General features: G+C 34.5%; 1 non-coding gene across 1 annotated transcript; it reads left to right on the top strand.

Annotated features, from left to right (window-relative positions):
• The first annotated feature begins 38,184 nt into the window (after positions 1-38,184).
• Positions 38,185-38,311, top strand: LOC129077750 (small nucleolar RNA SNORA40). Its single transcript, XR_008529903.1, has one exon. It is a non-coding gene; the product is annotated as a small nucleolar RNA SNORA40 (small nucleolar RNA).
• Positions 38,312-72,089: the final 33,778 nt, after the last annotated feature.

Genomic DNA, 72,089 nt, shown 5'->3' with positions numbered 1-72,089 from the left:
TCCTGATGAGTATTTCCTTTTAAGAAAGGAAATATGAAGTCAAAAATATGAAATTAACCTTTATATAAAGAATGGTATTCAAAATGCTATTAAGTCATTAACTTTGGTAAATAGGCATTTAACCTTTGTCAAAATGCAACAGTGTTTAACCTTTGTATTTAAAATAGTGCTTCTATTAGGTATGCTTCAATTGCTACAGATCAAATAAGAAGTAAGCTGCCTTTTGACCTGAAATTTAAACTAATCCTGATGCGACCTTTGCAGGAAGTTAAAGCAAAGTTTGTTGAATTTTATTTTAAAACAGCCCTTTTTTTTGTTGTTGTTGTTTTTGTTTTTTGTTTAGTTTTGCAGACCTTTGCCTATATCACACTTCCTGCCCGGTGAGAATGGTTCCAAAATATTGCAATGAAAAGCGGTTGCTGTTTTATCTGCAGTTTATTGGAGGCTGGAAGCAAAGAATATTCTCTTGAAAAAGGATGTTTTAACAGTTTCCAGCCAAATTTTGCAAACTCAGGAAGTTCATATTAACATTTATACTTTTGCAATGGAAAAGTACAATTCTAATGTCTTGCCATTTACTCACTGTTAATTTACAGTCATGAAGGAGAAAAGACATAATTTGATTTACCTATTATGGGCATACCGATTGTGCAGAAAGCATAATTTCGAATCAGAAAGAGCTATTTTCCTCCAGCCATTTACATCAGTCACTCTTAGGGATCCACTGCTACATTTCAAGTAATTTTCTTCTCTAATTAGAGCACACTGCTCTGTCTTCTACAACAGATGTGATATTTGCAAGCATCTCAGGGGAAGGCATGTTTTTCTGAAAGATGCTTACCTGCACAACCAAAAGGTTTCCAGGAACCTCTGAAAATCTAAACTAAAAATACAACTGTTTCATAAATAAGCACAAGTGGAGAGTGAGTGAATCAGGTCCTGTTATCCTTAATTTTCTCCTTTCCTCTTGTGAGCAGATCTTCAAATAGACATTAAGAGCTAATGTAGGGGAGCAAAATGGGCCACTCCAAAATACGTGTCTGTGGGATGTCGATTATTTTCAGTTGGTTAGTTTTAAGAAACAAAAGACTCAGGGAAAATCTTTGACCTTCCTCCTAAATGCCTAAATAATTTAGAGACAGGATATGTCCAGAAAAGAAAGTATCATGATAGGCACCTATAGATGAGCATGGACTAGGTGTAACAGACCTAGCAACAGAAGAAGCTAGCAAAGCCCTTTGGATCAAAGTTCTCCGGGCCTCATTATTAAAATGGCCCAGCAAACATTTGTTTACCAAGCATCTGCTTTTTCATCTCCATGTTGCCTTCTTCCCTTTGAAGCCCAAACCACCAGCCACATTTCTCCTTAGTTCCAGATGGCCTATAAGCCTCAACTGCTTGATTTGTCCTGGGTCCCATATTCTTATGGGACCCCTGTATGTACATATATAATTAAATTTGTTTATTTTATCCTGTTAATCTTTCTCATGTCAATTTAATTCTTAGGCCAGCCAGAAGCACTAAGAGGGGTAAGGGCACATTTGTCCCTCACACTAGAGATAAAATAGTTTCCACTGTAAAATCATGAAGGACATATTATATAGAAGAATGCGTTCACATTTTAAAAGGCAATATTTCTCCTTTTCAGAGTGTGACTCCATAATAGAGCCTTTCACGTTGCACTGAGACACGTTATTTTTACTTATACTTACATATTATTTAAATTTTAGGTGTGAGAGGTTCCCAAGCCTTCAACTTCCAGAGAGAAAAACGAAGCCCTAGAAAAGAGAAAAGTCATGGTGCAGCAGTAAGACCTGCACCAAGAAACACCAACGCTGAAAGCTTTTAAGTGGGTGTTCTGTACTGTGCGGGCGTCTGCTTCTCAATTTCCTGTTCTTCTAGGTCCTCTGTCTGTCTATCGCTACCTTTTCTTGGATTGATAGCTGCTGAAATGTTATAAGCTCCATAAAAGGTTGGCTCTTATACCTGTTTTGTTCAGGTCTGTGCCCCAACTCCTGCAACAGTGCTTAGACAAGAGAAATGAGTGGCTTAGTAAAAGTTTATTGAAGAAAGAAAGAACATAAATTAAAAAATAATGAACTATTGACTCATGTTACCTTTTCTAAATACAACTGCATTATAATTAACCAAGGAACCTCAAAGGTAAATAAATAAAATTTTGTTAAAAGAAGTATGAGGAATTAACCACTGTATTTAAAGATAAAATTGGTGTCAAGAAGAGATTCGAGCACAGAAAATTGCATGAAAGCATTTTCTAAATCCAAGCGTTCAAAATTGCAAGCATTTTGAACGCTTGGACTTAGGAAAACAAAGAAAATCACCTGTTTTGTCTTGGAGTAAAACCTACTTTTCAGAGACTAATTTCCTCTAAAATGGTTGGGATAGAAAATAAAAAAGTTTTTTTCTTAACACTCTTAGCGCCCCTGGCTTGGTTGAAAAATTATACTGACAAAGACAAATTAACAGGACAAAAGCATACAAGTTTATCTAATATAAGTTGTATATAACACAGGTGACTTAAGGAAATGAAGGCGTAAAGAAACAGTTAAACCTGTCTATTTTTATGCTAAGTTTGATGAAGAGTGGACAGTTGTATAGAAATATAAGAGGTCAAAGAGAACCAGTAAGAGTAATAAACTGGGGGAAACAGCATAGTAATTTTCTTCATTTGGCCATATTTCCAAATTCCTTTAGCTTAAAATATTCAACATGCAAAGATGGCATATTTTGCAGTAATGTGTTCTGAACCTCATCACTCACAAATGGCGGTTTATGAAAAAGCAACCCATTCTTGCATAATTATTTATAGGATCATTTAGAGCTTGTTTTCTCAAAGATATATTTTTTTTCGTAAGTTTCTTTGGCAAGCTGTTTAAAGACTGCATTTTTTCCCTACCTTACTGGTACTTGGGACCGGGCCTACCTTAGTCAGCCTGGGCTGCCACAACAAAATACCAAAGAGGGGGCAGCTGAGATAACAGGATCAGGGTGTCAAGATCCAGGTCCTAGTGAGAGCTCTCTTCTTGGCTTGTAGATGCCCACCTCTAGCTGAGTGTTCACATGTCTGAGAGCACTTCTTCTACTTAAAATGGCACTGAAAGAGAGCTCCACCCCATAACCTCGTCTATTCTAACTATCCCTCAAACATTTCCCCTCAAATGTCATTATACTGGGGGTTAGGGCTTCAACCCATGACTCCTGAGAGGACACAATTCAGTCTATAGCAGCCCTCAAATGAAGATTTGTTATGGATCCACTTTGTACCCAGGCCAAAAAATAAATTAATAAGTTCTTATAGTGTTTCCAGCTGCAGATTTTGGCCACAAAATATGCACCTATCAAAAAAAAAAGGAGCAAAAAACATAGCTTATATGATCCATATCATTTAGGTTATTTTTCTGTCTTAGCTGCGTTCTCTTAACTCATACCAAAATTTTATCTTTCTTTGCAAGAATATCCCTGTCTATACTTAAACTCTACGTTTCAGACTGTTACCTATTTCTCATGGAGGTGGCAGATAAGGCCAGAGAATTTATGTAAATACAATGTACCCAATAGCTTTATTAAGATGGTGCCAACACATCAGATCTAAGGCGAAGGCTACAAATGCTCTGTCCTCTATTAAATCTCCTTCGGAGAGTTTTTGCAAGTCTTAACCACTTATGGCCCCAGAGCGATACTCTTCACTACAAATAGAGTATTTACTGAGTTCAGACTATGAAATATTTATTCATTTAGATCTTTTATAAAAATGATCTCAATATATTTTCTAAAAGTTCTATAAGGCAAATGTGACCTTTGTTTTTCAAATAAGAAACTTGAACTTCAGAAAACTTCCCTCAACCAGAAAAGCCAGAATTTCAGTAGCGATTTGGGCACAAGTTTAATGTTCACCCCTGTCACTGTCAGTCGTGTTGCTTCTCCTATCCATGGAGAATTCATGCAGAAACAGAGCCTTGAAAGTTAGAATGACAGACCTGCATTTCAGTTTTAACCCATTCACTTAACATCTCTTAACACGTTTTAAAAACAAAAAATGTGCTGATATTTGAGAAGTTCCCCCTTACCTGTGCTTTCATGTTTCCGGGTTTTAGTTACCTGAGGTCTGAAAAAATTAATTGGGAAATTCCAGGAACAAACAATTCATAAGTTTTAAATTGCATGCTGTCCTGAACAGCATATTACAATCTTCCATGATTCTGCCTCATCCCTCCTGGGATGTGAACTATCCCTTCGTCTGGCATATCCACACTGCACACACTACCCACTCCTTAGTCACGTAGTGGCTGTCTGGGACGTCAGGTTGTCTGTCATGGTATATCATCTATTCTTGTGTTCAAGGAACACTTACTTGCTTAATAATGGCCCCATACCCATTCATAGAAGTTTTATTACAGTATATTGTTATAATTATTCTACATTATTATTAATTAGTTATGTTAATCTCTTACTATGTCGACTTTATAAATTAAACTTCATTATAGGTATGTATATATAAGGAAAACATAATGTATAAAAGTTCAATTCTATGTACAGTTTTAGGCATTCACTGGGGCTTTGAGAACATACCCCTTTGAATAAGGAGATACTACTCTACTTGAAAAAGTGGGTTCAATTTGAATGAGCATAGGCTAGATAAAAACGAACCGGGAAAAGTTAAAAGTGTTTTTATTTACCTGCATTTTGACCAAGATAGACTTAATGTTTTCCTCAGCTCAATTTAAACTGTAGATAGGCTTCTTCCTGACTCTGGGCCCTGATCTCCCTTTACTTAGAGCATTTATTTTAGAGAGCTTTTCATTGTGAATTATTTCTCTGACTCTTTCTAATATACCTAAATCTTTTTAAAAGCTTCTTGCCAGTTGTACAACCCAAGAATACCTTCCTCAAGGACCCAGAAGCCATCTATCAAGAAAGATAGGACCCCTATCTCCTAGTCTCTGTGTGAGGGTAGGAGCCTACATTTGTCAGGTGCCACTTAGCAAACAGAGATGGCCAAATAAGAGAGAAACACATTTACAGACTCAGCAAACTCAATATGCTTCACATATTCCATTGATTAGCCCACTTATTAATGTCCCAGTACTTTTCTACTAGCTCATGTCTGCAGTTAAAAAAAGCCTCTTACCTTTTGTTTCAGCAGAATTCAGTTCAGACTGAGTCCTGGCCTTTCTTTTCTATTGCAATAGCCTTCAATAAAGTCTTTCTTATTTAACTTGAATTAAATATTTGTGATGTCCGATTATACGTGTAATTAAAGAATATGATTTTTATTAAGATACATGTTTTTGAATGTGGGGTTGATTAATAATAAATTAGGTGATGTTTCACCCTGGCTGGTGTTGCTCACTTGATAGGAATGACATCCTGCAAACCAGAAGGTGGTGAGTTCAATCAGAGGTTCAGTCAGAGCACTTATCTAATTTGTGGATAATTCCCTTTCTCTCTCCCTCCCTTCCTCTCTCTCTAAAATCAATAAGCGTGTCCTTAAGTGAGAATTAAAAAAAAAATCAGATGACATTTCTAAACAACCTTAAAGTAGATAGATTTTAGTAAAAATAAAAAACAAAACCCCTGTAATGTATATCCATTTTCTAACAGTAAACATGTTTTGCTTACTTATTCCCTTAGAACTTTTCTTTACCAGGAAATAAGGCCCCTTCAAACATGTTTGCTGATGACTTCACTATATGGGAATCATGACTGCTTAGACTTGAGAACACTTGAGATAGAACAAATAAATACTCTCTTCCGAAGAATTTCAAAAATATAATAGAGCAACAAATCCTTACTGGAACTAAAGTAAGATACATATTTATAAAACACAGTTGGTGAACTATCAGCTAACTACCACACACCATAGACCAAATAGAAAACAACTGGAATAAGTCATAGGGAACTAGCACAGAATTCCTTTGCTGCAGAGAACTCTTCAGTGATGGTTTAAGTCAGTGGCATATATTTTGAAAGGGTCCCACTAATATCACCCTGCCTATGGCCAAAAGTTAGAGGCCAAAACAAACTATGGAAATAACTTATATTATTCCAGTTGGCTCAATCATGCTGGCCAGATTCAATGCGAAGAAATTTGGTCATGCAATTAATTTTTTTTAAATCCTAACTCTGGTTTTAGACTAAGAAGGCAAAATTCTTTAAGAAAGATAACTTCACATTTGTAATCAGAAATGGCAGGGCAATGCAAAGAAAAATATGTGCTAAGCAACCGAATGAAAATACTCTGTAGTAGTAGGGCCCCAAGGCCACCGGTGTTCTCCATGAATTACATGGGAACTCCCAAAGCTGTAGTATAAAAAAATACCTAAGTTAAGACGAACCTTGTGATAATCCTGGACTCTGGTAAAATAGTTTAGTAAAACTGGAGAGAAAGTGTACTAAAGCAAAGTTTCCCAGCAGTTCACCAGGGGGCCAAGCTCTCAGCTCCTGTCTTCACTCTTCTGAAGGAAAGAACTGCTGGGTCATAAAACTAAAGCTGGTGCAGCCAGCCTTCCCACTCACGTGTCAGGGAGAAAACTAAGGTAGTGTCCATACAAGCAGAGTAGAGATGCATTTTGAGGCAAGTAGTAGTCCAGGTGGAATTAATCTCATTCAAAGATGGGCCAGCAAAAAGACAAAATGTTTTAAAAAGCAAAAAAGAATGCAACCTTTACTCCACCTCCAAAATATATACATACACAGTATATATATAAAGAGATTGATATATTGGTATATATAGATACAAATATCAAAAATAATGCAAGCCCAAAGTGCTTCTATAATTGCAAAAGTTGTTAGTAGATATAATGAAAATATTTAGAATTCCTGATATATATTGCCAATTTGCTTTCAGAAAGAATTGTCTGCAGCCCGTATAGAAAATTAGCTCTTTTATTGAACTTTTTCCAGAATTAGCCATTTAAAAATTATTCAATATTTATCAAGCACCAAGTCTGTTTCAGACCACTTCCAGCTAGAAGTAGTGTGCCCTAAAATAATAGGTCTAGGGACCATGTTTAGCTTATGTAATGATGAGATTTACAGCATAAAAATAAAATGGATAGTTTTGTCTAGTGTAAAATGAAAAGAAAATATCTCTCTGTTCAGGGTTTTGCTAAGCAGTTCCAGAAGGTAGTGTGCACTCTACCTCTACGTAAAGTAATGACTAATGAACTTTCATTGCTGATTCCAATGAGGAGACAATTTCATTTTCACAGGGACATTGACCCAAAGTAACCCAACTCAGGTGAACAAACAAAGAATCTCAATGGAAACTGCACTTTCCTTGTTCTCACAAAACGAAAGAACTATCCTTTACTTACTTCCGTGGGCAGAAGTTTTCCTTTGAGGAACTGTAAAGATCAAAGGAATTGTTCAAGTGTTTCTTTCTTGTTAACAAAGTGCCCTTCTGTATATAAAATTGGGAATTACTTTCTTCAAGCACTCTGTTCCGACTACGATGAACTAGAAATGATATAATAGAATTATAAATGAATTTAGATTAGGTAATATGATAAAAATATTTTTTAAAACTCTTACCCTGTTTGCCCCATATGCTTATATTAGAATAGGTTTTTATGTAATAGCTGGGTAGAAATTCTAATTCTCTGCTGTGCATTTACTAAATTTATGCACCTCAGCTCTAAGACATGGGTCTAAATAAGTCTTCAAATTCATGAGGAGCATGGAAAAATCTTCTAAATGGAAATGTTTCCATTTCTTTCCTTAGAAATCAAAAAGAAATTAAAATTAAGCAAAATAGACACATTATAAGTGAATATGCTGAAAACCAGATAAAGATAACAGAAATGTAGAAAAAAATGATATTATATATGCAAATACTTGGTAATTACAATGGGAAAATCATTCAAACAACTTAGTTATTTTGTTATTTGATGTTTTAATTGAGACATAGTATCATAAATAAATTGTACATATATAAAGTATATAGTTTAAGTTTTGACATCAATATATACCTGTGAAATCATTAACATAGTGAAGTAAATGAATATGTCATCACCCACAAATGTCTTTCTGACTCTGAATCACCCCTCCTTCCCGCCCCTTTCTGCTCTCTTTCCACCTGCATCAATGCAAGTATGAGCTGCTTTTTAAGATTTCTATCTTTTCAGGCTCACTCTGAATATTTTAAGATTTATTCATTTTGTTGAATTTATTAAAAGCTCATGTTTATTGCTGAGTAATAGTTGATTCTATTGTATATGTAATAATTTGTTTACTTAATAAACTGTGGTAGTATATCTGGGTTATTCAGGGTTTGCTATGAACAACTGTGTACAAGTCGTTATATGGACAGAGGCCATTGTTTCTCTCTGGTAAATAATGATGTTAAATGGCTGTATCATGGTAGGTACATGTTTATATACGTTTTTTCTCAGAAATCCTGAACTCTTTTCCAGATTGGTTGTACTACCATCCATCCCCACCGGCATTTTCACTTCCCCTACATTTTGGCTAAACATTGCAGGGTGAGTACTTTTAATCTTAATCATCCTAATATATGTGCATAGTATTATCTCATTGTTGTTTAATATACATTTATCTAAGGAAGAATTATTTGAGGGAAGTTTTCATATACATATCTGCCATCAACATATCTTCTTTATTGGTGCGTCTGTGCACTTTGTTCATTTTTATGTTTTTGTTTTCATTACTAAGTTTTGAGAGCTCTCATATCTTCTGGCTTGAATCCTTTGTAATATATTTGATTTGCAAATATATTTTTTACTAGTCAATGGTTGGTCTTTTTGTTCTCTTTAAAGTGTATTTTAAAGACAATTTACTTTTTCTTCTTTTATAAAATCTACTTTATCAATTTGTTACTTTAATGATTGCATTTTTGGTGTTTTATCATCAAATATTTTGCTTAACCCAATGTCACAAATAGTTTTTTGCTATGTTTTCTTATAACAGTTTAGTTTTAAGATTCATAGTTATGTCTTTGATTTATTTGGGAATTAATAATTGATTATAGTTCAAGGTATAAATTAATGTTTTTTTATTGTATTGTTCTGTTTTGGTTTTGCATATGGATTTCTAATAAGATGATTAATTTAAATGATTATCCATTATCCACTAAATTGTCTTCGTATCATTTTGTTGAAAATCAATTGTCTATAATGTGTGAACCAACTTCTGAAATATATTATGCTCCATGGATGTATTTGCTTTAGGCCAGTATTATATAGTATTACTCACTGAGAGTTGACTGATTTTTCAATTAAGATAGTGAAAAAACTTCAAATGTATATATATTTCAATGGGTAGTTTAGGTTGTTTATCTATTTGAATATATTTTAGAATCAGCTGTCTAATTTCTACAACATTGTTCAACTCTAAAAAGAAATTTGCTTTCAAGCAATGAAAAGACAAGGAGGAAACTTAAATGTATATCACTAAGTGAAAGAAGTCAATTTGAAAATATTACGTATTGTGTGATTTCAACTGCATGACATTCTGGAAAAGGCAGAATCTATGGAGACTGCAGCATTAGTAGTAATAGCTGAGAATTCAATGGGAGGAAGAGATAAGTAGGTGAAGCCTAGAAAAATTTTAGAGCAATGAGACAATTCTGTGTTGATGTTATAATCATGGATACATGTTGTTATGAATTTTTTAAACTCATAGAATATACAATGCCACAAATGAACTCTCATGTAGTTATTGATTGGTGTGATGACGATGCGTGAATAAAAGTTTATTAATTGTCATTAATCTACTATTTTGGTTGGGGATGTGGATAATAACAGAGCCTGTGTGTGTGTGTGTGTGTGTGTATGTGTGTTCATTACCTACTACTCATTAATTTTTACAGATTTTTTCATTTAATAGGTGCTATTTTTACCAAGATATATATCTGACACATGATACCTACTCAATAATTAAACATTAAGTTGTATTAGAAATATGACCAGTGGTGTGTGTGTGTGTTTCTTTACACCGCCAGTTTCTGTTTTGTTTAGAAAATGGGTGGATAATTGAAATTTTAATTCAGGCACACATAGCTAGTATTCTATATACAAATTTTTCCTATGCACAAAAATAAAGAGTCTTAATCAATAGGTCTGAGAATAATAAAATCAGAGGAGTAACAATAGAAAAGCAATTTAAATTGACACTAAATTAGGAAACCAGACTCAAGAAGCCACATGTATATGAATATCAAATCATTACATTGTACACTTTACAAGTACACAATTAAATTTGTCAATTATTCAACATTAAATCTGTAAAAATATTTTTTTCGGTTTTAGAAAACATAATTATTTTTTCAAAAAAATGTTACTAGGTTAACATATAATCAGTTGATGATTTTAATTTCCAAAGAATCAATATTATTTTAAACAGTAAAACAAACAAGCTAAAAAAGTCACATAGTTAAGAGTTAGGACATGGAATCAAAGGACAGTGAAATAAGTAAAGAATAACAAAATGGTATGGTAAAGAGTAAATAGGAAGATAATCAAAGGTATTTTGTTTATGAATTGAATGATTATACTAATGATACCAGCAAACACTCATTCTGGGCTTATTATATTCCAGACATTTTTTAAAGCTCATTTAATTCTCTCAACAATTCCGTGTAACAAGGACTACGATTTTCTCCTTGAAAGAGAATAGGACTCAGGTACACAGAAAACATGGATGACTGATGATTCATAATTACACTTGAATCTCCTACAGAGAGAAATGTTGTTTATAAACACTCTAAGGCATTTGAGTTACTGATATAATTCAATAACTTCAATGTTACACAGTATTTTAATGAAGGAAAACAGGCAATTCTAAAAATAATATCAATTTTAGGGCTTTATAACTAAATATTTTACTCTAATAATTAATACAGCACTAAAATGGTCAAATGCAACTATCATTACAAAATAGTGAGACCTAATAAGTGAGGAAAACTTATGCCCTTACTCATATACTGGTTTACTTCTTTCCAGAAAGTTTTACTTTATATAAACATTTTACCTTTATGAGTATAGATTTTCAAATAATTGGGAGAAATAGCAGATTCTTTACTTGTCATTTTATAAGGAAATTAGTCTCTGAATGGCAAATAAAAAGCAAACCTCTATATTAAAGATAATTGCTATGACCATCTTGTAAAAAAATTATTACCACTATAATGAGTCACAGTTTAACTTCAGTGGGAAGTACAGGCTGGAGGAGAATCACAGGTTTTACAAGCATTACATATTGAATTTCTTTTCTGACTTCATATAGATTCTATCAGCAAAGCAATATTCAGTAAAAAATTTTAAGATTTAAATTTTGCATGATAATCAAAAAGTTTCCAACATAACCCCATGAACACATTCTTCTGTCTGATGGGTCTTTAGTCACAAAAACAATGCAGTGTCTTTGATGCCCTTTTATGGTAAGGATTCAGGTTACAGAGACTGTTAAGAGGCTTTATCTGAATTAACTTATTCTAAGTGATTATTAGAACTTATCTCTTCTACTAAGTATTGATTATTTAAAAGAGCAAATTGGGGATACCATAATTCTCTCATTTTGCTAAGTTTTCCATACATTTAGTTTATATGCAATAATAAAAATACAGATAACTTTTATCACCTACCTCATTAAATCTAATGCACCCTAGCAGAGCACGCTGTAATCTGTGTGTGTGTAAAGTTCATGTTGCCCCGTTAACTAACAAATATCTAGTAAATGAAATTATAGTCCAATATATGGACTTATTTTAACTTTACGTTGACAGGAAAAAATCCTGCAGATCCTATTTGACTGGAAAGCCCAGACTTCAGAGTTGATGCATTATTTGGTTTATGTTGCTCTTTCTTCAGTTATTAAAGATCTGATTATCATATCATACGAAGATAATGTTATGTCAAAGCTAAGCAACTGATGCACTAACTTAGCAGTTTATAAGGGAAAAAACACTTTACTAGGCTTTGGAAAGCTGTGGCCATCTGGAGTGTCAGCATGAAACTTGGGCTCCACATTTGCCTCAATGCAGAGGTCAGCCATGTTTTCTGTTTCGAAACTTCTCACTGGGAATTAGACATACACATTTTCTATAATCTTTTCACCTCTCAGAGTCCACACACAGTGTAATAACATATGGGGGGAAACATGACAGTCAAAGCAATTATTTGTGGTTTCTGTCCTATGGGCATTCAACCCATGGGAGAGTGATAAACATTAAAGATCAAGCCACATCCACAGCGTATGTTTCTTTAGCTTCCTGGTTATTTTTAAAAGGTCATCTTGCTTGGTATACTGCTATGGGCCAAACATTTTGATTTTTAATTCCTTAGAGCAATACTTCTCAAAACAACTGTGGTAAAGGACCAATAAAAAATCTCATCTCTCAGAAACTAATATATTTATGAATTACAGTAACAATAAATCCCCATAACCAAGTGGAAAAACTCTACAAAGGCATACAAAATACAAGCTCTCTTTTGTTAACACTGGATTCAAAAGACATGAAATTAGTTTGTTAAAGTACTCTAAATATTTCTAAATGCTTGCTCTCAACTTGGGTCTTCATTTCAATTTGTTTTGTATGCATTAGTATCTCACTGTGATTTTAACTTGTATTTTCCTGATAAATTACAATATATTATTAAGCATTTTTATGTGCTTATTGGCCATTTGTAAATCTTTTATTGTGAAGTGTCTATTCAAAAATATGTTTATATATTTTTTTAAAAAATCAATTATCTTATTACTGGATTGTAAGGTTTATTTATATATTCTGGATAAAAGTACCATGTCAGGTACTTACATTGTAAATAAATTTTCCCTCCCTATGTCTCGTCTTTTCACTTTTTTAATGGTATCTTTCACAAAACAGAAGTTGCTTACTTGTAAATCCAAATTATGAAGGTTTTATTTTATATTTTTAATTTTTACCCCCTAAGATGGAGATTTTATAGCTTTAGGATTTGTGCTTAAGATTAAAATTTATTTCAATTTACATTTTGCCAGATAAAGATTAAAATATTTTTCCAGTTGTTCTTTCACCGCTTGTAGAAGCAATTATTTCCCCATTTTATTATGTCAGCATTTGTTGTCAAAATGTAACTACCACATACATAAGGCTCTATTTCTAACTATGTATCCTATATTGCTTATCTACATGCCTCTTCTTATACTAAAACAAGACTCTCTTGATTATCAGGCAGCGTAAGTCTTCCACATTTGTTTTTCTTGTTCTGAATTGTTTTGATTATTCTATATTGTTTCCATTGTTATATAAATTTTAGAATTATTTATTAAGTTCTACAAAATGAAGACCATTGGAATTTTCATTGGTCTGATTTACAGATCATTTGAGGAAGGACTGACAACATTGTTTTTTCCAAACTATGTATTTCAGTTTCTCCATTTAGTAGTAGTTATTTAATATCTCCCAAAATAGATATACAAGGAGGGCCCCCAAAATAACCGGAATTATCTTCTGAAGGGCAAGCCCCTTGTAGTACAGGCTTCCCCTGCTAGGTGAGTGCTCTAGGAATCCATTTGCATCAGTTTAGTATTGTTGTGAGAGGCTGCATATTCTTCTGCTGCAGTGAATTGTTTTTTAAAGACTCTCCCATTCTGTGATGGGTGATTTATGAGGGCACCTGCTCACACCACACTGCATGTGCAACAGTTTTTGACCAAAAACGACATGACCCCTGTGCCCTACCCTCCCTGTTCACCTGACTTCACCCCAACTACTACTTTTTATTTGTCTGGGTGAAAAAGGTCCTCAAAGGGAAATGTTTCAATGACATGGAAGAGATGAAACAAAAACGGCAGAAGCAATAAGAGGCATCAAAATGGACAAGTTCAAAACTGTTTGGAGAGTGGGAAAAAAGTCTTGATAGGTGTATTACATCAAATGGAGAATACTTTGAAGGTGATTGAAGTTTAAGCACATTAGAATAAATACACAATTTTTTATAACTAAATTCCATTTGGGGGGTCCCCCCTGTTATAGTTTCAGTGTAGGCATTTTATACATACCTTGCTAAATTAATACTATTTCCTAATTGAGATAATATTATGTTATATTTTTAACTTTAGTTTCTAAGTGTTCATTGCTAGTGTGTAGAAACACACTATTTTATAGATAATTCATGTATACTTGACTTGTTAAATTCATGTTTGTTCTAGTGATTTTTAATAAGTTCTTCAGATATTCTGTGCACTTGATATCAGTGGATACTGTGTATTGCTGCCATATTATGCCCAAGTAAAATGTCTTATCTAGATGCTGGAATGCTCTTGGCAGTGTGTGCAATTATCAGCTCCTTCAGAGATGATGTAGCTGAAGGCAGCCAATTTGCCCAAAGGTAAACCCCCTCCTGGATCAGTATAACTGTTTGGCCATTCTCAGCCCACAGATACCATGGGATTATTTGAGGTATTGCTGATTTTGTATCTCAACATGGTTTTTCCCTTTAATAGTATTGTTTCCTTATCCCACACTCCCAGCCTAGCCACTACCACGGCCACAGATGTTGATTCCAGACATGTTTCTAAATAAAATCTTACATGGCAACCTCCATCTCAGATTCTGCTTCTTAGGAAACCTGAATGGTAATATGGTCTTGTTTTCTATGAGTTCCAGGTTTTCACCTTCTTTTCAAAGCTTTTTGCTTTGCATTTATTTTTCTTGTTTATTTTGCCTACTAGGATGTCTAATGTTGGTTTAAAATTGTGAGAGGGAATGTACTTGGCTTGTTCCAATTCTTAAGGGCAAAGTGTTAAGTCATTTGATTATATCAGAGAGCTTGCAGGTTTTTAATAGCTTCCACAGATCAAGTTAATCAAGTCCCCTTATATTGTTTATTGGCCAAGATATTTTATCATAAATGAGTTATTTAAAATATGTTATCTAATTTCTAAATACTTGGAATTTTGTAAATACCTTTTTATAGTATATCGATTGCTGAACTTGGTCCATGTATACTGTTAAAAGTCTGTAAAATATTTTCTTCCTTTAAAATGTGTTGACTTTTGCTTTGATAGTCAGTTAAGTTGCTTGTGGATCTGCCTCAGCCTTTCAAAGTCTTGTTTCCAAGATTTGTTTTAGTAGGGCCATGTCTCTTCCCCTTGTGCCAGTTTAACCTTACTGTGACATTACAACCCATCTACAGATGCTATTGAATTCCTTTAGTATTCACCATTTTTTCCTTCAGTCAGCTTAATTGAAATTCAAATGTTTACCCCATCTTCTGTGAGAGTTGGGCATTGTTCAGTTGATAACTCATTTTAGTTTTTCACTGACTGGGGTTGTGGAAATTCTCCCTCTTAATTCACAATCTAGTATTCAACAAAAACTCAAGGCTATTTCATTCATATATCTAGATCTTATTCTCTGCTTTGCTTCCTTTGCTTGGTGTACCTTGAGCTGCAAATTCTAACCACCTCAGCCTCCCTCAACTTAACTTCTGTCTTCCCAGCTCAATCAGATCGCAATGCTATTTGTTTTCCTTCTCTATATTTGGGTTGCCCCTCCATGTGCTGCTGACTGGAAATATCTCCAGTCAGAAAGCCAGGGATGTTGTAGAACTCTTTCCTAAGCTCAAGAATCACAGGTGTGTTACACCTGTTATTCATTGTCCAAATGTCCTTGTTTAATGTGTTGTTCAGTTTCCTAGTTGATAAAGGGAATATAATCTGGTGCAATCATTCCATCATGGTGAGAAGAGAACTCTTTATATATTTTCAAAAATATATATCTATACTAGTTAAACACAGACATACATATATATATATATATATATATATATATATATATATCATTCACACATCCATGGACACACAGTGCTTAAAAACTTTATGGCACTCAAAAAAAATCAAGAAAGAGAAAAATATGAACATATGGTATTGCCAGAAAATTCTTATTCAGAAAGAGTTCTGGGGACACTCATACTTGAGAAGATGATAACTTGGATTTAGAAGAAACACAAAATTTTATCTGAGATTATATAAATAATTTAATTTCTGGGACATGGTTTCATATATAACTGTGAATGTGTGATAAAGTTTAGGTATATTTCTAACAACACAAGGGAAGTTCAAGTATATGGTACTATACTTGTTAGTAATTTAGGAAATGGGCAGATTGTTGAGATTTTTGTAAATATTCAAAATTAATTCTTTTTTTAAAGATTTTATTTATTTTTAGAGGGAGAGAAAGGAAGGTTGAAAGAGAGGGAGAGAAACATCAACCTGTGGTTGCCTCTTGCATGCTCCCTGCTGGGGACCTGGCCTGTGAACCAGGCCTGTGCCCTGACTGGTGGTTGCACTGGTGACCCTCTGGTTGGCAGTCAGGCACTCAGTCCACTCAGCCACACCAGCCAGGGCCTAATTCTTAAGTTGATTTTTAATTCCATCAGTTTTTCACTCAAAATCCTAATATTAATTTTTATAATAGTTACTCTTATTGAAATTTTGACATATAAATTTGATTTTTAAAAGAAGCAAAGAATGAGATGAAATAATCCACTTATATTATTGATGTTTTCTACTATTATGTAAAAGTTTTAACTTAGTCCTTCTTTGCTTTTTATTAACTTTATTTTTATTGTTGACACTATTACAGATATCCTCATTTTCCCCCCTTTCCCTACCTCTACCAGCCCCAAACCCTCTTTTGCTCATCCTTCTTATAACCCTTATAGAGCTTTCACACTCATTTTATTTTTAACACCTTTTACAACTCTAATTCTATGAAGGCAGAGATACAAGAGTTATGACCCTTAGTTCTAGAGTCTAAAATATAGTCTACTTGAAAAAACACATAAAATAACTGAAATGTTAGATTTTTCTTAAAAAGCTGGCTTTGTTTGGTTTCCAGCTGAGTCTTCAAGTAGATCAGAGAGCAGACAAATTAATTGGTGCTTCTCTGAACCAAATGGCAGTGCCTATGGTTAGTTGCCCTTCCTGGGCCATTGTAGCATTGAGTCTTATGATACTATTATGTGAGTGTTCGCCAGTGGTGGCTGTCCTGGGTCATAACCTCATCTCAATAGCAACAATCGCTGATTCTTCAAAAGTCAAGCTTCAGGCCTCATGTGTTTTCTCACATTGATGTACTACTGAAGAAAAACTTCAGAGAATAGTCATGGGCATATTTTCATTTTTAATAGTATATTTAGAGGTTTGATTTGTGGAAATATGTGAAGGTAATAATTGCCAAACTGAGGACATTGCTGTGAGAATGTATTGAAATATTCTATATTAAAATTAAAAAAAAAAAGAGTGAGTTATATTTAATAGGCTACCCAAGTCTGATGGTAAAACTGAGAAGATGGGAACATCCATAGAACAGCATTTTTATGGCTTCTATACAATCAGACCTTCAAAAATCTTAACCGTGTCTCAGAAATGTGCTGCAAATACTCTGAAAGCTTTTGAGTTCCTTGAGGCTGGGCCAACAGGGAGACGGAAGAGCAGTGTATGTGTATTTTAGAAATTGTTTTACGAAAAGCTACTCCACCTCTCATGAGAACTGGCCTTTGACACAAATTCTACTTTTTCTTTAGAAAAGGATACTGCAGGCTCATAAAATGCATACAAATTAAAATTAAGAGAATTTGGAGTTTGACTATAATTACATCATCATTAAGGATATATACCAATTTATGTCTTTATATTTAACTGGTAGTACACAATAAAATGCATTGGAGAAGAAGTACAGTAAGTTTACTCTAAAATTGTCTGTGAAGTCATTACTTAATGTGTTACCAAGAGAATTTTATATTCACCCTCTTTTCAATTCCTCCTACTCTGAATTTGGGTGTCCTCATTCCTTTCCTTTTTGAGAATTCTCCTGCTTCATTTTGCTGACATATTTTCACTGTGAAAGACCTATCGCAACCAAAATTCTCTGTTCACTACTCCCCTTATCCACTTCGGTTTTGTGCCTAACAGGCTGTAACTTGGTAATACTCAATTTATCTATTCCCTGCCAATTGTCCTAAACCACAATAAATCCAATATTTCTTTTTACAATCTTATGCAATCCAACCCAGTTTAAATGAATTGGTTATCATCTGATCATTTCTAGAATTTTAAATAGAAAAAATGATTGTGCCAAGAATGGCTCTATTTTTCACCTGCTATATAAAATCATAATAGATATTTATATATTTTCATCTTCTATAATTATTTTTGATATTTAGAGAAAGAAAAAATAACCTCTTAACTGTCTTCCACATTTAGATTTTGAAAAATAATTTTGTTTTTATCTCTAAAATATCTTCTGAAAATATCTTTTGCATTTTCATCTCACTTCTGTAATCCTAAAGCGAACTTTCTTTAATTAATTATTGAATTACAGAAAACTTCGGGTTTGTATAGTTATATCTAAATGAAGTGATATGAATTAAGCCAAGGCTTAAGGATAATTAATCTGTGACTGCTAACATCTAACTTTGTTTCCTGATCTACTTGAAGAAATTCTATTGTGAAACAAGGAAAAGCAGTTCAAAGAAATATTTGATTGCCCACAAAGCTCTGAATCCAAATACATATACAGGTTTGGTGAAGGTAGTTGGGTTTCATGAAGAAGCCCTTTCTTCTTCAACCGAAAAGTCTAAATTGCCTAAAATCAAAGCCAACAAAAAGGTTTAATTTGCCCACTTTCAATCTTGTCTCAAGAAAAGAAAACATATGAAAAAATGAGAGTGGAAATGAGGAGGCAAAGGAGAAGTAAGAAGGTTGGTGCCAATGTGTCAATATAATTGCTGTCACAACACTATTGCACCAGCAAATTTAAACAAGGAAGGACCACTTTATTCAAGGTTATTGTAATCAGGAGAGAGTCCAGAAAATAGTTGAAGTTCAGCTCCGCTTAAACAAAGAATGGGAGAATTTTTAAGGGCAAAGGTTGGGGAAAATTGTAGGCAATCTACATTTGCTAATTGGTCTTACCCGTATCTTTGGACAGGAGATAATTGTACAACTTAGACAAAGTCTTACCTAAATTAGGCTCCTGACTTCTTACAGAGATTGGGAGATAAGGGCATCATCTTTCTTGATGATTGTATTTCAGAGACATACCTCCAAGGTCCCTGAGAAAAAACAGTTTTAGGTCATAAAACTGACAAGAAACTTAAAAAATTACATTTTAAAGGGTAGAGAAATAATTTACAATGAAATTAATGCACTAAGTTTTATAAAATAAATGCTCTAAGTAAAGGAAGGGGAGGGACTACTGTGATTTAGCTATCGGGACACAGTAAGGATTGGGGTGACAGGAAGGTCAGAGGCCGAAAGGCAGGATGTATCTCATCAACATTAGTCAGGCTGAGGGAAATACTAAGGCCGTCTTGGTCATGAGGAACAGCTACCTCAGAAGTACTCCTAAAACTATCATCTTAGTCATATGAAAGTGGAAAGAATATTTTAAAAATGATAATTAGATATGACATGAGCCTGAAAAAGTAGAACTGTAGAGAGATATACACACACACGTGAAACGATTTGTCCAGAAAACGTCCAGACATTGTTAATATAATGAGAATGGTTTGGGTGACATCAATGTAACCTGGCAGCCAAGGAGAGTGGAGTGGAATGAGCATGTGTGAACAATGATGGAACTTCATTTTACTAGTCAGTGGGGGCAGTAGAGGCCATAGAGTGAGCATGTGCACTGTGCGGCTGTCTCATTCAAAATGACTGAGTGAGTAGAACAACAAAGCTGCATCAAATTTTGCATTAAGCTTGAAAATCCCTTTAAGGAAACTATTCAGATGATTCAGAAGGATGCAGTTATGGGCAACTGATGACTGGCAGCTTAATAATGAAATGCAGCCATTCATGCATCTTGTCCGATGCAGAGTTTTTTCTTGAAACATCAATTCACCCAGGTGACTCAGCCCTACTACAGCCCAGATGTAGTGCCCTGTGGCTTCTGGTTCTTCCCAAAACTAGAATCACCTTTGAAAGAGAAGAGATTTCAGACAGTTGATGAGATTCAGGAAAATACAATGGGGCAGCTGATGGAGATTGGAAGAACGGTGTGAGGTCCCAAGGTGCCTACTTTGAAGGAGACTGAGGTGTCATTGTCTTATGTACAATATTTCTTGTATCTTGTATCTTCTTCAATAGATCTCTCTTTCATATTACATGGCTGGGTACCTTCTTGCCTGGTTGTAGACAGAAGAAAGAGTAAAATTTAAATTTAGCCCTTAGAGACTTAATCTAAACCAGAGAAGGGTAAAAGCGACCATCCTAGAGACAAATATATCTCTTCCCATTCTCATTCTTTCCCACTCTGTTGGATTTAATATCTATCTTACATATAAATAAATCTTCATTTAATTTAATTAGAATATGTTCACATCTGAAATACGCCAGGTGATGCACTGGGTACTTGGAAATCAGAGATAGGTAAAATTAGTTTTTGTCTTTGAGCAATTTAAAGTTCAGTGGTCAAATCTTCTAGACAAACAAGTCAGTATAGTATAATAGGTAAATGCTATAATAGATATAAACATATAGTGTTAAAATGGTCATTTAACTTAGCTTTACTTTGAGAGAAGGGTAGATCAAAGAAGATACTCCATAGCAGATAACACTTAAAAACTCCCTAATGCTATCACACTTTGCTCAAAAATCCATTAATACTATACTCTAAAGTGTCCAAACTTTTTAAGATATCTTTGAATCTGACGCCAACTTACCTTTTTACGCCCTGGAGTTCTCAAAGCTGAACTTCATAAAATCAACTCTGTGGTTTATAATAATTTCCCACAACTCTAACTTCATTTATGACATTTCCTCCAACTAAAGTATTTAATTTCCATCTATATATATCCAAATCCAACCTCCTCTTCAAAGTCCAAGTTCACATCTTCCAGGAAACACACTGAAGAGCAACCTCAAATTATATGTTGTAGGAAGTCATTCTTCTACTGGTGCCCTCCACTGACCTTTGTCTGGTACTTATCTTTTGAGGAAAATATCCTATAACACACTCTTTGACTATTTCACGGTCTAAGCAGCCTCCTTTGCTTTGACTTCAGTTGAAAAAGAAACCTCTTTTAGATTAAATTCTGCATTAATTTTATCAGCATTATCAATAATGTTGATTGGTTTCAGTACAAAATACAAATTAACAAATATTATTTGTAGTTTACTTGAGGGCAAAATTATTGTTTTATTCATTTTTCTAACTTCCAAGGTTTTGTCAAAGTATCCTGTATATTGCAGTTTTTCAATCAACAGAGTTGATGTTTTCTCTATTTATATCCCACTTCCTGCAGACTGTTTAGCGCTGTTATATCAATGGATGTTAAATAAGTGATTGTTAGATACCTTAATCCATTCTATCCCGAGCTGAGTGCCTTGAGTGTTATTTTGAGCATATAGCTACCTTTCCTCTCACTTTTCAATACCCTGCTCTCAGCTCTGTCACTGCTCTGCTCTCTGATTTTCACAATTAAATGGCACTGCAATCCATACTGTGTTATAGAATATCCTCGAGTGTTTTCCTTCCTAAGGTTAGTTCTAATACAAAACCGGAGAATTTAGATACATGAGATGTGAGGGAAAAGAAACAAGAAACCAAATATTTCTTCTGTGTCTGCACTAGACAATGAAATGCACAAATTAACTCCCAAACCCATCTTAGATTTATGCTCAGCACCTGACCTACACTACTTCTCTGAAGAAATAGGAAGCTTTGGGTGTGAACTTCTCTCCTAATTAGCTTTATGTTTCCCGACTTTTTTTTTAAAATCTTCTTCTCTACTGACTCTGAGGAAAAAAAAAAAAAAATTAACGTGCTTCTCTACTAAAGACTTTTGCTTTGTACTTTTTCAAAGATCTTAAAATTTCCTTCTAGGTTGTTACTTTCTTCTTGACTATCTCCATTTAATAAGGGAAAATAAATTTAATGCTTTACAATTAGCCCTGCTCTACTATGTCATTTCTCTCCTTCCCTTCTTTGTATGACTGTCTCAAAGAAACACAGGGCTTTCCCTATGTTCTTTCACCTTGTATTTGCTAGTCAACTAATTTTAATCTCTTCACTTGTCATTTGCACTAGTCAACCTTCTTAGTCCAAAGCCACCAATGATTTGCAGTTCCCAGACCTTTGGAATCTTGCGTCCTATTCAAAAACTGTTAATTGACATTGTTATTTAGCATCTATTATTGGTATTTCTTTTTTATATTTTATGAGATAATTCTATATTTTTATTTTCCTTTGACCTTTCCATCATAATATTTTAGTCTATTGCTTATCCTCACCTTTTACAGACAGAACCTCTGAAGGAACAACTCTCTAACTTTTATTTAAATTCCACCACTTCAGAGATGCGGGTGCAGAGAGGGTAAGGTGACGGTTAATCGAAAAAGCTTTATCAATACCTACTGTAAGGAAATGAGAAATATTAAAAGAACTCATGTTACAGTTTTTCATGTTTAGTCTTTAATTTTTCACTTTCTATATCAGTGGGAGTTAGAGATTTTAAAAAATATCACATGATTCACCAAAAAGTAATCTTATCTCTCCTTCCCAGAAATTTCTGAAGATCTGTGTGTTTGCATATGCTTGGAAACAGTGAGACCAAAGCCTGTTTCACTTCCTGTTATGATGTTCTTGTATATGTCATTTACATTCCAGATAGCGCCAGCCAATCATGACAAAAACCTTGTGATGACTGGTCATAAGACAGGAGAAAACAAAGAAAGTTTTTCAGCATTTTTTTTTTTTTTTGGTTTGTTTGATTTTTGTTTTTGTACTTTCTAATGACAACGTTTGCCTTAAGCTTTTTTTTTCTGGAAGGCTGATACATCATTTGGGTCACAACCAGCCACGAGCTTCCATCACAGCTGAAATTATTTTATCTGCTGGGTGAGATATTATTGAATCTAACACCTCATATTCCCCTTATCTCCCATACATCTGCCCTCAGGAGAGTGCGGCACCATTAGTAAATTATATTAAGAGAAGTTAGGAAAATACAGAAATGTAACAGTGGGAAATTGTAACTCACCCCATCATACAGTTGACATTTTTCTATAAGTCCTGACTCTGGCTAATAAGTACCTTGAAGATAAAGAGCTTGTTTGTATAAGAATTCTAAGAACTAACTTCAAAAGATACAGACTCCAATATTCAGTCATCCCAGCTCTGGGAGATTTGTAGACCTTCAGCCATTAAACCAGAATGATGTAGAACCAGGATCATACACACCAAACCATCTCTTGACCAGTTTTGTGGTCCTTATCCAAATGGACTCTGCACATCGGCACACAGAGAGCTTTTCAACCCACTCCCCTTGATCCCTTTGTTCTGCTTTCCCTCTCCCTCCTTATAAAAACCTCTGCCTGCACTGAGATGTTACAGTGGGCTTTAGGACAACAGTCTTCCATCTTCTGGAAATGCTGGCACTAGAGTAAAACACTTTTTTTTTAGCGGCACCTGTGTCATGAGTATGACTTTTGTTACAGTGGGCAACCAGACCTGTGTTCAGTTATATCAATTTGACCATGAAGAGAAAATGAGTGGAGATAGACAGGCGGGGTGACAACGGCCTTTGCTTGAGGTAGAGGCAAGTTTCTAGGACATTCACAGAGTTACAGCACTGCAAGGATTGCCAAAGCGAGCACAGCTGTATATGTGCTTTACAAGCCTGTCCAGTGGCAGGGAAAAACGGAGCACGCAGACATAAAGTGAGCACACTTTTCTTCAAACATTCTAGATACTCGATTACCATAAAAAGACTAAATCTTAGTTCATGGCACAACACTAAAGGAATATCTCTTCTAACCAACTCCCACTATTTCTTTAATAAATTCTTGTTCATTAGGAGGCTGAACAAAATAGAATGTATCTGCTTGAAGTGAAACATAAGTTTTATTAGGCATAACATCCTCTACAGCGCTGAAAACGTTTTGTTCTTTGTGATCCCTCAATGTTTTAAACGATGAAGTTGTTTTGTATTCCAACCATCTTCTTCTGTTGTCACAGATGACCTTTTTGATAAACAAATATTAATTACTGTTTTTATTTTGCATTATTGATGTTCTTTGTTTGCAATATCCATGTAGAGACAAATTCTGAGACATTTTCTCATTAGAAAAATGAGCCACAAATGCAAAAAAAAAAAAATTCTCCCTCATACACTGCAAATTAAACATAGCATCACTCTTGCTTTTATTAAAAAATTATCTAGTTTATAATATAGGCAAGGCTCTGAGTTTAGTGTGGTCTTGGGCAGTACATCATCCACGATGGTCTAGGTTATACTCTGTTATCAAACAACCAAACAATCTCAGTGGTTTAAAAAAACATTAGTTTGTTGCTTACTCCAACTGCATGTCCACCAAAAGTAGCCAAAGGGGGACAACTCTGTAGAGTGGTGCAGGAAATCAAGCTGACAGAGCAGCCTTCATCATAAATGGTGCCCATTGTGGTGCCAGAGGGAAAAGCATTATATAGAGTCTCACACTGGCAATTAAGTGGTTTGTAACAGAAGGGACACTCATCACTTCTGCTCACAGGGCATTGGGTATAATTAATCACATGGCCACAGCAACCACAAATGCAATGTCACCGCGGTCCTGGAGGGCAGAGAGCTAGGAATATTTGGGCGACAGCTCCCATGATTATCACAGTAAGAGTGAACAAAATGGGTTTGGTCTTTGTCTTCCCAAAATTCACAGTCTACAAGAAAATTCAGAAAATAAAGAGGTAATCAAATAAGTCCTCAATTCTAGATTATTACAGGTACTGTGGAGCTAAAGAAAAGAACTTGTTGTTAGAAAATAGTGGAGAAGAGGCCATGTTAGCTACTATCTCGAGGAAAGGGGTATTTAATCTGAAATTATTGAATGGAAATAAGAGATAGGATGCATGTGTTATAAAGCACTGCTCCACAAAATGTGAAACATAGTGATGATAGTTGAGATTTAAATAAAACTTTCACTACTTGAGATTTAAAATGAAATTACATGAGAACAATTCAAGGAGGTGTATTAGGTAAGAATCCCCAAGAAAATTTAGCATAAAAAAATATTTGGGTTAAAGAATTTGGAAGCTCCATTAATGTCAAGGATCTAAATGGAAAAATTTATATATTTTTTTTATTTTTTTCCTTATAGCACCTGTTATAAGCCTGAAGGATATATTCCTCCCTCTTTGGGAAGTATATTGTCTGCCCTCTTTGGAGTGGGAATTAGTATCAGCTGAAGATAACTATATTGCTTGAGGTTGTAACACCCTCCTAAGGCAACCTGTATCTGATGCCAGTTAGATTCCAGTCCTCTCAATAAAGTGAATAGTATTCTTTTTTGCTGGTGGAGGGTCTTGCCTTTAATTTGTTAAAAAAAAATGCAACATCTGTGAAGCACAATACAGTGGGGTACAGTAAAGAGAGATATGCCTATGCATGAGCAGGAGGTCCTGGCCCTTTTTCTCTACCTGGGGGAAATATGCCTAGCCATCCTCGCCATCTTGCTGTAGCTGCAACACATCCAGATTTTCCCACTGACAAGTCATACTTCCTACATCTCTGTCACAAGTGCTAATGAGGAAAAGATACTACCCAGTATTATTTCCCAATTAAAGACCTCTATGCATTGCTATCTCAGAGTCTGTTTCCCTAGGAATCTGAACTTCAATGTTTGGTTCCAGAGTTAAGAACTGTGAAGGCTCTGTGATTTTTTACCTCACTAGCCAATCAAAAATTTAACTTGTCAAAGATTCGTGAGTGTTGGGAGAAGACACATCACAACACATACCAAAAAAACAAAAAAACTTAACTCATTCCAAAACAAACAAAAAACCCAGAAAATCACCCTAGAAAAGACCTGATGATGGATCTACTAGACAAAGACAACTATCTTACAGATGTTCACAGAACTAAAGGAAGATATGGAGAAAGTCAAGAACACCATGTATGAATAGAATGGAAACATCAACAAAGAAAAATAAAATCTAAAAAGAAACCAAATAGAAATTCTGGAGCTGAACATTACAATAATAAAAATAAAAATAACTATTGGAGGTATTCAAATCCAGATGTAAACAGACAGAAGAATCAGTGAATATGAAAATAGAGCAAAAGAAATTACCTATTTTAAAGAACAAAAAGTAAAATATTGAACAGAGGGGACCTGTGGAACACCATCAAGGTGACCTACACACATTCTTGAAGTTGCAAAAGTAGAAGGCAGAGAGATAGAGGCAGAGAGAATATATAAAGAAATAATGATCACCTACTCAAATTTGATGAAAGATAGTGTAACGGGGCACAGCCAGGGCCGCCCCCCCTCAAAGGGTATTTTGTAAAGGGGTCCAAAGATTGGGGTGTCCAAGAAAAAATATATTCTCCCCACCCCAGGGGGGGCCGCCATGGGGGATGGGAGCCTTGAGCAGGGTCATTGAGAGTCAGTTTGCTTGTCAATAACAGGATAGCTTCTTTCCTCATTTGCAAAGAGGATTATTTGGCATAACACCAAAGCTAATCAGGAAGGTTTAAAAGACTTAATACAGAATGTAACTGGGAGAGAAGGAGGAGAGACAGGGGCCTGCGGGAAAGAGAAAGGGACACAGACCCTGGGGAACGGTGTGAAGACCACGCGGGAAAAAAAGAAGGGAGAAAGGACTCTTGCTAGTGGGCCCTGAGAAGGTGCCACATGGTATGGATTAAGAGCTGGAGATCGTGGCGACGCGCAGACGGTGCTGAGAACCGCAAGAGGCCTGCTGAGCTGAGCCCCAGACTTGTTCTTTTTCTTCTGAAGGGCGGTACCCGTGACTGGCCTGACTGGCCTGACTGGGCAAAGGGGGGAAGGCAGGACGGTGTGTGTGCTGGTGGTTGTTTTGAAGGGATTTTGAGGTTTAAGGGTGACATTTAGCCATTAATTAAACCTGTATAACTTTTGAATAAATAGTTCCTTTTCGTTTTCACCTAACTCTGCCATTCAGAGCCATAAGTCCAAGGGCGGCGGGCAAAGAACTCATAACTGAGGGGTCCCGGGGAAGGAGGGTGCCGTTGTTTCGGTAATAGCATCCGGGCACCCACCACCACGGGTCCTTTTATTTGGTAACATTTCCAATATTTCTTTTCATGCAATGTTGTTTGTCTAGAAACAGCTGTATTAAGATAATTGGTGATATTTTTTGCCTAAAAGTGGAATTATAAATATTATATTTTATAGGGTGTTTAGGGGGAAATTACATTAAAAACTCATTCAAATCAAGTAATAGCAATTCAAAATCTGCCAGTGTAAAAATTTTTAGCTGAACAATCATCAATGTCACATAAATGTATAGACATAAAAATGAAAAACAAATAAAGAGAAGGAAAAATGGCATTAAAAACATTACAATAAAAAATTTATACTGTAATTAGTAAAGAAAGAATACAGTAATGTCTAGAGTAATTGCTAAGTTAATAATAAAATAATTCATAATTAACAATAGAGGAAAATATGAAATACTAAAAATATTTGATTAATCCAAAATAAAGCAAATAATATGAGAGATGTAAAATCAAATATTATCAATTACTTAAAGTAATTAGATTACAATTTTCCAGTTAAAAAATTATTTGATGCTGTTATCTCAGCTTCCTGTTTGATATTCTCCTCATCTCTCCTTTCATATGTACCTCAACACTATGACTCGGTGAGTATCAAAGGAGCCTCTTCCTTTTGGAGAATTCCATTTAGTCATTCCTCTCGAAGAACCTTCTCATGAGTCTAAATTGGGAGGTCCTACCAACCCAGAAAGGACAGACAGCATGGGAAAAAGGCTTAAATAAGTAGCAACTTCTTCATACTGGTATGAAAGACAAAGCAAGTGGAATTATTCAAATTAATTATAAACTTTAATTTTAAAGCTATGAACACATCAAGAACAAAATAAATAAGACTTTCAAAAACTGTATACAATATCCTACGTATGATAGTCAGAAACTTATGTTAGCTCTACAACTCATCCTTAGTGAAGAATTGACCTATTTGTCATGTCTCAGGACTTGAGGGGAAAGAAAAAAGATGTCTGGTGATTTGGAGACAACACTGAATAAGTTTTGATTTTGAAGATCTAGCAGTTACAGATAAATCACCTATAACTTAAATACTACATACAGAATTTTTTGTCACTAATTGCTTTTATTTATTTCCATATTTGCTTGTTTTTGAAATACGTAACATTTCTTAAGCATTTGAATTTATCACACAAAATGTTTTAAGAATTGCCTTTCCTTGAAAAATTCTGAATATCCAGCAGGGATAGGTCAGCATTTGTTACAATAGCCTAAAGATGAGTGTTCCTGTGTTTTTTAGCAGTTACTCTTGCCATTAACCACAAGGGTCGTGACTGCCTATGTTCTCTCGTAATGAGACCAGCCAAGTGTAGACTATAATTTATCACTTTGATTACAATGTTCATTGCCTTAAAGTTAAAATTATGTAATGTACTTTTTCTTGTTATATATGACTACAAAACATAGAAAAATAAAATTTAGGCCAGTAGTGGGACAGAGTTCAATAATAATTCATCCTACTTTTAACATGAATTTTACCTTATCATAGATACTTGATTTTTCTTATGAACATAATATTCAGCTACCTTGGTTTTCTGAATATTTCAAAGAATCTAATAATTTGCCTCTTGATTCTTTTGTGTTTATATTTACTCAATCATGTTTTTCTACAAATAAACAATATTTGTATTTTTTTATTTTTATACTACATCAGGACTATTACTTCAGTGAGGAATAAATGCATTTTATTGAGATTATTGAGCAGCCTGGAAAAATTTTAAAAAGAATGTAGTGAAAGAAGTGAAGGCTTAACTCCTTGGAATAAAGCATGTCTTCAGTAAAATGGGTAATTTGAAAAAATTATCAATTTGCTTTGAAAATTTAATATATATCTGAGATAAGAAAGCACATATATTTATGGAATTGGTCATAGTGACCATCTGTTATTTAAAATACTATAAAAGCAAGCACAAACTGGGTAGGAGTAGAATCACAGAAAAGTTGAGATCTTTACCACCTTGGTTAAAGTCTCATATAAAGTAAGTGGATAATTCAGTAAACACTGAAGGTATAATATTTACTCTTCCAGAATAATGCAAAATATTAGACTTTATTCAAAAAATGAATAAATACAATATTTCTTAAAATTTAAATATTATTGGAAAAATGCTTGTCTTAATAAAATCTGGAATCGTTTTCAATCTGGTAAACATACACCTACATGATTTTATTAGACTTTTGGAAGTACATGTGTATATCAAATAATAATAAATAGAAGAATTCATCTGATTACAGAAAAGCTGTGAAGCCAATCATGAATGTATTTATTTGCGAAAGTCTGTCCTTTTTGTTGGAATAAAAATTGGTAAGGAGAGACTAGCACTATGACACAATTATGCAGTTTATTATGATCCTATGACACTACTGCTCTATATAGTAATTCTCTTTCAGTTCTATGTATTTCAGTGAATCGTGGTCTATAATTTTACTTTTTAAATTATTTAGTTAAAAGGAGAAATCTTTGTAAGAGACTATATTTTTCAATCAATAAATATGCATATAAGAATATGTCTATTGAATGTTTAGTTCAATGTTTTTCATTGAACTAAAAGTTTTAATGGAATGACAAAATATTTCACCCAAAGCAATTACAGTATTTGTTACATAAAAAATTATTGCAATAGTAATTTCCTTAAAATATTGTGTGAAAGAGGCCAAAATTCAGGCTCTCCTGTAACTGTCTTTATTCATAGAAACAGTAAGGTTGACAACCTGAAAAGTAAAGCAGAAACATATTTTGAACTCCTGTTCAGAATTCTTATGAGTTATATTGAATAAAGCCTTCTTTCAGTGATATTAGCATTTCAAATCTCATACATAAAAAAATTGAATTTTTAGTATTTTCTGGTGTATGTCATGATTCTGTAATCTTTCTTTAATGGCCACATGTTAGTAGAAAAATAGATCTAAATTTACTATATGTACCAGATTTCTGAATTATAACTAAGAAATTAGAGCAGTTGTTTGGTCATTCTTAAACTTTAAATGTGTGCATTTAATAGGTAAATCTTCCAAAGATCTTTGTAAATATTTAGGTTTTATACTGTAAGTAAGAATTAAGAATTTGTAGGAATGTGGTTTTTTTCCTTAATTGGCCTGAATACATTTTTATTATTTCATTATGTAGTAATTGCTTTGCTTGGACTCAGTCAAGGTAAGAAATATTACCCTTATTCTTTCTGAAATCCGTAATTTTTTATAACATTACATCATAATGTCATATTACGTATCATTCATATGATACATTATATGTTATATACCTGTATTATATTACACACATACATTACATATTACATTACAGAACATTACACCATCACATTATAAATCTTCTATTAAAATTGTACATTTTAAAGATGTTTCTACCACCTAGCCCAGTTTCCTCAATTCTCCCTTTTATCCATATCTTAAAACCAGAATATCTTTATCTTTTCAACATTACCTTATGAGCTATTTGTGTGTGATTCAGTAACATTTGTGCTTATGAGAAAGTGTTCTTAGTGATCCTAAGATATGTTTTTGAAGGAAGTTGCAGGATTTCCCTCTGTGGGCATTAAAAAATGAGTTAAATTATTTGGTTTCTGAATGACTGGTATGTTCTGTCCAAGGGCAAGAAAATGAACTCTGTTTCTAAACTTCTTACACTCCTAGCAATTCTAACTTTTGAAAAAATACAATCAACAGAATTCATTAAATCAATAGTTATGCAATAGCCTGCAGCACTGCACGATAATTAATCATTTTAAAGGGCTTGGTCTCTGAACGAAAGAGCAGATGTATTTTCACATTAGTTCAATTAATTGCTTTCATGATTTTGTTCCTTCTATTCATTTTAAGCCCCTTCCTTTCTGCCATCAATTTCTCCCTTCCTCCCTCCAGGCTTTTATCCTACTTTTATTCCTTTTTATTTCTTTCTTTCTTAACTAACTTATGGTCCTACCTCATTTTAAATTAATGAGATTAAACGTTTTATTAATTTGAAACATAGCTTGAATATCTTGGAATATTTTGAAAATATATAAATAGTTTGAAATATGCTTTATTCACATTTAAACAGAGTTAAGGGGGAAGATTTTTAAAATGCAGGTATCTGTGTTAATCTTGGATTGATGAGAATTTTTAAAATGGCTGTAAGGATTATATACAAAAAATAAAGGTATGCATATTTAGGATGGTGGTAGAAAAAGCTATGTATGTACATATACCCTTCAGATGTATGGATTACCATCTAACATAAACGAGGATAAGGTCATTGCCACATATGCTCATCCTACCTGATATTTCAATAAAATTGTACTTATTGTCCTCTAGTAGTACAATATTTGGCAAGATCTTTGTTTCTGCAGATCTTTGTGTTTTAACATTTTTTTCATGATCACTTTCTAGATAAAGGTGCTATGTTCAGTTTCATTCCAACATCCCAGATTATTATTTTTTCCTCATTTTGACTCAGAAATAATCATCTTTTGGCTCCTTTTCACTCATTAACATATTTCCCTCCAAAAATACTGTTATGGTCACTGAAGAAGTAAGATGAACTGACCACCCAAAACTTGATTTGATTGTCAGGTCTGATTATCTCATACACATATATACCCCCCAGAGAGTAAGAAAATATTTATTTCTCACATGATGTTTTCTGGAAAGAGAGGCAAAGAATCCCAAGCAAATCTGAAAATAACTTGAGGGTGCAAAAGAAGAGCTAAGTTCTATTGTGGTCAGGAGATGGATCCTAGATGAGTGTCCCTATAGGGCTTGCATGGTGTGAACTTGCCAAATGCAAGTTTATAAGATAGTATGCCTATGTTTTCTATTAAGAGGCTTTGATCCATATTTAGTTAGTTGTTATACAGTTCATTCTAGCATTCCAGATTGTTTTTTTTTCCTTCCTCATTTTCACTCAAATAATCATCTATTAGCTTCTTGTCACTTCACCCTTATTTCACTTCACTCCTACTTGGCATCTATTGGTTCCTCCTCACTTCATCCTTACTTCAGCTTCAGTGAAGTAGAGGTTCAATATCATTCATTTGCATGTGGGGAGCAGTTGTGTTTCAATAATTTGTTGGAAATATTATTCTTTCCCTATTGACGGATCTTGGCAATCCTGTCAGAAGTCACACCTGAAATATAGGCATGCATTTGTAAGCTTTCAATTGTATTTACTGGTGTTATGCCAGTACCTCACTGTCTTGTTTACTGTTCTTTGTGTTTTAAAATTGGAAAGTGTGGCTTCTTCAAACACATTGTTCTTTTTTAATATTATTTTAGTTATGTTTGATCCCTTGAGTTTCCATATGAATTTTAGAATCAACTAGTTAATCTAGTTAAAAAGTTATCTGGATTTCTGATAAGGATTGAGTTGAATCAGTAGATTACTTGAGGAGTATTTCCACATTAATCACATTAAATATTCCTAACCATGATAATGTAACTTCCACTTATTTAGATCTTCCTTTCTTTTCTCAACAATATTTTCAGATTTCAGGGTGTAAGTTTTGCAAACTTTTTGCTAAATTCATTCATAGGTATTTTATTTTTTTTTGATACTACAATACATGAAAATGTTTCCTTAATTTTATTTTAAGATTGTTTGCTAAATGTATATACAAATACAATTTATTTTTATATATTGATTCTGTATCCTGCAAACTTGCCAAACATTTTTGAACTCTAAAAATTCTAAAAATGTAGGTAATTTTTAAGATTATCTACAATTGAGATCCACGTCATCTGTAAATAGATATGCTTACTTCTCCTCCTGCAATGTAGATGTATTTTATTTCATTTTCTTTAATTGTCCAAACTAAAACTTTTATAATAGTATTAAATAGAAGTGGCAGGAGTAGATACATTATTCTTGTTCCTGATCTTAGGGTGTGTTAGTTCATTTAGGTTTTTCTAACAAACATTTCATAAACTGTGTGGCTTATAAACAACACACATTTATTTCTCACCTTTCTGGAGGTTGGGAAATCTAAAATCAAGTTATCAGCCGATTCAAAGTCTGATGAGGGCCTGAATAGATGGTCGTCTTTTCACTGAGTCCTCACATGGCAGAGGGGGGAAGGGAACTCTCTTGGATCTCTTTTATAAAGAGGGCTCCTCCCTTATGTTGTAATCATCTCCCATAACTTCCAACTCCAAAAAAACATCACACTGGGGATTAGATGTCAACATATGAATCTATGTGGGAAACAACAACCTTCAGTCTACAACATTCCAACCCTCCTGCCCTACTCGCCCTACCAAGTTAATGTCTGTCAGTCCATTAGAGCTCTTATAACAAAGAGCCATACACTGGGTAACTCATAAACAACAGACATTTATTTCTCATAGTTCTGGATACTGGAAGTGTGAGATCAGAGTGCCAGCATGGTCAAATAGGACAAAGGCACTCTTCTGGGTCACAGACTTATCATTGTCTCTTCAAATGGTGAAAAGGGCTAGGGAACTCTGCAGAATCTCTTTAGTAACAACGTTAATCCTATTCGTGAGAGCTTGACTCTCATGACTTAATTGCTTCTCAAAAGCCCTACCATCATATTTAAGAATTAGATTTCAACATGTGAATGTGAACTGGGGGTATACAAACATCCAGACCATAGCAATATTCTTCTCACATGCAAGATATATTTACTCCTGAATAGATCTGTCTTCACTTATTCCAGCATCAACTCAAAGGTCTAGAGTCCAGAGTCTCATCTATCATCTGAGTTAGATATGGATGAGATTGAAAGTATGTTTAATCCTGAGGCACCATTTCTCTCTCACTGTGAACCTGTGAAACCAAACACATGTGCTTTCAAATACAATGTTAGGATAAGTGTGGAGAAACAAGAAAGAAATAAGGAATGAAAGGTCCCAGGTAAGTCCATAACCTAATGTGGTAAACAACATTAAAACCTAAGGCTCGACAAAAATCTTTGGCTTGATGTTTCACGCTCTGGACCCACTAGAGCTGCAGTTCACCTCCAAAGCTCTCATAGAGTAGGGCCATGTCCCCATATCTTTCCTGGTCTGGAATCACACCCCAGTGGCTCCGCTGAGCATTGCGTTAGAGGGGGATTTCTGTTGTGATACTGTGTGATATTTTTTTTTCATTGCAGGGTTCTAGTTGCTGGTATTTTGTTGAGGATGTTTTCAATCTATATTTGTAAGATACTGGTCTGTAGGTTTGGTTTTTTTTTCTCTTGAGATGATTTTGTCTGGTTTTTGGTATCAGAATAAATACTGACTCAGAATGTGCTAGGGCCTTCTATTTTTTTGGAGGAGTTTGTGAAGAATTGTATTGATTCAAAATTAAATAATTGCTTAGAATTCAACAATGAGGTATTTTGGGCTAGAATTTTTTGAGGGGGTAGTTTTTTAATTACTAATTTAATCTCTTGTTAGGTTTATTCAGGCTTTCTATTTCTCCTTGACTCATTTTTTGGTAGTTCGTATATTTCTAGGAATTTGTCTACTTCATCTAATGACTCTATTAGTATACAATTGTTTGAATTTTTTATAAACTTTTTTTTTATTTCCATAAATTTCCTCTTATGTTCCTCTAAAGAAGTAGTGTCTAATTTCATTTCTGATTATTTCCTCTAATCTCATTACTGTCTCCCTTCTGTTTGTTTGCTTTTAATTTACTCTTCTTTTTCTAGTGCCTTAATGTGACAGGTTAGATCATTGCTTTGAGATCTTCTTTTTACATTTTATTTTAACATAGGCATTTACTATGGTATGTTTCCCTTTAAGCATTGTTTTTGTTGCAGTCCATAAGAGACTCTGCCTATTGTCTTCATTCTCTTTCTACTTAAAATAGAGTCTAACCTCTCTTGTTATTTCTTCTTTGATTCATTGGTTATTTAGGAGTATGTTGTTTAATTTCTGCATATTTATGAGTTTCTCATAATTTTTGTTACTGTTTTCTTATTGTATTCTCTGAAAACATAAAGTTGTCTCATTCCCCGATAACATCCAGATGATATACTCTCCTAATTGCTTACTGACTGTTCTATCATTTTAAACAATGCCCAGGGTCATAAATTGTTTCACATACCAAACTCATTTAATTTGGGATCCTTTGCAAGGATAGTTATTGATATCGGTGTTGGAGGTTTGTTTTGACTCCAGGAGGTTTATTCATACTTGTCTCTTTCCTTGATTTGCTCTGGTAAATTAATTGAAGTGAGATTCAGCTTATATGTTTAATGATGCATTTCTTCTTATTTGCTTCTTACCACATCTTTGTTGTTTTTGAGAATACTCTGATACTTGAACTTCCCCAAGCTATTACCATGGGAAGAGCTTTGGAGCACTGTGTTGTATAAACTGTTTCTCTTTATGGGTAAAACCTCTGAGCCTTAGCTGTGGTGCTCAGGGTGGACACTAGTAACATGCTTTTCTTGAGTGACATCCCTGATTTGGGAGCTGGGCACTGGGCAGTTGAGAGGGTAGCCTTTGGGATTCTCAGCTTGCTTCTCATTGTATGGAAACTTCGCCTTAAAACAAACTGAATTGAAAGCAGTTAAGGCTCAGTGTGCTCAATCCAAGGTAGAGCCTCCATCCCATGAGCAGGACTGGTAGAAAAAAGTGGACTCTGTCTTCTGGGCCACACTTGCTAGGAGTTTATTCTCAGAAAGAGGTATGTGGGGGATTGGATATGAAATTCTGATGTCCTTTTGCTGCCAGAAATATGCTATAGCCCTGAGCTGGAACCCAGCAGAAGTCCTGTGTTGGTGACTATATCCATTTTAAGTGGCGTATTTGTCAAAATAGGTTGAGAAAGAGAGGTAAGAAAAAGTCATGGTTCAAATGTAAAAGACTTTTCACTATTCTTCCTGAAGTTCAGTAGATTTTCATAAATAAATGCTTCTTAATTTTCTATATACTATTATGGCCATATCAAGAAACTTAGATGGCCAGCTGTTCTATAATTTTCACCAGTTTCATAAAGGAGCAGCTACATGGAGCTCTTTACATAGGCATTCCAGAAGAGGAAATTCTATATGTAATTTTATGAAGAGAAATTCAGGAAAGTTGTTTGTTTGCTTTCTCTTTCAAAATCATGACCTCAGGTCTCACCTTTTATAACATAGGGTTTATCAAGGTATTTCCTTCTCCAAGAGAACTATTTGGTAGACATGCAAATACATTTTTCTATGTTCTTCATTTTCAAGTTTAAAACATTGCTCCATTGTTAAAAAATTAAGAATACTAAGATCAACATAAAACCCTCATATTCATTTTATGAAAATAATCTGTTAGTTCAGAGAGATCCATGATATATTAAGTGCACATAATGCTTTAAAAAAGTAGATTATATAATCTCCTTAGACAGATAAAAGTACATGACTTTTTTGATTTTATTCAATTGTCATCTTTTGATTTTCATGTACAAATTACTGCCAACCCTTTGCCACCTTATTTCACCATTCATGTTTTATATTATTTTTATATTATTAATGCCATCATTTATAGATGTATTGAATAGCACTCGCTTTAATATATAGGGTGTGCATTCCCAATTATTATCCTTAAAAAAGTGCAAAATTACTTTGAAAGATGCATTTTTGTTTTTAAACAAGAGTCTGAAGTTCTAATAGTCCTTAAAACTTGAGCATACAAAAAACACTCTTTCATTTATTATTAAATATAAAATGGCCTGGAATACAGCAAAATTAATTGGATATAAAGCCAAATTAAAAATAATGCAATTTTTAAAAATATGTAATATTTTCAGTTATATGTATAATCCTTTATTGCTAACTTGACCTTTTATTTTCAGATTTATATCCGGAATTAAAACCTTAATTTCTACTCTCTCAGCAAAGGATATAATTCTTACTAAAAATACGAGATAATTAAATTGCTCCTGACATCCAACTCTCATGATAGTAGTAGGAGACATTCCTCTGAGGAAACAACTTGAATATTTTCTGGTAAATGTTACTTTTTCATGTAGGTGTAGGATTTAATTTTCATAACAAGTTTTCACATATCAAAGGTATTTCAATTGTCCCGTAAAAGCATGCCCTTAAATGCTGTACTATATGTCAATATTTGTACATGTAGAATGTACTTAACATTTATTTAACTCACATAGCTAATATGTTTATGTTATTTATAGATTCTGCACTAATTCTAATGGAGTTTGGTAGTAAATATGCTGAAAAGATAATGTCAGAATAAGTTAAAAGAAGAGATGAAAGAAAATAACTGGCACTAGGAACCGTGGAAGGCAGCCTCATTTAGTAGTTCCCAGCACTGTGTTAGTTTATCAAGCTCTCAGGAAGTAACAACCAGCAGATTCAATTGACAAGAGAGGGACCAGAGCCAGCAGAGTAAGTAGCAAGTGGGTGTTTTGTTTTTGGGTTTTTTTGTTACTGTTTTATTTTTCAGGAAGGAATACTTTACTCATGAGAAGTGTAGGAAGAGTATAAATAAGTTCTAGGGATGCGGTCAGAAAGAGATTGGTAGAATATCTGCACCCTGGATATAGACTGGATATTTATTATTTTGTGGGTCCAGGAGGAATCTATTATGAAGCAAAAAAGTAAGATTTATATGATGTTTACAGTAGTGTCAAGGTCCAATAGGCAAACTTTCACTAGGTAACACTCAAGACTGAGAGAATTTCAGATACCGTGACTGAAAGCAGTGTGAGAGCTTATATAATAACATATGTTTTTAGTTGAATGTTTTCTTTTATAAAATACTTATCATGTGAACCTATACACTACTTTTTTTTTAAGTGACCAGGATTTCTTCAAATATAATATTTTTATGAAATTTTCTGCTACACTTACGACATGGTTTTAGAGCATAGGCTTATCTCACTTTTTATTTAAAATCATGGAACAACATGGTAATACATTTAAAAAGTGTGACTAGCCCTAGCTGGTGTGGCTCAGTGGATTGAGCACTGGCCTGCAAACCAAAGGATCACTAGTTCAGTTCTCAGTGCAGGGAACTTGCTTGGGTTGCAGGCCTGGTCCCCAGTAACAGGAGTGCGAGATGCAACCACACATTGATGTTTCTCTCCCTCTCTTTTTCACTCCCTTCCTCTCTAAAAATAAATAAATAACATTTTTAAAAAAAATAAAAAAAAAGTATGACTACTAGCACTTGTGTTTGTTTTTGTTTAAGTTGTGGGCAAAGACTACATACAGGTGTGAATGATAAATCTTCTTTTGCAACCCAGAACTCATTGTTCAGTATGAGTTTAGATACCTGTAAGAAGAAACATGATAAAAATTTTTAAAAAACAGTGTGAATAGATGAACTGTATGTGATAAAATTGTTTTATACTTTTTAAGCTTTTAGTTGAGGCATGGGTATGAGTCATAAAACAGAATTTTCTATTCTATGCCTACTGTACAACTGTAGAAGAACAAAGAACAACATTTTGCATGAGACAACATGATGAGCAATAAGAATAGAAAATATGATGATTATCAAGATTTCTACCCTAGAGAGTAATATGAACCCTAAATCCTTTAACTAATGTTGTAAAACAAAAATTTGAAGTCATTTGCTTGCTTACCACCTTTCCAATGATTTCCCATTGTCCCTAAGAGAAATTCTCATATTCTTACATTTATATTAAGTGCCTTTTATCATGAGGCCTCTGCCCCCCTCTCCATGTGATAATTGGTCAACGTGACCCAGAAAGACTAGTCCTCTCAATTTCTCTAAGCTCTTCTCTGTTCTCTCTCTTCAGGGCTTTCCCCCTTGCTGTTTCTTCTTCTTGGATCATTCTTCCAATATACACTTGTAATCATCTATTCATCTTCCAAGTCAACTTAATTACTAATTTTTCAAGAAGGCCTTTTGTGATCTCAGACTAGCATAATTTTTGCTGTTATATATTTCCATAGCAATGTGAACCTCTCTTTAATATTCACTATGTGATAAACTGTTTGTAATTCCCATTAAACTGCCATATTCTAACTTTTATGAAGACTGGAATAGAAGCTCTTTTATTCACTTTCATATCCCAAACTATATATTCCTCCCGATCATATAGCCAACCATTTGTTAAAGTGAATTGAAATTTTTATTTTTTCTCTATAATGCTTTATAGATATGTCCTGCTCAGTGAAATGTTGACTCTTATAAACTAATTATTTTGTTATAATTTGTATAGTTTGAACATCTCTCATGGAACAATGCTATTTCTTTAATAAGGTAGGGTAAAATGTTTTTTATAATAAAAAGTAAAAAAAAAACTCAGTTTTTCTTAACACATGTTTGTGTCACATACTTTAATTATGTTATTTCATTTAATCTCCCATAAAATTTCACTATATGAGAATATCATCCATGATTTTCATAGTTAATAATTGTTAAAGAGCACAATTATAAAATGGCTCTCATGTTTACATAATGCCACATTTCTTCTTTTCCTTTCATGGCACATTTGCCAAATTTAGAGAAATAAAACATTTTCATTTGCTATTATTTCTGTGATCTATTGATGCATAACATATTGTTCGCACTTAGTGACATAAAACACCATTTTAGTATTCTTACAAATTTTGTACATCAAGTATTGGAACATATCAATGACTCTACTGTGGTTTGCAATATCTGGGGCCCCTACAAAGTCATGGATGGCTAGGGATGAGTTGAATATTGGAAAATAGAACAATCTGGAGGCTTTTTTACAAATATTGGGGTGACATTGTTTAATAAAATAATATACGTGTCAAGTGCTCAGTTCTATGATATATCCTCTGTATATTAACATTGTGTGCCCACCATCCAAAGCCATAGCTCCTTCCACCACTTTGTTTGACCCCCTTTTCCCTTTACTACCAGCCCAACCAGCTTCCCTCTGCTAACCTCCATGCTATTGTCTATGAACTCTATGAGTTCTTTTTGTTTTTCTTATTTGTTCACTTGTTGCTTTCAGTTTTATATTCCACATATGAGTGAAATGATACGGTTCTTGAGTTTTTCTGGTTTATTTTGCTTAGCATGATATTCTCTAGATTCATCAATGTTGTTGCAAATGTCAGTATTTCCTATTTTCATATGGCTGAGTGGTATTACATTGCATATAAATACCACATGTTTATCCAATCATATATTGAAAGACACTTCGGTTGCTTCCATGTCTTGGCCACTGTAAATAATGCTGTAATTAACATGGGGTGCATATATCTTTGTGTATAAATGTTTTCAAATTTTGGGGGTAAATACCCAAAAGAAAGATTGTTGAGTAATATACTAACTCTATTTTTATTATTTTGAAGAACCTCTGTAGGGTAAGTGGAGGCAGTCTGGCATCCTTACCCAGGTGCTTGGGTAACTAAGGGGAGCAGCTCTCACAACCTTGAAGAGTCTGATAAAACAGTGTTCTCATAGCCTTGAGCCTGGGTCTCACCGCCCTGAGTCTGGATAAGATAAACTGCCCCTTAGCCTTAAGTAGGCCCGCATGCCCAGCTCATGCCAAGTTATCTCACTATTTGGCCTGAGGCCAGCTTTGCTTGTACTAGTACTTAAGGAAGTAAAGGCTTCTCACTCGGAGGGAGAGAGGGGGAGTGAGGTAGTTGGGGTGTACACATAGACAGGGGCTTGTGGCCCATGTGACTCCTGAATAAAGGCACGCCAAGCATCCCCACAACTCCATGCAATTTCTTCCATCTAACTGAGTCTTGAGTGGACCTGCATAGCCTAGGGATGCTGCAACACAGCCTCCATACTGTTTTCTATAATGGCTGTACCAGTTTACATTCCCACCAGCAGCAAATGAGGGTTCCTTTTATCCACATCCTCTTCAACACTTGTCGTTGATAATAGTCATTCAAACAGGTATGAATTCATATCTCATTGTAGTTTTAATTTGCATTTCTTTAATAGCTAGTGAAGTTGAGCATCTTTTCATTTATCTGTTTGCCATTTGTATGTTTTCTTGGGAGAAGTGTCTGCTCAGGCCCTTAGTTTATTTTTTAACTGAATTGTTTGTCTGTTTGGTGTTCAGTTGTCTTAACTTACACTTTTCCATCCAGACTGGGATCACTCTAAGGCTGAGCTCAAAACTGTTGACCAAGAGTGTCTGGATAAGGTCTCTCCCTGTACCTCAGACTTCATCATAGCATGGAAGCACAAATGTTGTTGGACTTGTTACCTGGAAGCTGAAGGCTCCAAGCTTGAGTGTTCCATTGAGTAGGTACATGGGCTATTTATGACCTAGCCTCACAATTCACATAGAATTGATTCGGCTGTACTTTATTGGTTGAAGCAAACTCAGGCAGGTCAACATTCAGGAAAAAAGACATGGTGTCTATCTACCTCTTAATGTGAAGACTTTGAAAGTACTGGTATATGTGGCTGTATGTAAAAGCTGCCACATGTACCTTCTCCTTTAAAGAGATACTAAAAATATTGTCAGCAATGGAATCAGGATTTGAACACAGTTTGTTAATGCTATATATGTTTTTTTTTAAATTATCTTGTCATTAATATATTTTTGAGAAAGAATGGAGGGTAAAGGTTATGTTTTACACCTCAAATTCCCTGTCATACATAACCTATTTTTTTGTCAATTAATAGGATATGTTACAAAGGAAACTCAAAAATTAGTTTTAGAGAACAGAAAAAATATATAACTTTTTGTGTTCAAGGTATTGAGAAGACATTCAAATATGAGTAAGATTTGGAGCAATTGTTTTTTTAAAAAATAACTCTAATTTTATAAAAAGAACAAGCATAACTGTCCATAGATATCACTCATAAGTTTTCTCCTTAGATTTTTTAGAAGATGTAGGCAACTATAAAGTTACTCTGGATGTCAGAGAAAAAAATAGAAAAAGTAAGAGTTTGGGGAAATGGATGGTAGGACAATATTAAATTTAACTACTATAAAAATAGATGATTTTTTACTTGAAAAATGAGGATATAGTTCTAATTTCACTAGTCCATTGGTAATAAAACTTAGGATGAGTGAGTTAAAATATGGCATGTTTAGAATGATCTTCTAGAGGTGTTATATGCGGAAATATTTTGTGTTACTGATTTTGTTCAAAAAATGAAACAGGAACAAGCTTGTGATGGGTAATTGTAGTATTTCTAATCCTTTTAATGCACTCTAAAAGAGTTTCTATTGAAAATCAGAGTTTTAATATTGAATTAGATTTTATTTATACTTTTAAAATTTAAGGACACTTAAATCACCTAAGGTAAACTGTAATATAATGCAATTGTAGTTACACTCAGTGGTATAAATACATATTGATTAAAATCGTTATAAATAAAATGCAATCATACTCTGATGACCTTCCTCATATTTATTTAGGTTGAGGGTCAGTTTATTTATTGTGATTACCCTTCAAGAGAAGGAGTATCACTTACATGGACCTATATTATTGTCTAAATAACTTCTAGGCATTTTATTTGCATGTTTATTATATTTGAGATTAAATCAATGTAATGAAATGAACTTAATATTGTAACAGTACATTATTTTTTACAAGTAGGTCCTTCATTGGCGCTTACCCTAGTGAACTGCAGGAAAGATACTAGTAGTTAGTTTTTGGGAATTTTGTCTAAATTATTTTTTTATAAACTTTATGAATAGCAAAAATATCTTACAGACTTGGTAGGAATGTAGATACTTCTACTTTAAACTAGAATTTAAAAAGTTACCTGAAGAATGTTAGTTGTATATTTACCAAATATTTTATATTATAATTGCTACTGACCATATCTGGTAGTTTCATGAGAGGAAATAGTTAAAAGTCAATTTAGGTAAAACAGCCTTTCGCAGATCTATCATTGTGTCTATCTTCCTGTTTCACTGCTCCATCTTCTCTCTTTCAGGTCATCTCTTGGATTTCTATTGCAGCTCTTTGTAGTTCCTTCTCCTGCAGTCTTTGGAAACGTGTTCTGACTGTCTTACTGTTCTCACCAAACACTTCTTATTCCTACACAGCCAGCCATGTTTGATTTCATGACCACCTAGACAACTCTGAGACACTAGTACGTTAATTTCTACTATTTTGCTCTCAAAAATTTGAAATTACATAGTTCTCTCTGTTTTCACCTCCCCATAAGGATATTTATTGAAGACTTTTTAAAACTAAGAGTAACCACACTTCACTGTAAGGGTAAAAAGCTATAGAGCATAATTATTATAGGCAAGATAACATAGAATGGACAACTTTCACAGTATGTCATGTAAATACCTAATAGTCACTCTAATAGTAACTTTTCTACTTGATGGTGAAGAGTGATGAAAGAAAATTGAGCTACTCTATTTCTTGATTCTTGTATGCCATGATAAATATAAAGTCCTTCATTTCTGTTAAATAAGAAACCAATGACGATACTGCTTACTGAAAACCATCTGTCCATGTTCATCTGTATCAACAAACTCTGGTCAATTTGCATTAGCACAATCTGTTATTCCTGCCTTTGCCAATGTTTAACAATGTCAGATGATTTTTACCTCTTCTCAGGCAGCATATAGGGTGGGGCAAAATTAGGTTTATAGTTGTGAGTATGCAAATCACAGACTTTATTCTTGTATTATTATTTATTAATTATTGTATTAATTTCCATACCAAGAACAGGAAACTTACTTTTGCCGCACCTTGTATTATATGAAATACTCAATAACATGCTTTTCTGTGGAGATAATATTTTTATTCTTTGCAGGGTCAAATATATATTACAAATTCTGTGTTGAGTAAAATGTGTGCACTAAAATTGTTTCAATTTTATTTAATATATTCAATTCATATGTGAATAATTTTTATGTGGGTAATCTAATCATCTAAAATATTTATATTTCAATTAACATTTGCTTAATACTTTGCCTTCCTTCCTTTTAATCAATCAAAAAGGAAGCATTGCCTGTCCAAAAGAAGCTTAGCTGTGTAAAGCCACATAATTAATATTCTTTTTTTTAACTTGAAAGTCTGTTGAAACATTTTTCTAGTTGATGTGAGTTCTTTTCTAAAAAGTAAGTCTAGATTGCAAAGCAAGACAACATCAAACCTCTTATTCTTATATTTGTTCAAGCAGAATTTACCTCTGTGACTCATATAATCTGCGTTATAGTCATATACATATATATTTTGATACCTCAAAGCATCTAAAAATTTCCCTAAGTGAAAATCATTTTAGATTAATCATAATTATAATAATCAGGTTAGTTTTTTATATTTATAAGCAAGCTCAAATGTACCGGTATTTCATGAACTATCTCTCTAAAAGTCAGTTTTCTGTATTTTCAATCCATGGATTATGCAGAACTTCATGCTGAACAATGAAAGGAGGTTTTGTTTTCTCACTCACCTTTATCTTATTAACCATTTTCTTCTGTGTAATTCTATCTTTGCTATATATTCACCTCATCACTCTCTTCTGATTCCCACACAGTAGATTGTAATCTCATGGATCTCTGTGTAAATGTGGAACTTAACATGCCACCTATTTATGTTTCATGATCATCATATCATGTTCTGGTTCACAATGCTGTGAATGTGTTGCTGGTTCACACTATAAATTAAATTTTTATTTTATTATCAAATAAAATGTGTGTGTGTGTGTGTGTGTGTATATATTATATATATATATAATATATATATACATGTTTGAGACATAGTTTACTTTTCTTAAAATACATGCACGGTGAAAAATAATGTAATATTTTATTTTGTTGCACCCAGCAAATATTTATTTACTTACTACCCATCATGCTTCCAGACCACTTTCCTCACCAGCCTGTTCCAGAATCAAGATACTGAAGGGACCAAAATTTTTCCATCCTGAAATTGCTTTTTGGGATATACTTTTTTAAATGTTTGTTTAAAAAAAGCAACTCAGAAAGAACATTTGATGCTCCCCTCCCACCCCCACATTCTCTGCTAGGGAATTCAGAGAAAAATGCTTCAGGAAAGACATCTTAGGATGCAGCCTCAGCCAAGTTAGAATTAAGTGTAGTTAAACAAGGCCTTCAGGTAGGTGCCTGTTAGACGGATACCCTCTGTGTTCCCTTGTTTCTGAGCAACCTAGCAAGGGTTTTCCTGCCACCTATGTTCCATTCTTCCTCAACTACTTGTAAATAACCCATTCTCACTTCTGGAACCTAATACCTCATTGCCCCCTGTCTCCTTCGTCCAAAATGTCTTATACACCCAACATTGTTTCACTGTTTTGAAAGTTGTATGTATATATCATGTCTATGATTTTGCCATGTGCATGTATTAAACTTTGATATTCTCCTATCAATCTGTCTCTGTTAATTTGGTTATTACCCCAGCCAGAAGAACTCAGAATGTGGGAGAACAGGTATTAATACATTTTAGTCCCCCTCAACACACAAAGGTCACTGATTGTGAATATATTGGAACTCTGAGGTGCTCAGTTTGATGTAATCAGATTATCCCAGGCATATACTTCTATTGATTATTGGCATACTATCTTTTAAAATGAGATATTAAATCATAGAGATATCTATCTAAATGCTCTACATGTTTTCCTAGAAAGGCAAATCCTTAAAGCAGCATTTTACAGAAAGCAGAAGAGGTTGAAAGTGGCTAGACAAATTAAAAAACAAAAACACCTCTTATTTAACAAGTGCTATTGTTGCTGATAGAAATCAGCCTCTTCAATGGGATCATGAGAAAAGCATTTCACAGATCCATGCGCACGTGATTGTGGTGTGGCAAGATTTATTTGGGTGGATGGCAGCCACTCTGTCCCAATTCATTCTATACCGACATGGAAAAAGTTCTACCTTATCTCCAGAAAGGCCAAAACAAAGGCCAGTGTCCAGAGTTTCTGCTTTATATTAAAGCTTAGTCCTTCAGAGCTCATGCAGTCTGCTACAGGGCCACATGACTGATAGAACAACACGGTTGTGTGTGTTACCAGGAGAGAGAGAGAATGAACAAACATAAAGGGCAATTGCAGGTCACTGAACAAGTATGAAGATGTAGCTTCCTGGCAAAGCAAACAGGCTTATGCTCCCAAGTTTATTAAGTTCAATGTCCAATTCTCTTTTCATCCTTTCTTACTGATAATCAGCTAACTGGCTACAGTAACATTCTCCCCTGAAGATCAGAGGGTTGTAATCTTATAAGGGGAAATTGATGAAGTTCTCATCTTCTGTAGTTGTTTCTTGCTGTCAAGGGGATGTTCTTGCTGCCTATTCTCAGGCACAAAGGGTCTTTCTATCAGCTAAAGGAAAAGAAGAGCCAAAAAGAATGGAGATCTTCATTCAGGAATGAGGGATTTTGCAATGTCTAGGTGAGTTTGCTGGGAGGCAGCATGTCTAGTAATGGCACTATCTATAGTATGGCACTGCTGGATAAGTTGGCATCCTTGTTGAATTCTAGAGCTGACAAATTTGAAAAGAAGGTTAAAAGTCATAGTCCAAAAATGAGGAAAACTATAGCAACTGAAGGTCTGGTAAGAGGTGAACACCAGATAATAGAAAGAGGGACTAACTTTATAGTTTCACAGGTTAAGTTGGAAGAGTGGCTTTTCTGACAAAAGGATGTCACACCTGCCCAAAGCTCTCTTGTTTACCACATATAACCCAAATTATGCTGATGGGAATATTTCAATATTTCACCCATCCTTCCTAAGTACTGTGGGCATTTTTCTGTCTGAACCTTTAGAGCAGAAAAGAGAAAGCAGTTTCAAGTGAAGTTTATAGACCTCCCTATATTTCACCAACTCAGTCATCTAGTCCTGACAAGTCAATCCAGCCAAACCATTGAATCTCATTTCAGGAGGTGGTGATGCAAAAGGCTTTCTAAAGTGAGGCTTTTACTGTGTGAGAAGGCAATCAGTTAAATAAGAACAGAACCATACACCCTATTAAAACAGAAGAAAGGACACAAAGGTTAATGAACACAGTAAATCATAAACAAGTTTCTGAGTCTGCAAGACTTAGAAAGACTTCCAGATGCAAGAATTTGCTGGAATAAAAGCAAGTGGAGAGAATTTGACAAATCCTCCTTATCTGTAGTTTGAACATCTCTGGTAATGTCATTATGTGCTCAGGTAAATTCTGTGTCAGGTACACAGACATAGCCTTAAAGAAAGTTTTAATTTCCAATAATTCCTAGTACAAAGATGGGAGAAAAAATAAGTAAAACATTAGTTTGGAAGGTTGACTAAAACTAGAAGAATTTAGGAACCAATTCAGCTACAAGTGAAGGCAAACCTTCAAGACAGTTAAATGCACTAGAGTCCAATTTCCAGAACTGGGCACCATGATTTTCACTGAAACACAATTTTTCTCCCTAAAATCACCCTCATTTTCATCAAAGAGACTGCACTAACTCCAGTTTTAATTTAGCCTAATTATTTTCATAAACACAACAAGAATAGCAATTAATTATATAGGCCCTGTAGTCAGCTCCTCCGGACAAAGATGAGCCACAGTTGCTATTAGGCTTTGCCTGCAGTACCTGTAATTTTAGATAAATTCCTCAAGTTCTTGAGGTTCTCTCCTTGTCATCTCTCAAGAAAGATACCTTCATTACATACCTGGAAATACTGTCATGAACCTTGTGACCAAGCAAGGTACAAGGCTATTTCTGCAGTGGGTTTTTATTAGCTGTAAAAGCCAAATTTGATGAAAAAATATAAATAGAATAATGAAATAATTTAAAATAAAGCAAAATATAAAATAAAATAAAATATAAAATAAAATACAAACTTAGAAAAACAAATTCTACACAAAGAAAGTAAAAGAAAGAAAGAAAGAAGGAAGGAAGGAGAGAAGAAAGAAAGGAAGGAAGGAAGGAAGAAAGAAAAAAAGTAAGTAAGAAAGAAAGAAAGAAAGAAATCTCCATTCCTTAAGGCTTTCTGGTGACATCCAGAGTTCAAGCATGTCTTCCTTAGACATGACATACCAGTCAAAGTCTTGGTTAGTAAAACCACAATTGGTAACTAGTCATTTTTAGCTCATGAAAAGTAACACATTGAAATGACTCATTAAGAATTTCCAGTTTCTAGAGGTATCAGGTAGGGAGAAAAATATAAAGCAAAAAGACAATCCTTGTCCTTTTAACAGGTTGAAAAGGACAAAATTCTGACTCTATATTAGACAGCCCAAAGGTAAGAAACTGGCATTTCTTAGATTGACAAAGACATTTCATAGCTTTTAGAAACATTGGCACCTCACTGACAAACATACTCACACTTCTGAGAGATATAATTTCATGACACAGGTATTATACAGCAAAAGTCACTGATTTATTAAGTTTGAACATCTGAAATAAGTTAAATTGATTTGCTTGGATGGCCCAGTCTTTTCTTTCTTTTTCTTTTTTCTTTCTTTTTTTGATAAGATCTGCCTCTCAGAAATTTGCATTCCAAAAGACGGTCTAGATAAGGGTTCTTGCAGACCAGGTATTTGCATATTAAAGGCAGAGCATGTTTCATAAAGCCAATTATGTATAAGCACTCTTTTGAGAAATCAGAGTTAAATTTTAGCCAATTAGCAAGTACAGATCCTAAAATGGTATGTTGAGGCATTGTGGATGAAGATTGTATTGCCTATTTCAGAGGTGTCCAAACTTTTGGCATCTCTGAGCCGCACTGGGATAAGAAGAGTTGTCTTGGGCCACACATTAAATACATCGCAATTTGTAATCACACACATGAAAAACCTCATAATGTTTTAAGTAAATGTATGATTTTGTGTTAGGCCACATTTGTAGCCATTCTGGGTTGCATGCAGCCCAAGGGCCACAGGTTAGAGACACCCCTGGCCTATTGTCCTCAGGGAAAGAAAATTTCATCCTTATTAAAAAGGGACAAAAAACCTTTATTCTTATAAGAGGGAGCTATTGGGTAGATGAATAAAAACACAAGCATCTCTAATTTTCCCTAGCTCTGCTGTGGTGTTGCCAGATCCTTGGTTGGTACATGACCCTCACTTCTGGCTTCAGCATCCTGAGGCCCTGATCTCTCCCTTCCCACCCCAGGGGTGGAGACCGTCTAAAAAATGGCAATATAATTTTGTTCAAGTGTGAAACCTTGCCAGCAGTCAGTGTTGATCAGGGCATGTTAATTTGGTTTATTTAATTCTACATGGGTGATTCTGTTAGCCTCTGGCCTTAACTAGTGTTACCAGAGGTTTCTAGTCTTGTTTCTATACAAGGGATGCCTATTATCTCTGCTGCTTTCAGAGAAAGTCTCATCCTGTAACTCTTGTCTCAGTAGTTGGGTAAGTAATCTTCATATTTCCAACAGCCTCAGTTCTTCAAGAGGCCTAATAAAGTGAAGCAGACTCCCTAGGAAGGGAGCACAGGTGGAGATATTTGACCATAGAGGCCTGTAAGTCTATCCTGGAAAAGGGATCAATTGGCTATGGGGTGGACCCATCAGAAGCTCACAAAATCTTGGGAAGATGATTGGGAATTTTAAACAAGCTCCTGGTCATTCCCAAGCCCAAAGATAATATAATCCCAGAGAACAAAGAAGGGCACTCTTAGTGACTTGTGCTTGCTCTGTGAGCTTGTGCATGTTCTTTCTCCATACCATGTGGGCCTAACTGCCATGCAGTCAGAAGCCACGTGGACTCCCAAATGCAGGCTTCAAGAAGGAGCCTGGGTACAAGAGTGCAGGCAGGAACGGTGCTAAGCTACCTGGATGGAGACTGAGACCACTTAGCAGCTACCTGCGGGCTACGAATGACTAAGGTTTAATATGAAACAGAAACTCGGAACACTGTCCTTTGTTTTGGTCTTGCTGAAGACACAGTTGAACTTTTCCCGTGACAGGATGAATGGAGATGGATCATAGGGGCAGCCTTCCACCCATATTAATCGTGCCACACCACCATCTCTTGTGCATGGGTCTGAGATATGCTTTTCTCAGGATCCCTGAAAGAGTCCCACTTTTACCAACAATGCAATGACACTGGCCCTGACTACAGTTTTTATGTTTGGATTACTTTTGTCCTGTCTGATAACTGTAGATAGAAAAGTCAGTATATCCCGTCCCTTCCCTCACTCATCTCACACACAATTATACGATGCTAGATGTTAACATTTCTGGTGAATTAGTCTCATAAAATTATTTTTTCATTTATTTCCACAGAAAGCATCAACATAGATTTCTCTTAAAGGCACCAGGAATTGTTTTTAGATATATGTAAATCATGTATTTATATTTTTAATCAATATCTAAGAGGTTTTGTGTGTGTGTGTATGTGTAGATTTTCTTAGAGATGTATTTTTATTGGCTTTCTTATTTTTTATTTTTAAATTTAGTTTATTGGGGTAACTGGTTAAAAAATTATCTAAATTGTTTTAGGAAATATAAAAGAAATCTTTCTGTCAAAGCCATTATATCCTTCAATTGTAAGAGGATTCTATTTAACTTTGAAATGAACAAAGTTAATTCTTTCATTTTCAATGCCATTCAAATACCAGTTTTAGTACAGACCTGGAGTAACTATTGAGTTTGAGGAGGGAAAATTGAAACCAAACCCAAGTTTGACTGCCTGCCACAATAAAAGTCAAACTTGTGAGATAGCTGCTGGTGAAAAGACAAGTGGTTTAGGTGTTGGCGACTTGAGAAGATGGGGGACTCATGTTCTAATAAAAACCACTTTAATATAGTACTGGGAGACGGTTTCATAGGGAGGGAGAGGGAAAGCAGAACAAAGAGCTGAGCAGGAGGGACTGTGACATGCAGGCAGAATCCTTACTGGTCCTGGTATGAATCTTTAACAGCAGCATACTGGAACAGGTCAGCACCAGCGACATTCTGGAAGTTGGGTAAATTGTGCCAACCAAAGTCCTGGTCAAGGCCATTTCACATACAATCAGGGATCAGAAGTACGATTCCTGCAATATGCTTATAAAGAGACTGTCAGCATGTGAGTTCTTTTAATCAGTTTGTTAGTACATTTTATTCCAATTTTATTTCATGATAAGTAAGAGTAGTATAAAGTTTTTACTCCTTGTTACAAAATCAATGGCAGAGGATATGTTTGTATATACCATTACTGTTTTCCTGGCCCAAACTCTTACACATGAAACAAAAAATCTCTGATATGAAATCTATACGAGGTATATATGAAAAGCGAGAACACCAAATTTAATTATACAAAGAAAAGAGTTAGAAGTATACCTCAGTTACTAATGCAAACAGAGTTTCTTTGCCATAATTTCTACACAGCCTGCAGATATGAAGGAAGACATGACTATAGCAACATATTGCTATTAATAGGCTGAAACAAGGGACACATAAAAAATGAATGGAAACCAACTTAGAGTAAGATTTTTTTTCTTTTAAAAAAACACCTTTGCGTATCTTTATTTTAGGTTTATTTGGCTTGAAGGAGCTTTTCTTCCTAAGTCCAAATACTCTGGAAAAACAGTAAACTTTATTTGCTTTGTTTCTGATATTAAATCCTTCTCTTAACTAGAAATTTCCCTGCTACTTTAAATATCATGTGGAATCCCAGTCATCTTTTGCAATCTTTTTTGATGTTTTAAATTGAATTTTCTTACATTTTATATGGACAATATTTTTAGATCAGTAAAGCAATTACAGATAAACAAATTAATAAAGTCGATTAATCCCAAAACAAAATCATTACCCCAAATCCTGATGTGTAGGAATAATTACTGTTAAACATTAGAACTTTACACTATTGTGAAGCCATTTAGTCTCTATGCTCAAATGTTTCTTTCTAATAATCTCAGATTGTAACATGGTACAGGTAACCCTTGGCATCATCTCCAAGTCTTTTATTTATTTACTTTTTTATTGCATTGCACTCTCAAAGTTTTAATATAACACTCCCTATTGTCTGAAGGAAGACCATGTGGGCTAGGAATTAGAATGCTTATATAATTTCCTCATTTAACCAAACACAATTTTATAATTTTAGGACACTAGATGTCTTTATATATTAATTCCATAGATTAAATAGAGTGGAGCAAAAGTAAGTAATGATTGTTCCTATGGAAAATGATACAATAATTAATATATAATCATACTAAAATAATCTGATTTGCATACTCACAACTGTAACCTACTTTTGCTATACCCTGTATACCTAACAATATATTATAAATCATAAAATATTGCAAAAAGAAAATTACATAAAGATGAGAGTCTCCTAAAATTTTTTTAAAAAATCAAAAGGCAACAAAAGAGAGGCTGGGGAAACAAAAGTTGCTATATTTTTAAGTAATTGCAGTTTTAAGATTATAAGCTTAGCTATTAAAATTTGTATGAAGAGTCTAGTGAGTTTGCTTAGGTTATATCTGTCTCCACATCTAATTTTTCAATTTCCCATTTTAGAAGTTTTCTTTCTTTTCTCTGCTTAAGTGTATTTTCACTCCAGTATAAAATAAATTTAAAAAATTGGTAGAGTAGACTCAATGCTTTTATAAATCTCCTGTCCTTCTCACATTTTATAGTTCTTCCAGATCTGATTTTTAAAACATGGTAATTAATATTTTAACTAATGGCATCAAGAGTAAATTTATTTTTAACACTGCACTCTCACTAGTGGAAAGGATGTGGTGTTTTATTTTTCAACATGTAAAATCAATCTGGACATAGAAATAGCCTCACCACTTGCAGATAACCTAACAGATTACCTAACCTAATTTTTTGGTCTGATACATAGCAACTTTTTAATTTGAATCTGTAGGATAAATGATATGTTTTTATACTGAAGATACAGTATAATATAATTAAAAGTAGTTAAGAAATGCATAGTGACTCACAAAGTGAAATGATTTTATAAAGCTTAGCCTCTGGCTAATGTAAATATTCCTTCACCTCTGATAGTGTCAAAATAGATAGGCAATTTTGGCACACATACTTAGTCTAACTCTAAGGATAAATTACCCCAAGTGAAAAATCCTCTATATGCTTACTTAACTATATTGGTAAAAAATCTGAAGCAAGGGAAATTGCAGAGAAAGCCTCAGGGGAATAAACCAAGTATTCGCATCACAATGAAATCTATAGTTTATCACTCCCAAATTAGATCACATAGCATTACCTGTATAACCGTGTTATATTTAAAATAATCCCTTGATCTTGTATATTTTTAATATTTACATAATTACTCCTCATAACTATAATTTGTTGACATAATTACACTACCCCCAGAGCACATCTTGTTGATGGAAGGTTACCCTTTCTCTACCCACTGAAGATTTTTTTTTCCTCTGTATTTGATAACCCAAACTGATACTGGTAGCCTGACCACTGCTGGTAGGTTGGCCAGTGCCCTGACGGTGAGCAGGAGTGGAGGGGAGAGGCCAGAGGGGCAGCACAACTTTGCCTTGACAATCGCAACTTACCTAGGGCAGCGAGTGAGGACAGAGCCCTCCACCTCGGCCAGGACACAACAGGGGGAAGCCATTGCACTGGGCATGCCCAAGGCTGGCGAGAGTGATTGGCTAAGAGAAAAGCCCTCCTACTCCTTTCGGTACAGTGAAGACCTACCAGTCTAGTCTGGGAAAAGACAGGGTTGGTTGGGTGGAGTGGACTCTCCTGAAGCGCCCCAGAAGTTTGAGCAGCACTCTGGCCTAACAGGGTCGCTTATGTAAACTGAGGAAAGGGAGAAACGCAGTCTTGTGGACGCACTGGTGGACATGCAGGCCAGCGCTTTGTGCATCAGGCAGTCCCTGGAAGCCATGTGGCCATGGACAGGCACTGCGCTCTGCAGCATGCACAGCAGAGGCCCCGCAAAGCCGGCAGTGGGCAGCGACCCCCAGTCCCCAGCATAGGAAGCAGTGAAAGCACCATAGGAACGGGGGTACCACACATGGGTCCCCAGGGAGGAGCCGAAAGCCAGATTGCAACCTGGAACAAGCCAAGCCACGTGGATGATTGTGCAGCAGCCACCTGCAGTAACAGAAGGATAGTATTTCTTTTTTAAGCGAGAGAAGGAGCTCTGGGTGCAGCCTTGGAATGGCCTGGCAGAGGGTGGCTGGATTTTCCTCTGGGTTTTCCGGAGGGCGTGGGCTTTGAGGCGAGAGCCTGACGTTCTCCCAGATTGTGCAGCTTTTGAATTAAAGACTTCTTTCCTTTTCTCACGAAATCTCTGTCTCTGGAATAGGCCTGTGGGTTGGGGCGGGCAGCTCAACCGTTGTTTGGTAACCGAACCACTTGATTTAGAATTCCCACTTGGTATTGTAAAGAATTTACTTTGACTCGAATTTTTTTAAGATTTAAAATGTCCCAAACTGTCACTTCTAATTATGGTAACATTTAGGCAATGAGACATAGCAGGACGCCTAACTAAACTTGGTATGACATTTCAGTCCCCAAATAAATCAAATTTAGTAATACCTCCTTTTAGTTTATATTGTAAAATATTTTATTTCACTTTTTTATCATCTTTTCTTTCTCTCTTCAGTAATACATAAGAAATATCATGTTTTATGATTAGTGGCATGAAGTTTAAGGACTTGAAACAATTAACTAACAGGACAGTATGTCCTTAAATGTACAAATGCATTTAAGTATATTTATTAATGCAATCATTTAGGAGGGCTTGATTTGCAAAACTTCTTCCAGGTATGGAGAGCTGTTACTTTGTACCAGCCTAAACATTTGACTTTTATTAGCAGTATTCTTGGAAGCCAGCCATTAGATCATATTAAATAATAAGATAGAACAATTCATGTGTGAGATTGCATTCATATGCATTTTTTCCTCCCACCACCAAGGCTCTGGTGAAGAAATTTTTGTTCATGTTTTGCAGATTCCTTATATATCATCTGAACTGTTACTATGTATTTACCAATTTTTATCGTAGTGGCTAAACACTTATCTGACACTCCTCCGCAGAGATGATTCTGTACAATCCCTCAGTAAATGTCTTCATGATATATCCCTGCATTTCAGTTGCAGTTTTTGTCTGACCCTTTTGATTTTGAGATTTCAGACTATCATTTACAGTCTTGAGAGACAAACATGGTAGTTATTTCCTTTTAGATAAAGCAGTTAAGATTTATTCCATAGAGACACTTGGAGAAAAGACAGGCATTGTATTTATTAGGTCTAACTGAAGAGTTTACTGACTCTATTAAAAAGAAATCATTAAAAATAATGAAAAAATGCCAAGCCTCATGAAGAAACTTTTACGGTTGTCCTGGGGCATTGCCTTATAAACACACCCACAGGGAAATTATTATCTATGCAAATTGTTTAATGTGATATATGAATTTTGCAGTTACATGTGGATTTGTAGATTTCTCTCTGAGGAAAGAAAACCCTCAGCATTACTTTATTGCCCTGAGAGATAGCAACGTGTTTTGTATTTTACCTAACAATCCTGTTTTAACATCCACCCCCCCAAAAATGTCTTTATATGCAATTCTACAAAGTATAATTTGAAGCAGTTTTACTTTCTTTTTGGTTTCCTCATTAACTGAGTTAAACATGAGATGCTTTTAGTATGTTTCTGAGAAAGTTATAATTTTAAATTTATGAAAACAATACATTGATAATAATGCTAATTACGATAATTGGAAGGATCTGAAGCTTTAATTATGTTTCTCACTTAATATATATCTATAGTGAGATCAGATCTACTATTGTGAAATTAAATGGGAAAATGCATGCAAAATAATATTAAGTGCATAAAATATTGAGTTCATATAAAATATGGTATAGGACTAAGCATTTTGGTATTTGTTATTTAATTTTTGAAGTTTGATAAAACTGAGTCACAGAGACAAAGTGTTAAATGACCAGCCATAGTTACCATATGAATAGTAATTGACAAGAGCTTAAAGAAAAATGTAAGCAATGAAGAAAACTCTTCATCTTACTGATGGGTGAGGGAACAAAAAGACCAAGAGCTCACTGATGGAGAGAAATGCCACAAATTTGAATGCACATACAGGGAGATTGACGTCCATTAAATAGACACAAGCAAATGTTTAGAAAATGGTTTCTTAACTTTGTCTTGTATTCACTGTCTACCATCTGTCTTATGTGAAGATAAGAAAACAGAAAGAGAATAAAATATAAGCTAGAGGATTAAAGCATTTTAATAACCTAACCAATACTATAGCTATTTTTCTTATATAAATATGTGATATTTTTTCCTTGAGAATTTTGTGTTACTGACTAATTTCCTGTTAAATAATAAAAAACTGGTAACTTTTGGTTCTACCTCTAATAATGGATAAAGAGAAATGATTATACCTGAAGCTTTATTTTTTTTAATTATAATTAAACTTTGTAATATACTTAGTTAATTTAGTTCAAGAAATGTTTGTGGAGTGGCTGCTTGGACATGTAAGTTGGAGAAGTTAGTCATAAAAATGCCTAAAATCTGATTACTTCATTCAAGGAGCTTCATAAAAAATAAAGCAAAAGATAAGATATTAAAAGGATAAATGATAAAGAAACATTTATAGATAGAATGGTTCACATGAAATGTAGAATGCTGTGGCAGCTGGTTAAATGAAAATTTCACTATGAAATGACTTTAGAGAAGAATATGATATTCCTACTAAAAAGTAAATATTAAATTTATCTTGCAAATAATACTGTTTAACGTTCCTCAATAACAATAATTCTTCAACTTCTTTCTATTTTTGAAATTATTTTTTAAACTAACAACCACTTAATTTCCTCAACATTCTTGGCCAATGACTCTCATTTAAAGCAGCGGCATTCAACAAACACCTTTTTCCTTTTTTCCAGAGGATATTATGTTAAGTGAAATAAGCCAATCAAAGAAAGATAAATACTATACAATTTCACTTATATATGAAATCTAATGACTAAAATAAACAAATAAAATTGAAACAGATTCATACAGAGAACATACTGACAATTGTCAGAAGGGAGGCGGCCAAGGGTTAGGTGAAAAGGTGAAGAAATTAAGCAAAAAAAAACCCCCAAAACCCAAAACAAAAAACACCTCATAGACACAAATAATAGTGTGGTGATCACCTGAGGGACAAGGGTGGGGGGAAGTAGAGGAGAATAAAAGAGGGATAAGTGATGATGGAAGGAGGCTTGACTTTGTGTGACAAACATAACACAGAGTGGTCTGATCAAATCACTGGGGGGGGGCAGGAGGAGTAGGAAAGGAGGATGTTGCCCGAGGTAATGGCAAACCGTTTAGGACAGGATTGGCTGAGAAGATAAATGCCTCTGGAGTGTGTGGAATTATAAGCCAGAAGATTTAAAATAAAAAGAAGGCAGAGACTGGCTCTCAGGCTCTCCTCCATGAGGATGCCTGGGTGATCGTACTGCAGCTGCCTGTGTTTTTGAAAGGACGGTATTTTGGATGGGTGGGAGAAGGAACCCCAGGTGCAGTCGAGGATCAGACTGACTTGGCAGGGGGTGGCAGGGTTATTCTTTGGGTATTTTAGAGGGGACAGGCTCTGAGGCAAAAGCCTGCCATTCTTCCAAAGTTGTGTAGCTTTTGTATGTTATGTTGCTTTAGTTTGTAAACTAATCCGATGGAAACAGGATTATTAAAACCTAACAGGAGGAATGATAGAGAAACTTAGGAGTTAAAGATTTTAGCCTTTATTGACAGGCTTTGGTGACTAATGCATGTGAAATGCTATTATTCCAAAATTGTGTAGCTTTGCCATAAAGACTCCTTTTCTTTATCACCAAAACTTTGACTCCAGAATTTTATCTACAAGATGGTGATGGGCAGCAAGACTCCACTAGTTTGGTAACAAACATACAATGCAATATACAGATGATGTATTATAAAATTTTACATAGGAAACCTATATAATTTTATTAACAAACCAATGTAACCCCAATAAATTAAATAAAAAATAATAAAATTAACAAATAGCTTTTGATACACTACTGGAGTAATGGGTACAGATATGGCCACTGCCTTTAAAGATCTAAAGTCTGAGTAGAAACACTGACAAAAAAACTTTACAAGTAAATGACCAGTTCCCAACAAGAATAACATACTTTATTTTGGTGTAAATATGGAAATCAGGTTAATTCCTTTTGAATCTTCTTTTACTCATAAAAAATAATTTTATTAGGAATGCTCACCACATTAACTGCTTTATTTTTCCATTGTGAATAATTTCAGATCCAAAATGTTTCTGAAACAAGGTTTGGTATTTATCTCCTAATGCATTTCAAGTGGATTGAAACATAAATACCCCACAAGAACAATTCCTAAGTTAATGGATAGGAAGTTTATCATTTCAATTTTTGACACCAAATATTTTATCTTAACTCACCTGGAAGAGAAGGAAATATTTAAAGATGGAAAAAAAAAGTTTTCATTATGTATTCAACTAGTTAAAAATAGTTAACAGACTCTCATAATGATTAAGTAAAAAGTATTTTTACAGTATAAAAGACCATGCAAATATTACAGATTAAGTCTTAAATGCTTACGTGCATAAATGTTTAGGAAGAGTTAAAATCTGTCAATGTCAAAATTATGCCACCTTAGAACATCCAATATGATAGTTTTGATCAGAAAGTTACAATAGTTTATAACAAATAGTATAAATTGAAGTAGATCCAGTATATAATACAAGGAAATGATGTAATGCTTGGACGTACTGGCAAGCTCCAAAGTTTTAGAGATTACAAATTTACACAGGGGCTAGTGAGTAGTTCGAGAGGGAGTGAGACCCACAAAAGATTCATGAAGTAAGTACCAGAATTAATTTACAAATGGAAAATGAAAATTCCCCCAGAGATTTCCGTAACTGCTGCACAAATGACTTCCTAAAGGAGCAGATAGCTTTTCCTCAAAGTTTTTCTGCAGTGACACATATAATTGGTGCTGTTCATGTATTTGACTGAAGTGACAAGGTAAACTTGACAAATAATGATATGAAATTCCTGGAATACTATCCCATTGCAAAACAAAACATCCTGAGAGCCAGATTGTTGGTATTGAGATTGAGTAGGACTGTGAAAAGAGCCAATATGGCCTCACATAAACCTCTTACTTATTCATTTCAATGTGTTTTATTAAGCCATTACTATGTTCATGTACCAGACTAGGTACTGGAGATAAAATGATGAAAAATATAGATATGGTCCCAGCTGTCAGACAGTTTACTCAAGTAAAATGACTCAGGTAAAGAAGCAACACAACAAATAATTACGGTGTTTCAATAGAAAAAAATATAGGTTAACTGTGGCAAAATATTTAACAGAAAATAATTTCTTATGAAAAATTTAGAGACATATTAATTATGTAAATACCATGTTAAGTACATTTAATTATACATTTATAATGAACTCTGCATTCACATACTGCAATTCAAATATTCCACAAACTTATTTTTTTCTCTACATGACTTTATTTTGCTGTAGAGTCACTTTACTCACTATAAAAATGAAGAGGAAAATGCATACATATGTATGCATATACATATTTATATGATTGCTTAGTCTCTATTAGTTTAAAAACAATGTTACAGTGAATTCTTGTGTTCTTTCACGTCAGCCAAAATTAATAACCCTTGTTCAAAATTCACAAATAAATTTAAAGTTGTAAGCATACTTAAGATATTCTTTAATGAATTTGTTGTGTTATAAAATCAATATTATATGACAAAAATAGAATGCTTCTTGAAAAATAATTGCAAGAAGGACATTTATTGTTTAACACTGAAAGTCAGCAGTTGTTTGAGACAAAAAGATTGTTATAAGTATAAATTAATTAATTGTGTTTGGATACTCCATCAAACCTAATTTCCTCCTTTTTTTTGAGTCCCTTGAATGACAAAGGTATATTACACATGTGCTTTAGAGTGACCAAAGGAATTTATAAATTGATATAAACCTGATTACATTTCATAACATTATGAAGGATTCATATGTAAGATCCTTATTAATTTCCCCAGGGCTCTTAATGTCCACTTAGGTAAAACTAATTAGAATAACCATAATTCAGGAAAATTGAATCCATGAACAAAGACTACCGCATATTTATAGGGAATAAGAGTCGATGAGAGCAGTTTCTGAGGAACGGAGTAAGCAGTGTTAGTCACTGGCAGATGGAAGAGGCAGAAAAAGTAAATTAAAGTTGTGACATTTGTAAAAACAGTTTTGGAAGAGTCATTTAAACACCTTGGATGAACAGCCATTTATTCCTGGGGAGTGTTTGCTGTTGAGGTCAAGCTAATTCTCGATTACAAATAAAGTAGTTATTGGTAAATTAGATAGCTTTTGGGACTCTTCCTCTGTATTGCTAAAAAATATACTACTTACACAAACAAAGTCCATTTGCTTCATGGCTTCACATTAGCTTTAGGCATTTGGAGGCCAGTACCCTTGGAGACAAGGGCATCCTGAAAGTCAGATGTTTTCAGATCATCAACCTAACGGGATAGATTGCATGTATTGCTTCAACTGAAGTTTATTCTTGGTATTTATTTATATTTCTCTCAGTTTTGAAAGGATCCTAAGAATATACCAAGCTAATTGGTATTATCTTAATTATTTTTATTAATCTGTCTAAATTAAAGTTCTTACCTTACCTCAAATAATGTATCTAATCTATTACCTGTGCTTACTTATGCAGTCAAGAATTCTTGTCACTGTGTGTTTTAAAAAAGATTCTGTGATCCCCCAACTCTGTCCCCAAGTATTATAGGGATATTTACTTACCCATTGAATAACGCTCAGGTTCACTGGGTACAACATTTTTATGTTTGCTTACTTCTTGAATAATACTCAGGGTCTCTAGGTACAGCATTTTCATGTTTGCTCACCTGTTGAATAAACTCCAGAATCTGTAGGTTCAGCATTTTTATGTTTGTTTAACTGTTGAATAATCTCCTGATTTCTCTGAGTACAACATTTTCATGAAAGTTTAGTTCTAGCTAGAGGAAGTTCTATTCATTTCCAAAGATGCTCATCAATTTGAGCATCTTTGGAAATACTGTCTCCAATTCATGAAAAATAATCAGAAAACCTAGAATCAGAATATAAAATAATGATTACAAAGCATTTCATAGTTTTCTAATTTTTCTGGACTACTATAAAAAGATCAAACACAAATAAAAAAGAAAATAAGTGAATTTTAATTTATTTTTCAACCCGAGTTGATTTCAAGAGTTGGGAAAGATGTGATGATAAAGAAGAGAAAATCAAATGAAATAAAAGGCTGACATGAACTTAAAATCAATAAGAAAATATTACAGCTGCAGACTGTAGGAAACCTTTAGTGAAAATCCCACTATATAAATAAGAAATAAATCAAACCTCAAAAAGCTGAAGAGATTTGCTTAAGATTACAATATTACAATAATTCAGAGCCAGAGCCAGAGCCAGGGTCATGTGTAAGACCAGTCCTTCTCCAACTAGAGACTAATAAAAGGAATAAAAAAAGGATTAAAAAAACAAAACGTAGACCTTAGGTCTCTGCTTCACCTGGAGGCTCTATCTATTCTGTTGGTTCAGGGTGATGCCATAAAAATCTCTCCTTGTTTTTGATAATTTTTCCTTATATTTATGTCTCTGAGCAACCACAGGAGGAAGGATGGTTGGGTTTACATCCAAGTTCAGGTATACTCTCCACACTTTGGGCAAGTCTATCTTAAAATATATTTAATAGCTTATCACTTCAAAGTCATAAGGCAGGTGAGCATATGTATTCCCAGGATTGTCTTCATATAATAATCAGTATCTATGGATAAGGTCCTGATTTCTGCACTTTTAAGAAACTTCACTGTGATATTTCACTATATCACTGGTGTAATGTCTCTTTGAATGAAGGGAGGCCATGCTTCCTTACTTCATATGAGATACTTTTTGCAGACCCTGTCTCATAAGAGGTACTCAGTAAATATGTGATGCTCAAATGATCAGCTCTAATGTGCAATTATGAGTGGTAAATCTTACTACATTTCAGTGTTTTAAAAAATAATTTGTGCATGCCAGCGACTGGATATGAAGGATTTTGTTTTTGTCCCTTTTTAAACAAAGGGTTTGCTTTTGCACATTTTTTTTTAAGAATACCAGTTGCTGCTCCGGACTCTTTAGAACAAAAAGAAAGTCAGTTTGGGCATATACAAATGATGCATTTTAAGGATGTGAAGAATTCACACTTGTTTTTATATTTGAAAGATGTTAATCAAATTAGAAATCTCTAATAAACGTATCTAAGATATTTTAAAAACTGAAGTGAAAATACTAATGATAATATTAACAGAGGCGAAATATACCTGAAGACTGAAATAAACCTGGAACAATCCAGTTTCTGTATACCTTTTGCTTTCTCCAAGAACAATTTTTGCGAAATAGTCACTAGGCTGTCGAGATAACCCACATAGACGATGTTATTAACATGCAATCCTCCTCCCTGAAACAGTTTACATATGCAATATACAGCATCTGGACCTTGTAATTGAATTTTTGAGGTTCACTGTGATTTGGGAGTTGCATATGGGTCAGTAATCATTATCTGGACACCATCATTCATAGTACACATATAATTAATCAACTCATTAATCATGGAGAAAGAGTCTCAGGGAAGACTAGCTCTCCTATTTCTTAAACAAATATTTTACCCTTGAGCTGTAAAAGTAGCATCTCCATTAGCCATTGCTTCAGATTGCTGTTCGTGATTTATTTAGAGAGCTTTTAGAATAAGGTCTGTAAGAAGAGTCAATATAAAAATCTTTTAAGCACAAGACCCATTATATATAGCCAAAGAATTTAATCACTTTCTGGTTAAATCATTGCTTTGGATCTTTATCTTCCAAAGCTAATGTCAATAACACTTTATTTTTAATTTAACTAAATTCAGCCAACTGTAGGGAAAACAAATCATGCTCTTTTTTATTATTAGTTTTAGTAGATGGTTACCAAGGTAAAACTGGTAATTAAGGAAAGCAAACTATTCCTCAGGTTTTCTTGTTTGTTTGTTTGTTTTTGTTTTTGTTTTTGTTACACATTAGCAAGCCCAGGTTGATTAAGAGAGACATTTTATAGATGCATAAAGGAAAAAAATGTCTGTAAATATATTTTCTCAATTTCTTGGCTCATTAGCTAATCGGACCTAATGATTTTCTTTTCCATATTTGTCAATCCCACTATTTGCTATTTTTCCTCTACTTTTAGCACTGACTTATCCTCATATTGCACTGACTTACAGTATGACCTACAAATATCCTTGTAGAGAGACATACAGCAATGCTATAAAAAAGAAACTAATTGTGTCAGATAAATACCATCCTAAAATGATAAAAAAATATAATCGGATATCAGCTCAAGGTAGAGACAGGAAAGGCTGTTTATAGAGATGCTGTGAAATGAATGCAAAGCTTAAGGAAAATGAACAGCTGTTTGCTATCTTCACTGAAGCTAGAAATAACTTAGGCTTAAAATGAGAGACGTGAAAAAGAGATATCTGTCTGCAGATTTGTAACAAGATTTCTAGTCAGGAACCATGCAATCCATAGAATTTTATTTCTTGTTAGATGCAGAGAAATATGAGATAATTTAGGGACTATTCAATTTAGAGCTAGAAGGAACAATCAATCGATGTTTTAAAAGTTCCTCTTTTCCTAATATCACACTCTAGATTTCTTGGAGTCTCAGTTTTCTAGCTAGGAGCCTCTCTGCTTTAATATGATAAAATATCACACAGATCAAGGCTTAAACTTGTAGCTATTTCGGTCAAGGTGCTACAGACGATAATAAGTAAAGGCAAGACAAAGCTGAGCTCCCAAAGTTTTAGATCTGTCACTTATGGCTCACAGTTTAATCCAGTTTTAAATGCTTTTATTGGAGAATTGGCCATGGAAGACACATTTGCTTCTTTCTTATTATCTAGGCACTAAAAACATTTTCAATATAAATGAGATGCATTCCCAACTATCAAATTTGTCTGTGTCCCTGTTCCATGGTCTTTTGGGACTTCTTGTTCTCTATACTGTTAAGTAAATGAGTGTGGGGCAGAGTGATATGGGATGTGATGCCAAATGCAGAGTTGTGGGTGAAGACATGGAGACAAAGGAACCATTTCAAATGAAATAAAAAAAAATATGGCAATACTGTTTTAGATGAATATAAGAAGAAAGAAAGGAAACATGCCACAGAAAATCCTGTGTGTTAAGCTTAATAGTTTCATGGATTGTTTCAAACATATTTTAGCTGTGGATATCTTTTTTTTTCAAAAGAAAGCTTTTGATGGAGTTTAATATGACAATCAGATAAACAGAGTTGCAATTTATTATGGAGGACACCGAAATAGTTTCAGGAAGCCGTTTCTGCTCACATGACGTTAGTTTTAAAACTATACCCTCTATGCTAGAGGCAAGTTTTTAAAAAATATGTTTTATTGATTTTGCTATTACAGTTTTCCTGGTTTTTCCCCTTTTGCTCCCCTCCATCCAATACCCCTATTCCCTCCAGCAATACCCTGACCTTAGTTCGTGTCATGGGCCGTGCATGTAAGTTCCTTGGCTTCTCCATTTCCTGTACTATTCTTAACATACCCCTGTCTATTTTGTACCTACCATTTATGCTTCTTAATCCCTCCACCTTTACCCCCATCTTCCCCCTCCCTGCTCCCAGCTGATAACCCTCAAAATAATCTCCATATTTATGATTCTCTTCCTATTCTCATTGTTTTCTTAGTTTTTGGTTTTGTTTTTTTTTTAGATTCAGTTGCTAGTAGCTGTGCATTTGTTTCCATTTTAATGTTGATACTTTTTACTTTCTTCTTTTTCTTAAATAAGTTCCATTAACATTTCATGTAATAATGACTTGGTGATGATGAAGTCCTTCAGCTGTACCTTGTCTGAGAAGCACTTTATCTGCTCTTCAGTTCTAAATGATGGCTTTGCTAGATAGAGTAATTGAAGTTGTAGGTCCTTGTTTTTCATCACTTTAAGTACTTTTTGCCAGTCCCTTCTTGCCTGCAAAATTTCTTTTGAGAATCAACTGACAGGCTTTTGGAAATTCTTTTGTAGGTAACTCTCTGCCTTTTTTCTTGTTGCTTTTAAGATTCTCTCTTTATCTTTAAACTTTGGCATTTTAATTATGATATGGTGTGGTCCTCTTTGGGTCCAACTTGTTTGGGACTCTTTGTGCTTCCTAGACTTGTATGTCTATTTCTTTCACCAAATATGGAAAGTTCTCTTTCACTATTTTTTTCAAATAAGTTTTCAATTCCTTGCTGTTCCTCTTCTCCTTCTGGCACCCCTATGATTCAGATGTTGGTATGGTTCGTGATGTCCCAGAAGCTCCTTATACTATTCTTGTTTTTTTAAATCCTTTTTTTCTTTTTGATGTTCTGTTTGAATATTTATTTATTCCTATGTTTCAAATTGTTGGTTTGAGTCCTGGCTACATCCCCTCTACTGTTGGTTCCCTGCAGATCTTTTTTCTTTATTTCACTTAGTGTAACCTTCATTTCTTCCTGTTTTTTAAAATTTTATTTTATTGCCATACTTAGTGAGTTCTTTGAGCATCCTGATCACCAATGTTTTGAATTCTGCATCTGATAGGTTGGTTATCTTTGTTTTATTTAGTTCTTTTTGTGGAATTTTGTTATGTTCTTTCATTTGGGCCATATTTCTTTGCCTCCTCAATTTGGCAGCCTCAGCATGTTTATTTCTCTGTATTAGGTAGAGCTGCTTTGACTCCCTGTCTTAGTAGTGTGGCCTGTAGTAAAAAAGCTTCCTGTAAATTGTGCAGTGCAGAGCTTTAGGTAATTGCCAGGGCAGAGCAACCTGCTTCACCACGTTGTGGCTCTGTGTAGGGGGACTGCTCAGACAGGGGACAACACTGCTGCCTGGCTTCTGGAGGTTTGCCTGGCACTTGCCCCATGTGACTGGGTCCCTTCCAGCTATTGCCTTGGTGCTGAAACTGCATATGTTTTAAGTCCATGAGGGTCCTTTAAGTGGGGTCTCTTGAAAACCAGTCTCTTCAGCTTCCCCAACAAGCGCTGGTTCTTACAGCCAGAAGTTATGGGGATTTATCTTCCTGGCACCGGAACCCTGGGCTATGCTGTCTAGCCTGGGGCTGGGATTGTGTCTGTATGGATCTGGCTTCTTTACATTCTTGCTTGTTGGACTTCCATACAGCTCGATTTTCTGTTGGTTCTGGATGTTATTTTTTTTGAAATATGGTTGTAATTCAGTCGTTGCACAAGGAGGTGCAGCATGTTTACCTATGCCTCCATTTTGACTAGAAGTCACTAGAGGCAAATGTTGAATCAGCAAAGGGCTATTCTTACCTTCATGTGGCAACATGTGGTTGTTCAGACTGTATAAATACAGATCATGAGTGTTCCTATTATGCCTCCTCCCTTCAGCCAGCTGCTTTCACACCACCCCTGGATGACAGTTGGACCAGGAAAGAAAGAAAGGAGATGGTACTTTGGTCCCCTGATTAAGGGGGGTAGTGAGAGAAAGAAGAGGAAGTAGCATTCATTCCCCACCCCCAGTATTTACAGGGCTGAATTAAGCAGTATAAGATTATTTAAAATGGAGGAGTAGTTAATAGCATTCTGTTACATCTACTTAAAGGAAAAAAAAAAAACCCTCAAGATTATTTTAGTTTTTATTATCTTTTTCTTCATGAAATACCCATTACTACCACCTCTGAAGATCTAGTATCTTACCTACTCCTTAAATATTTTTGCTTTTAATGTTCAATGTTCGTAATTTAAAGTATATTTTCTCCACTATCTTTCCTTTAAGATTAAACTTTTCATGAAAGGCAGGATCATAAATGACTGATATTTATACAGTTATTTTAACTAACAGGCAACAACATATTAAGTGTTAAAATATGACATAATGTATTCTTTAATATCAGAAACAACCCACATCAGTCCAAAGATATACCTACAAATTACATTTCTACATCAATATATGCATATTTGAAATGTGTTTTTAGTAATTTTGCTTTTGAATCATTAAAATGATAATTTCTCAGCTTTTATTGTGTAGAGATTTTTTTTGTTTTGTTTTAAGCATTTTCACTTGAGTAAAATCTCACTGATACCAGGGGCTTATAACTTTGTTAAATTAAGTGAATTAATAAAAACTGGTCAGAAATAAAGTACTAGGTCAAATGAAAATGAGAGCCATCTGTAAAATTGATGTTTAAAAAAGGTAACATCTGTTTACTATTAATTAGCAAAAAACTTTGTTACATATAATCTAGCACTATTGTTCAAAACGACTATCGGTCTCCATTACAGTGGTTCATATATTTCTGTCTAATACCATGTAACAGTCACTGACTCCCTGGGGGAAGAGAGTCCTTCCCATTTCACGGCTGTCATGCTTGAGCATGTTACTTACTTAGTGCATTGATCTGCTCAGGCTACCATAGACTGAGAAGCTAAAACAACAGAACTTTATTTTCTTACAGTTCCAGAGACTAGAATTCAAGATCGAGGTGACAGCAGGTTTGGTTTCTGGTGAGACTTCTCTTCCTGGTTTGTAGACAAACACCTTCTTGCTATGTCCTCAAGTAACCTTTTATCCGTGTGTGCAGCTTTGGTGTCTCTCTTTCCTCTTATAAACACCAGACACTGCGGGTTACAGCCCCCCACGTTTATTACCCTGTCATCCTGAATTGCCTCCTTAAACTCACCTACACATATAATCACACTGGGAGCTAGGGATTCAATATGAGGGAATACAATTCAGCCCATATCACTTGAGCTAATGGAACATGGCTGAAAGTAACATACAAATTCTGAGTAAAAGGTTGAAGAGCCTTTTCATGGGTAAACTACAACTCTCTTCTCTCTGCCATTAGGCCAACATTTACTCAGAAGTTTCTGCCTCTGCACTCTGGGCTCTGGGTTAAAGAGGATGTGGAACAGAGAAGTGGCCGACTTGTCACTAACATGTAAAGAGAAAAAAGAATTAAACATCTTCCCCTTGACATTCTGTTATTTTTTTTATACCACAGCTTAGCCTAGCAAAAGCTTATTAATAAAGACATTTGCACCCATTTGTCCTAAATGCACTACATAAATACCTAAATCAAAATCTAAAATTTCCTGTATTTCTTCTATATTTTTAGTGTCTGTTGCTTGCTAATTCATTTACTTGATACCATAGCGGCGTTTCATTTACTGTGCTATTGACATAGTGCCCTAGTACATGAGAAAATATATTTAATACTGTACAATATTGCTTTTCTGCATATCACATTGTTCTTACTTTGCTACATATCGCACAAGAACAACTGCAATATTAAACATTCTCTTCTATAACCAAGATGCTAAAGGGAGTTCCAAGAGTAAAATCCATAATACATCCCAGTTCCCTGTTATAGTAAACTCTCCTGAGAGTCATTCTTTAACTACCTATCGGATAAGTTATTTATTGTTAGGGGCCTTTTTTGAAAAGGTGAGGAAGGAGCATTTTAATTGAAGGTATTTATTTTGGAAGGTTCTGGGAGTTTGGGAAAAAAAGAGTTCCCAGCACGGAGCCAGTGGGAATGGACTTCAGTGATTGGAAGGTAGCAAAATGGGAAATAAGATATAATGAAGGAGACAAAGCCAACAAAAGTAGGGACATAGAACAAGCTTTGAACAATCACTAGGAGAAAGCAAGCGAGGCTACTGTTCTAATAAGCCTATGCAATATTTTTGATCGTTTAGAGATCCCATAGGGACTTCAAGTGATAAGTAGCAGAATCAAATTCAATAAGGCAAAAATAAAGACTGCATTTTATCTTACGATTGGTTTCAAGATTGAATCAAACACCTTATCCTATAAGGCAGAATAATCACATACTTTAATTCAAGTGGACAAATATTTATTCATAATCTCTTATATACATGTAGGAGATAGAATAATTTCTGGAAGGAGAGAGGAATAGTGAGTTGTTATTTAATGGACAGAGAGTTTCATTTAGGGGCAATAAAAAGTTTTGGAGATGATGGTGATAGTTACACAACAACATGAAGATACTTACTGTCACTGAACTGTAAAAGTTTAAAATGATACATTTTATGTAATGTATATTTTAGCACACAAAAAGTAACAGCACAGACTGACATGGGACTATTTGTATTTGATGATGTTTTTATCCCTTACTTTTTCTAAGTTTTACTACTTGTAAACACCAACTACAGAATAAACTTAGTTTATTTTTAATATTAAAAATTAATATTATCAATATTGTTAAAAGTAAAACATGCTTGATACATCATGGACTCAACATAGCCGACAAGATAAAACTGACAGAGTTTTTGAAATCTAAGAATCCCCTTAGAAATAGTTTTGTCTTTTTCCCTCTTGCTGTATTCTTTTAGTGTTAACCTACCCTGTTACCAAGTCCTATCTTATTCTATATCTACAATATTTACTTTATTCTATCTTTGTCTTCTAATCTCATTTGAATTATAGATCTCCATGAAACCATTGCTATTATTTCTTGGAACCACTCACAGTTGAGAATTACAAATTTAAAGCCCTAAAATGTCTGGAACCACAAATGTGTAGTGTACCAGTGTATCTGCAATGACTCACAGCTCCACTCACACAATGGTGCCTTAATGGATACCTGTTTAAATAAATGAACTAGCACACCAATCCATGGTCTTACTTCCTGTCTTGCTTTTATTGTTCACTCACCACAAAACATCACCTTTCAAATTGAGTTGTATGCATTAAAAAAATAAAAACAAAAACAAAGAGAGGGGGCACAAAACATATTACAGGAAGTTAATGAGAACCCAGTTGAGAGATAGCAGTAAATGGAATCTAGCTGAAAATACATGGTGTACTTCAGCATAAATTATACAAACAGAAAAAAAAATGGAAGGCTAGATTAAGAGAAGCCAATTTTGCTAAATATAAAAAGTAACAGTTTCATTTTACTCTAATCTGTGCTAAAAAATGTCTGTAGTCTTAGGTTCGATTCTAGGCATAATGTTTGAAAAAAGAGGTTGACATATTCCTGAATTGAAGGGAGATGGATGTATTTGCAGTTTCAATTGAGTTTGACAAGCAGGAAAGTGATGCTTCCAGAGCAGAAAAAGGATATTTAAAGCCCCAAATTGTTGGTTACACAGATGACCACAAGAACCAAGATGAATGAAGCTGAACATATGAGATGCAACTGTCCTTTGAACTGTTAATACTGGAATATTGCTTTGAGTGTTCTAAGTACAATGGTCATACTCAATGGTCTTTAGAAATTCCTATTAGAATTAATAGTTCTGGGAAGCCGGTAAGCAGTTATTGGCATCTTGTGATCCTTTGCCTGACAATTCTGCAACCTTGATTCACCTGTCCAGGCATATGCCCTCATTCAAATCCTCATACTTCTCTCTTGCATAATCAGTTAATGACTTTCCTCCTTGCATCAGCCACTTGTAAACTTCCTCATCTAATATTGTTCATAACTCAGTGGCACAGAAATGACAAAGTATCTGGACTTTTCCTAAAGTTAGAGTAGAAGAATTTTAGTCATCTTATCAGGGGAAGTGTTGGTATTAATAAACTTTTTAATGGTCAGGCAGTATGTTATCTTTGACTCTTGGGGTAGAAATTTTAAGAGACAAATTGACAAATTAGAATGTGCCCAGAGGGGGAGAAAGGATGTTGAAGTGTCTGGAAGAGGGCATTAAAAAAAAATGACTGGTAAGTCGGGAATATTAACCTCGAAAAAGGCAGCACCTAAGTGGTGTTAATAGCAGTCTTCAAATATTTGAATGACTAACCCACAGAAGGGTCAGTGAATCCATTTTGTTACTTCCAGTTAACATACTAAGAATAAAGATTGAAAGTTATAAAAGAAAATTAATTTGGCTCAGAATTTTTTAAAGTTAGTATTTTTCAGAAGTAGAATATTCAGCATTATGAAGGAGTTCTCCAAAAATTCAAAATTTCAGCCATTGAACAGATTATTATATATGCAACATTATGAGGAAAATATTTTAAAAGGGTGAAAAGAGGGATTTTTAAGCATTCTCTATTACATATTTTTATTACTGTATGAGTTTGGTATTATTTCTATTTTACATAGAGAAAGTGAGACTTAAGGAGTTGAAAAAACAGGACAAGTCTATACAAGTAACAAATAACAGGTAACAAGTAGTAGAATTTAGTTTCCAGTTGAGTTTTCTGTGACCAAGACCTTCCTTTGAAACTATGTATACAGCATTGGTAAACCAGAAAGTACAGAAGGAAAATGTTAAAAGTAGTTTTCTCTGAGTAGTAAAATTATATATATTTTGTGTATTTTTAAAACATTTCCATGATAAACATTTATTGAGCTAAATAAAATTATGACTATTGTATGTTTTAAAGGAGATATGGGAAGATTTTCAATTGTCTTCTAATTGCACATTTTTTTTAAATTTCAAGAATCATAAATTTTAACATTTTGAAATACTTTAAAATAGGAGACAGTAGCAAGATTCAATGAAATAATCTGTATATCAGAGGTTCCCTGTTATCATGTTACCACATTTCTGTTTTCTCTCTTTAACGTGTGTGTGCATGTGTTTGTACCACTACCTCTCAAATTCTTTTCCAATATCGCAAGATTCACTATCGTTCCATCTATCTATATTTGCACTCTATGCTTTAACATTGAAAAACATGATCCCATTTTCTTCAAACTAAATGTTGCTCTATCATTCTGTACCCGACCAATATCTCAAACACAAGAGTTGCTTTCTTAGCCCTAGCCCGTTGTCCATGACCATGCCACTCTCCACCCCAGTCAGGGCCTGTACAATGCACCCCACAAACATGGGAGCCATACCTGCTAAATTCTCAGTGCAGCCAAGGGCTAGGAGAAGATGAAGACAACAAGGTGGCTACCATTAGCATACATTAGAATTTTTTACTATTACATCTATTCTGTTCTACTGAAAATCTTTTGAGAACGTGTATTATTCAAATGTTGAATCTATGCTATTCGGTCTTTAAAATTATCACCTGTCTTATCATTTTTTATCTTCTTATACATCTCTTTTGTAGTTTCATAGAACTTTTCAAATATATTCTCCACACCATTTGATTTTTCTGAAGTTTCAATTATGTTCTTTATTGGATTCAGAATAGGATTCTAATTTTACTATCACATTGCAGTTAACTAGAC

The sequence above is a fragment of the Pteronotus mesoamericanus genome, unplaced genomic scaffold (genome assembly GCF_021234165.1).
Source record: "Pteronotus mesoamericanus isolate MK-2021 breed Mesoamerican mustached bat unplaced genomic scaffold, CSHL_Meso_final contig_68, whole genome shotgun sequence".
In the NCBI taxonomy this organism is placed as follows: domain Eukaryota; kingdom Metazoa; phylum Chordata; class Mammalia; order Chiroptera; family Mormoopidae; genus Pteronotus; species Pteronotus mesoamericanus.
Note: the sequence above shows the minus strand (reverse complement) of the source record. Positions and strands in the feature narration are given on the sequence as shown.